The sequence below is a fragment of the Saccopteryx leptura genome, chromosome 3 (genome assembly GCF_036850995.1).
Source record: "Saccopteryx leptura isolate mSacLep1 chromosome 3, mSacLep1_pri_phased_curated, whole genome shotgun sequence".
Taxonomy (NCBI): Eukaryota; Metazoa; Chordata; class Mammalia; order Chiroptera; family Emballonuridae; genus Saccopteryx; species Saccopteryx leptura.
In genome coordinates this window covers 337257998-337330086 of record NC_089505.1, presented here as the reverse complement: position 1 = coordinate 337330086, position 72089 = coordinate 337257998, and the positions used below count along the sequence as shown (strand labels likewise).

The window sequence follows — 72089 nt, the reverse complement described above, 5'->3', positions numbered from 1 at the left end:
ACCACCCCAAAAATAAAAGTCCAGGGCCAGACGGCTATACTAGTGAATTCTATCAAACATTGAAAGAAGACTTGGTTCCTATTCTACTCAAAATCTTCCAAAAAATTGAAGAAGCAATACTTCCAAACACATTTTATGAGGCCAACATAACCCTCATACCGAAACCTGGCAAGGACAACACAAAAAAAGAAAACTACAGACCAATATATCTAATAAATACAGATGCTAAAATACTAAACAAAATACTAGCAAATCAAATACAACACCATATTAAAAAAATAATACATCATGATCAAGTGGGATTCATCCCAGAATCACAAGGATGGTTCAACATACGTAAAATAGTTAACATAATACACCATATCAACAAAACAAAGAACAAAAACCACATGATCTTATCAATAGATGTAGAAAAGGCTTTTGATAAAATACAACATAATTTTATGTTTAAAACACTCAACAAAATGGGTATAGAAGGAAAATATCTCAACATAATAAAGGCCATTTATGATAAGCCATCAGCTAACATCATATTAAATGGCATAAAACTGAGGACTTTTCCCCTAAAATCAGGAACAAGACAAGAATGTCCACTCTCTCCACTCTTATTTAACCTGGGGCTGGAAGTTCTCACCAGAGCAATCAGACAAGAAAAAGAAATAAAAGGCATTCATATTGGAAAAGGAGTAATAAATGTTTCACTTTTTGCAGATGATATGATCCTATATATCAAAAACCCCAAAGACTCCACAAAAAGATTACTAGAAACAATAAACCAATACAGTAGGTCACAGGATGCAAAATTAATATACAAAAGTCCAATGCCTTCCTATATGCCAATAATGAAACATCAGAAGATGAACTAAAAAAAATAACCCCCTTCATGGTTGCAACAAAAAATATAAAATACCTAGGAATAAACATAACAAAGAATGTAAAGAGCCTGACCAGGCGATAGCACAGTGGATAGAGCGTCGGACTGGGATGCCGAGGACCCAGGTTCGAGACCCTGAGGTTGCCAGCTTGAGCACGGGCTCATCTGGTTTAAGCAAAAGTCCACCAGCTTGAACCCAAGATCGCTGGCTCCAGCAAGGAGTTACTCGGTCTGCTGAAGGCCCGTGGTCAGGGCACATATGAGAAAGCAATCAATGAATAACTAAGGTGCTGCAGCGCGCAATGAAAAACTAATGATTGATGCTTCTCATATCTCTCCATTCCTGTCTGTCCCTGTCTGTCCTCTCTCTGACTCACTCTCTGTCTCTGTAAAAAAAAAAAAAAAAAAGAATGTAAAGAACCTATATAATGAAAACTACCAAGCATTGTTAAGGGAAATTGAAAAAGATACAATGAAATGGAAAAATATTCCTTGTTCTTGGATAGGAAGAATAAATATAGTCAAAATGGCCATATTACGGCCCTGGCCGGTTGGCTCAGCGGTAGAGCGTCGGCCTAGCGTGCGGAGGACCCGGGTTTGATTCCCGGCCAGGGCACACAGGAGAAGTGCCCATTTGCTTCTCCACCCCTCCGCCGCGCTTTCCTCTCTGTCTCTCTCTTCCCCTCCCGCAGCCAAGGCTCCATTGGAGCAAAGATGGCCCGGGCGCTGGGGATGGCTCTGTGGCCTCTGCCCCAGGCGCTAGAGTGGCTCTGGTCGCAACATGGCGACGCCCAGGATGGGCAGAGCATCGCCCCCTGGTGGGCAGAGCGTCGCCCCTGGTGGGCGTGCCGGGTGGATCCCGGTCGGGCGCATGCGGGAGTCTGTCTGACTGTCTCTCCCCGTTTCCAGCTTCAGAAAAATGAAAAAAAAAAAAAAAATGGCCATATTACCCATAGCTATATACAAATTCAATGCAATTCCCATCAAAATTCCAATGGCATTTTTTAAAGAAATGAAACAAAAAATCATCAGATTTATATGAAACTATAAAAAACCCCGAATAGCCAAAGCAATCCTAAGGAAAAAGAATGAAGCTGGGGGCATTACAATACTTGACTTCAAATTATATTATAGAGCCACGACAATCAAAACTGCATGGTATTGGCAGAAAGAAAAAAAACAACACTCAGACCAATGGAACAGAATAGAAAGCCCAGAAATAAAACCACATATATAGTCAAATAAATTTTGATAAAGGGGCCAACAACACACAATGGAGAAAAAAAAAAGCCTCTTCAACATACGGTGCTGGGAAAACTGGAAAGCCACATGCAAAAGAATGAAACTCAACTACAGTTTGTCCCCTTGTACTAAAATTAATTCAAAATGGATTAGAGACCTAAATATAAGACCTAAAACAATAAAGTACATAGAAGAAAACATAGGTACTAAACTCATGGACCTTGGTTATAAAGAGCACTTTATGAATTTGACTCCAAAGGCAAGGGAAGTGAAGGCAAAGATAAATGAATGGGACCACATCAGACTAAGAAGTTTTTGCACAGCAAGAGAAACTGACAACAAAACAGACAGCCAACTAAATGGGAGATGTTATTTTCAAACAGCAGCTCAGATAAGGGCCTAATATCCAAAATATACAAACTCATAAAACTCAACAACAAACAAACAATCCAATAAAAAAATGGGAAGAGGACATGAACAGACACTTCTCCCAGGAAGAAATACAAATGGCCAACAGATATATGAAAAGAAGGGTTTTTTGGTTGTTTCCATGTCTTGGCCCTCATCTTCACTAGCTATTAGAGAAATGCAAATCAAAACTACAATGAGATACCACCTCACGCCTATTAGATTAGCTATTATCAACAAGACAGGTAATAACAAGTGTTGGAGAGGCTGTGGAGAAAAAGGAACCCTCATCCACTGTTGGTGGGAATGTAAAGTAGTACAATCATTATGGAAGAAAGTATGATGGTACCTCAAAAAACTAAAAATAGAACTACCATATGACCCAGCAATCCCTCTACTGGGTGTATACCCCCAAAACTCAAAAACATTGGTACATAAAGACACATGCAGCCCCATGTTCATTGCAGCATTGTTCACAGTGGCCAGGACATGGAAACAACCAAAAAGCCCTTCAATAGATGACTGGATAAAGAAGATGTGGTACATATATACTATGGAATACTACTCAGCCATAAGAAATGATGACATCGAATCATTTACAACAATACGGATGGACCTTGATAACATTATACTGAGTGAAATAAGCAGTGGTTCTCAACCTGTGGGTCGCGAACCCGGCGGGATCGCCTAAAGCCATCGGAAAATACATAATGCATATCAGGTATTTACATTCCGAATCATAACTATAGCAAAATTACAGTTATGAAGTAGCCACCAAAATTAGTTTTTGGTTTGGGGTCACCGCAACATGAGGAACTGTATTGTGGGGTTACAGCATTAGAAAGGTTGAGAACCACTGGAAATAAATCAGAAAAAACTAAGAACTGTATGATTCCATACATAGGTGGGACATAAAAATGAGACTAAGAGACATGGACAAGAGTGTGGTGGTTACAGGGGGGGGGAGAGGGGGGGGTGAAGGGGAGGGGCACAAAGAAAACCAGATAGAAGGTGACAGAAGACAATTTGACTTTGGGTGATGGGTATGCAACATAATCAAATGTCAAAATAACCTGGAGATGTTTTCTCTGAACATATGTACTCTGATTTAATTATGTTACCCCATTAAAATTAGTTTTTAAAAAAGAATTCTTAGACGCTGAAAGTTCCTTACCAATTCAAAATTAGTAAGTCAGAAAATGAAAATAATTTTTCTTTGTATTTGTTAGCCAGTCTAAGATTAAAAACTGAAAACCCAAGCCTAGATGTGTGGGACTTTTTCATAGCAAAATATAAAGTACCTGAAAGGCAATCCAAATAAAATCATTTAAAAAGAAGTCATTCTGACATGTCACTGAGGAACTGTTCATCAGAATGTTTTGACCAGATCCAAGCATGTCAATCTATTGGCTCACATACTGATTACTTTGGGACAGAACACAGATTTCAAAAGAAAAAAAATATAAGATAGCACCCACAGAAACTGCCAATTCTGAACTTAAAGATATTAGTAAATTTATTAAGCATTTCTTTTATCAAAGAAAGTAAAAATACAGTTTTGTATTTAATACAGACTGTTTAAAGAGTTTAAGATAAACATCAGTTATTTCAGAATAAAAAATATTAAGAACCATAAGGATTGAGTTCTTGGAAGAAGAAAGAAGGAAATGTATTCAAGAGGTCATGAGAAAGGAAATAATATTGGCTCTTTTCCTGAGTTTAGAAGAAAGGCAGACAGACCTGAAGAAAAATCAGAGAGAGATGACATGTGGAAAAGGAAGGTGAGGGGTTTGATGCTTCTCCAAAAACCCAAATTTCCCAGTAAAGGAAGAAGGGCAAGAAATTACTTCTGTTTTCCTCACTAGACTTTAAAATTTGTTATGACATTGACTGGATCTGTTTTGTCCCCTACTGTAATACCCAGAACACAGGACAGTGCATGGCATGTTATTGATTCTCAATTAGTATTTGTCAAATAAAATTAGTAAGTGTGGGCATAGGGACTTAAAAGAGTAAGAAATGCTGGGAATAGCTGTTAGTAGTAAACAGAAATGAATAATGGGGTTACTAATTTGAGGTTAAGTGGTATGTATTTAAAGTGAATCAGCATTTTTATGAAGTTCAGAAGCAAGAACAGAAAAGCAGACAGATGGGAACTGACATGACCAAGAGAGTAGAATGGAAAAGGGGTAAGAGGGTGTAGTATGCAAGTGAGGGCAGTGGAGGCTAGGTTGGAAATGGAGTCAAGGGTGAAGACAGACTGAATGCAGCAATAGACTGTTAAGGTCACGAGAGTGTAAGTATTTCTGAGGGCTTAGGCAAAGAGTGTCTTTAAAACAATAGTATAGCTATATAGCTTTGTAACATGGTAAGCATCCAATGCAAATTTTTACTCTAAATTCTATCACTGCTCAGACATGGACTGTGTCTGATTTGTTTTCTCTTGTAGCCAGGTTTGTTAATTAAATGAATTTCTAAAAGAGGGAAGAAGGAAGGAAATTAGTTAAAGACATAAGAGATATCTGTTGTGTCTATTTAAATTATGAGCTATTCACATTTTATGTGAATATAAATGCATAAAAATATTTGCATATGTGTATAATAGTATTCATAAATATATATTCTATCATAAACATCCCCAGATATTTTCTGCAGTATTGGGGTTGATAATAATGACTGGAAAATCTGTCGGTTAGTTGACCTGTGTTCTATCTTCTGTGCAGTACGATGGGACCAAGGTCTGGTAAATACTGAGGGCCTAGGGAACAAGCAGGAGGTTTGGAGCTGCTGAGGGCAGAGAGCTAGAACCAAATTCTTGGGTACAGGCAGCTTGTCCTGAGGTCAGACATTGAACAAAAACGACCTAGAGATGACACAATTTGACCAGGATCAAGAATCAGTAGACTAGCCAGGTCAAAGGGAGGGACAAATGAGCAGGTACCATATAGGAAGTCGAAATCCAGAAATACTGTGTGTTTGCCTCTTTGGAAGAACCAAAAGGCAAACCCTCTGCTAAGACCCTTCAGCCTTTAAGTTCTTTCCTTTAAGTATCAAAGTCATTTTTCCTTCTAGGGTTTTCTATTCAAGGATGAATCTTTTGAATGAATTTTTTTTATCACTTCTTTTTTTATCACTTCTTGTTGAAATGTGTTACTACCTGGTTATTTGGTTTTTTATTTAAAAATTTTTTATGCCATTTATTTTTCAAACATATACTTATATAGTTAGGTTTCTCAGGTTGGAAATTTTTCACTTGTGAAAAATTAATGCAAAGGTAAATTAGAAGCCAAATTAAGAGACAATAGTTACTCATTGTTAGATGGGAATGAGATGGGAGTGGGGACTGAAGGGAGAAGAGAAGGAAAGGAAGTTTACCTTCTTCCAGATTTCCTAAGTCTTCAATATGTGGTATTTCAAGGGAATTCATTGTTCATTTTAAAGGAAAACAAAAATTCTACACTCCTTTTCCCACTGGGTTTGTAAATCAGTAAAATATTAAGATGGAAACAAAAGAAATACCTCTTTGTGACTGATCATCTACTTTAGTTATCCAAGTCCTCGAATTTGATTGTGTTGCTTCTGAAAATAGAATGTCTCAAGTATTGTTCCTAAATCTCCAAATGCTTGCTACTAAATTATTCCTCTTCTGTTTTAACACTGAAACATAAAGAAGATAAAATTTAAAAAGCCCAGGAAGTGTATGGAACCAACATTGTACAAAATCTGGATTGGGTACCCTCCTCCTCTTGGTAAAAAATAAATGATAACACAACTTCAATGTGTGGGAATTTTTACTCAAACAAAACCATCTCAAAATCTTAGCACCATAGTAAATTTTCAGTTGTCCCTTCATGTCCTGAGACATAGTGTTTAAAAGTTTTGCTTTTTATCACAGAATAGAAAACCCCTAAGAAACTATTTGAAACTGAATACAAATCTCTGGCCCTGCGACTTCAGAAAGTTTTCTTCCTTGTTTAGTTACCCACCTATTTTCAAATCTTACTCTTTTTGATCATTGATAGGAATGTTGGCTTGGCAAAGTCATTTTAGCTCCACACGTTGAAAACTCCCAAGTGTGAATTTCAACAATTAACCCAGGGTCTTGAATTTTCCCCCAATCTTAAATATCATATGATGCATTCAAGGTATAACATGTCATCTGTTGCCCATCTTTTTAGATCACATAGATTTCAATTACCCATTTTGGATTTTAACCACATTTTCTCAGAAATAATATGTCTTCTCTTAATACATTTCTGATGGGATTCCTGGTGTAGATAGATGGGATTTTTTAAGTTGGAACCATGCTAGAAGTAGACTTGTTTTTGATAACTGCTAATGAGTTTCCTTGCTAGCATACATGGGGCTGAAGTGGCAATTCCATTGATAAGAATGGATGGCAGAAAAAAAGGATGAAGGTTGCACCCTACAGAAACAGGCTGTCCACTTTCAGCAAGAATTAGTTCATACTAAGTTGCCTCTGTACTTTCTCTCCTTGCTTAAATGTTGGTGTCCTTCTTACCGTTTCAGTGCTGAGATTCTGCCAAAAAATTAAATTCAATTTGAAAGGAAAAAAACCCCCACAAAAATAAAACTTCCAAAAGTGACATTACAGAAGGAATAGTTTTCTTCTTTAAAATTCTATTGTTCACCTGACCAGGCGGTGGCACAGTGAATAGAGTGGCGGACTGGGATGCGGAGGACCCAGGTTCGAGACCCCGAGGTCGCCAGTTTGAGCGTGGGCTCATTTGGTTTGAGCAAAGCTTACCAGCTTGAACCCAAGGTCACTGGCTTGAGTAAGGGGTTACTTGGTCTGCTGAAGGCCCGCGGTCAAGACACGTATGAGAAAGCAATCAATGAACTAAGGAGTTGCAACAAAAAACTGATGATTGATGCTTCTCATCTCTCTTCATTCCTGTCTGTCTGTCCCTATCTATCCCTCTCTCTGACTCTCTCTGTGTCTCTGTAAAAAAAAAAAAATCTATTCTATGACACATTTTTTTCAAATAAAAGCCAGTAGAACCAATATCCACTCATCTTAAAATAACACTATTGATAATAGCTAATATTTAATGAGCTTTACTAAATGCCAAGTACTCTGCTAAATGCTTTACATTTATTATTTTATCTAGTTCTCATGGAAAACTCAAGAAGGAGGTACTTTTATTACTGTCATTGTGAAGATGAGGAAACAGATGTAATGGGACCTTGACCTATGAGCATTCATCTCTCTGCACAGGCAGACCTTGGAGATATTGCAGGTGTGGGTTCCCGACCACCACAATACACCAACTATTGCAATAAAGCAAGTTACAGATTTTTTAGTTTTCCAGTGTATATAAAAGTTATGTTTATACTATGCTATATAGTCCAGCAATTTTTAACCAATGTGGCCCAAGAATTTTTAAAACATATAATCCCTGACTATTTAGTCAGGGACACTAACCTCTTTTCCCTTAGATTGTAAAATAAAAAAATGACAACAGCCAACACAACAAATGCCCTCTGGTATGAATGCCCTGTCTTGAACCATAAATATATAAGTCATATAATAGAGTTACATTTTATTGGTTATATCATATAATAAGGTTGTGTCTGATTGGTTAATTCTTGGTAGTAGAATCCTTATAGGCACCTGATTTTTTAAAAAGCCACTGTCACTTTGGAGCAAAAAGGGTAGGTAATTTGTATTATTATTATTAAGAAATCAATCAAACATAACAATTTTTATCAGATCAGCAAAAAATATATATTTTGGTATGTCACACAATTTTAGTAAATTTAATTTAATTACTAATTTAGTAATTAGTTTAGGTGTGCCATGAGATAAAAAAAAAGGTTGGAAATCACTGCTATAGTCTACTAAGTGTGCAATAGCACTATGTCTAAAACGTACCTAGCTTAATTAAAAAAAAACTTTATTGCTAAAAATGCTATCACTTGAATCTTCAGTGAGTTGTAATCTTTTTGTTGGTGAGGGGTCTTGCCTCAACGTTAATGACATGCAATCTTTGTGAAGCACAGTAAAGCAAAGCTCAATAAAATGAGGTTTGCCTGTATTAGTCATTTTAGACCTTTAACTGGAAGGACTCTGAGAATCCCAATGCACACCCCTACTCTTTCATCTGTTGAATATTACCACTTAGAAGTATAATCAGAGCAGAGCAGGATGACAAAAGGGGTTATGGTATTTTTCAACTTTTAAAGAGTTTCTTCAGTAATTTTGCTTCTAGGTATGTACCCTAGAGAAATTCTCCCATATGTGCAAAAAGACATGTTGTATAAGAATGCTCACTAACATAACACTCAAAATGAATGAACTAGAGTTCAATGTACTAACATAGGTAGATCTTGAAAACAATTTGGAGTAGAGAAAAAAAAAAGATTGTAGAGTGACACATTTGGTACAACATCATTCATGTAAAATTTTTGTTTAGCATGGTTAGAGCATAAAACAATAGAGTAAGTTATTTGTGAACATATACTATGTAGTAAAAGGATAAAGATGTGAACCAGAATGGTAAAAAGTTCAAGATAACAGTTGCCTTGGGAGAAAAGGAATTGATTGGGGGAAGATAAAAAGTAGGCTTCAATTCTGTAGGTCTCATCTCTTTTGCTTTAAAAAATAATACAAATATGAGCCGATCAGGCAGTGGTACAGCAGATAGAACATCAACCTGGGATGCTGAGGACCCAGGTTTGAAACCCCAAGGTCACTGGTTGGAGCGCGGGCTCACTAGCTTGAGCACAGGTGCTCTGGCTTGAGTGTGGGATCATAGACATGACCCCATGGTCGCTGGCTTGAGCCCAAAGTTTGCTGGCTTGAAGCCCAAGGTCTCTGGCTTGAACCTAAGGTTGCTGGTTTGAACAAGGGGTCACTGGCTCAGCTGAAGTCCCCTGCCACCACCCCCGTTAAGGCATGTATGAGAAAGCAATCAATGAACAGCACCACAACTACAAGTTGATGCTTCTCATCTCTCTCCTTTCCTGTCTCTCTCTCTCCTTCGCTAAAATAATAATAATAATAATACAAATATGAGAAAATATTAACATTTGTTCTTTCAGGAGTTACAAGGGTTTGTTATCTTATTCTTTGAAAGTTTTTGTATTTTAAAAATACTTCCATCTTAAGAAATAAAAGCAGGTATGCTGATACTGAAAAGGAGCAGAGGTCACTATACTATAGTGGATGAAATTTCTGGTGGACCACACCAGTTCATGCACCAGTGGTTGAAAATCACTGAATAGAACATGATTTCTGTAGTTTTAGAGTAAATTTTTTAAAAATATATTTAACTAGATGTTCAATTTATTCATTAAATAACTTAGACTATGAATAGACTATCTAGCTTTGAGTCTTATAAACTCAATGCAACCTCAGAAATAAACTAGTTGTAAAAGGTATACCTCAGTGATTTCTTAAGATGAATTTCTTCATGTGGCTTTATGTTAGCTGCAAACCACCAGGTACCAGCCCCCAACACCCCTACAATATTATGAATGTATCAGAAAGAACAGCTGTCTAGAGACCGTTACAGGCCACAACTTCTGACCAAAGATTCCTGCTCATGGGTCATTATTATCTGAACTATACATCCCAAATCTGATTCTCTGATCTCCCTTCCTCTCCTTTTCTTCATCTCAAATAGCACAGGATTTCATTGTGAAGGTGAATAGCCCTGAATGTTGTCTAATCAGGCTATGTGGTTTCAACAGTGAGCGTACTTCATTACATTATTTGGAGTAAAGTTCTAGGTTATATCTAAAAATACTTCAGCTTGAAAATTAATATAATCTCTTGTTTGCTTTTTTAAAATATTTTATTTATTGATTTTTAGAGAGAGGGGAGAGAGAGAGAGAGAGAGAGAGAAGGGGGAGGAGCAGGAAGCATCAACTCCCATATGTGCCTTGACCAGGCAAGCCCAAGGTTTCGAACCGGCAACCTCAGTGTTCCAGGTCGATGCTTTATCCCACTGCGCCACCACAGGTCAGGCTCTCTTGTCTGCTTTTATTTGGAATCTTCGCTTTCTAGATAATAATGTAGAAAGCTAAATCCAGTATTACTTAAATGCTATTCATTTGTTAAAACTGTATTTTGCGAGGAAGTTATTCTTGTGTACATTTAAAAATAATCACTTTCAGTTATGTAACTAGCAATCAGTACCAGTTTGATTGTGGGCATGTGTTCATACACATTTTTTATACCAGCCTTGCTTCAAAAAGGATAACAGATGGGTTTCAGACACATATAATATAGCACCAGAAAAATTAAACCTGAAGTTAGTGAAGGAATGGAAACAGGATTTAAGTCAGGAGAGAGTTAAGCATATAAATTGCATCCTGTTTGGTCTTATACACAGGCCAGAAGGCTACATATATGGCTACAAGCTTTCTCACGGCCAAGGGAAATACTGTTAGCTTCATAACTGGGTATTCAGAAGACAAAAACAAATGAGATAATAAACAAAGGAAATAACTATATCAGTTGTTAAAACCATGGAAAAGTATTTCCCAGATATTGTCAATGAGAGTGTTATCGTCACAAATTTCACAGCACTTTCTTACAAATCCCTTAATGAAAGCACAAAGTATTATACCAAAGTAGATTCATTAAGGAAATCTGAGGAGAGAAAGGAGCTAAGGTAGAGGATTGGGAAGGGGGTGGTCTAGGCACAATCCACACCTACGCATGGCAACTGTTGGTCTTGACATGGGGTTCGTTACCAGAATGACCACAAAATTTATTGCCTAACGCAGGACCCTTTGAAAGTGAAAGTGGGTACTATTAATAATTAGGCCCCCACAACTGGTATATGTCAGGACTATCCTGAGAAAATTGGGCCATATCATGGTCACTTTAAATTCTTGCTCATCACCAACTGACATCCTGTTCCCAGTGTAGGCCACCATTGTGGACCTAGTCAGACATACTTGTCCTTCCAACATGGAATGAGTCTATCCAGATCTAGTTACCGGGAACTCTGCGAGTTTCTGGCCCATGTCACCAGAATGGGGTAGGCTTGCTCATAAGTCAGCCAAACAGGGAAGGTAATCAAGAAAGATAGGAGTGATCAATGAGTAATGGTGACCTGAGGATCTAGTCTACATCAAGAAAAGGTTAAAGGAGATGTCACTTCTGAATAATAGATGGGAGGGGGAACAAAATAGGTTGTACATAATTAGATGGATCCCATGAAAAGAAAACAGACCCTCCTTTCTGAAGGGCCCAATGAAAGCTCTAGTGGAAGAAAACTGCTTAGAGTTGGGATATTATCATCATGGCTAAAGCATTTAACTTGTAGTTCTCAAACATGTGATGTGAATTACCTGGAGAGCTTGTTAAAAACTAGATTCCAGGACCCCAGCCCCACAGATAATGACACAGTTAGTCTGAGATGGAACCCAGGAATCTATTTTAATAAGCAATTCAGGAGGTTCTGGTAATAACGGTTCTAGTCTACACTTCGAGCAATACTACCTGATTAAATAGCTCTCAAAGGGAATCTAACCCTCCCACAAGAAAGAGCATGTTGGGCTGGCTTTGGGGAAGATACAGTGCCAGTTCTCCTGTGGAAAGTGGTGGGTGAAAGATAGAGTAGGGCGACAGGTGTATAATCAGAGAAGCTCAGCCTTCAGCGACCTGAAGGCTTTTTCCATTGAGGGATCTTGGTTCTTAATTTGAAAGAGAAAAAGCTTCTCCTCTCCTGATTCCCTATATGGCCCTAACAATTAAGGGAACCACCCAAGAAGGGACACAGATGAGCTCATTTTAAAAACTGTAGCTGGAATAACTCCTATTCTAGCAAGCTTCCCTTTACCTAGGAATAGCAGCTAACATATATTAGTGATTTACTACGTGCCAAGCCTGTTATACCTGCATTTACTGATTCACGCCTGAGAACAACCCAATGTGGTAGGTACTATTTTTACCCCCCATTTCACAGAGGAGCATATGTTGAGGAAGGCCACTGTGAAGCACATCCACAGCGCACCATGCATGGTCTGTGTCTGTGGTGCCCCCTGTGGTAATTCAGCGTACAATTTTCACAGCTTTATACACTGGGTCCAACACTGTGGGTCATAGGAGTTCTATAACTTTCCCAAAGTCCCACAGCTAGAACCTAAGCTCTGAGAAAAGGATGGAACTATATAAGAAATTTCTATGACCTTTCCAAACAGGAAATGAACTAACTTGGAAATCAGTAAATTTATTCACATAATGACAGATAGAGTGAGTGATCAGGAACTAGCACATTACAGTGAATCAACTGTGTCAACTGAGAATCTCCCAAGTCTTCCTGGATGAGGTCCTAAGACTGCCTCCCCAAACCACATTGAATGGTGGTGGGAATAAAGCCCCCAAGCTCCTACTCCTGATTCTATTTTTTCCCCAGTGAAACAACTCCCAGGCAAAGCTTCTTCCTCCAATGTCCTGTCCAGTACTCCTGTATCATGTTGTATCTATCAGACTCTTGGCCCTTGTATTAAAGTGATTTTCTATGTGTTCCTCTACCAAGTTTACAAGCTTCTTGAGGGCAGGAAAAATGCTTTATCATACTTGTGTCTCCCAGTGTCCAGGGAAGGCATGCCATGTGGGCATGGCTACACTTGCTTCCTTCCTCTTTCCTTGGCAATAAGTTTCCCACCTTCAAAGTTTAGTGGGATGCCTGACCAGGCAGTGGTGCAGTGGATAGAGTATCAGACTGGGATGTGGAGGACCCAGATTCGAAACCCTGAGGTTGCCAGCTTGAGCGTGGGCTCATCTGGTTTGAGCAAGGCTCACCAGCTTGAGCTCAAGGTCCCTGGCTTGAGCAAGAGGTCTGCTGTAGCTCTCCACCCCCGTCAAGGCACATATGAGAAAGCAATCATTGAACAACTAAGGAGCCACAACAAAGAATTGATGCTTCTCATCTCTCTCCCTTCCTGTCTGACCCTATCTGTCCTCTTTGTCTCTGTCACAAAACAAACAAACAAATAAATAAATAATAACAATGAAATGCTTTACACAGCAAATTATAGAAGTAAGCACAGGATTGCTGTGAAACAAAAAGATGGGCTCGACTTAGCCTGTAAGGACAAGTAAAGGTTAATAAATTGACTGAGGTAGAGAAGGTGAGGGAAGAGGGCACTCTAGGCAGAGGCCATGGCATAAACAATAAGTTAGATGTTCATGTGCGTGTGCGTGAGAGAGAGAGAGAGAGAGGAAGGAAGGAGGGAGGGCAAGCGAACAGGAGGAGGAGGAGTTATGATGGGAGAAAGGAAAGAGGATGTTATGATACTACAAGTAGCTTAGTGTGGCTGAAGAAATTTTCACTTTGTGACAACAATGGTCAAAATCCCAACTCTGCCACTTACCAACTACATATCTGGAGCAAATTACTTAACCTCTGGGGCCTAAGATCCTAATTTGTTAAAGGGATGATAATAGCACCTATCTTTTCGGACTCTTATGAAAATTAAGTGGTTTAATACTTATAACGCACTTAGAACAGAGCCTGTCATATAATATGTACTCAATAGAGTAGCTATTATTGTAACCCTATTGTTCTCTTTCTCTCATTCCCCAGTTTTTCTACATCCCACGCAGATTCTGCCTCTAAAACAAACACTGAAACCATCCACTTCTGTTTCCACCTTTGGCCAAAGAACTATGATTTTTCCCCTGGATTCTTGCAGTAGCCTCCTAACTCGTCTCCCTGCTTCCACTCTTGCTCTACAACAATCTGAACCACAAAGCAAACAGAGTGGTCCTTTTCAAAGGTAAAGCAGGTTTCACTCCACTTAAAATCTGTTGTCTCATCATCCATTGTCCCAACCCTTTAGAATTCTGCTTATCATGACCTTAAGAGGTCTTAAATAATGACTCCCTCTACCATTCTAACCCCATGCCATTTATATTCCCTCTTACTCCATACTTCAGCCCTTAGCTGCCTAAATTTGGCAAGTTTGTCTTGCTAGGTAGGACCTTTGCATCTGCTGTTCCTTCTGCCTTCCCTACCTTAACCTGTTTTCCTCCTTTTTGTCTTGTAGAATCCGGTTCAAATGTCAGAGTGGACATTTGAATGTCTAGTTTGAGAAACTAAACTAAAATAACAGCCTTCCTGGTTTCTAGATGTTACTCTGGAAATTTGTTTTTTTCTTTGTTGTTGTTTTTTCTGTCACCCCTAATACCCCCACCTCCAGAATGTAAGCTCTATGAGAGCAGAAACAAGGACTTTTTCATTGCTGTATTCCCAATAACAGTAAACCTCTCTCTCCAACACACCAGGTACTCAATAAATATTGAACTAATGTTGAATGAATTAGAAGAAAGAAGGCAGCCAACAATTAAGGCACCTGGGGCCAATTATTATGCTTATACTGTAATACAGTGAGAAATGATGAGGTCCTAGCAGTAGTTTTCAACCGTGGCTTTGTATTGGAATCACCTGGGGAGGGATTTTTAAAAATATGGGAAGCCTGAGCACCATCCTCAAAGAGTCTGACTTAATTGGTGGATGTACAATAGTCTGGGAATCAGTATTTTTAAAAGCTCCATCAGGGTTTCTAATGTGCAGCCAAAGTTGAAACCAAAAAGCAGAAAACGGATATAGTGCAGCAGAGAGATGTTTAGGATATATGATAAGGTCTTGGTGATTAACTGGAAATGACCAAAGGAGGATTCCTGGGGAGAATCCTAGATTTCTGGCTTGGGCCTGGGTGAATGAGAAAGGCAAGTTTTGAGAAAAAGATAAATTCTGCCTTAGACAGACTAAGTTTGAAGTGCCTTTGGGGGTTCAAGTGGAGGTGTTCAATAGATTTGTTTCTTAATATATTTATGTTGCCTTAGTGAACAGTAGGAAATCCTTCTAGTTTTCAATAAGACAAGCAGGAAAAGGCATCTCTGGAAAATATGACAATTGTACAGTGTGGCCAACCATTCCCACCGAGCACAACCTCTGCACTCAAAACCCCCTTCAAAGCCAATACCCCCTCTGTTCTGAAATGTTGTTCAACATGTTGATATATTTTCAAAAAGAATTAATTACGTATGGGCACTGTTCCATAAATCTATTTAACTTTCTATTTTTGTACTACCTGTAGGCTTAAAATATCCCTTAAAATTGCTGGCGGCCTTCAAGTATCATTTTAAAAATTCCAATATATGAAAATAAACATGCCCATCATTACTTCCTTTGATTCATGGTTAAAGATACTTAGACCTAAAAATTGTCTAGCTTGTTTAGTTTTCTAATTGGTAAACATTTACTGGGTTACCAGAGATACCAAGTACCATCTGAAAGACCACGACTTATTGGTTTGCTTCTAATTTAAATTAGACACACTAAAACAAGGATTGAAAGGGTGATATATTTAGTTAAGTAACAGGTGGCAAATGGACATGCTGTTCAGCATCTATCACATTCCTTCCATTTCTCAGTATTCCAAGAAAGAGTAACTTCAAATCTTAAAGAGAAATAAACTAGGAGGGAATAGACCAAGTCTGGACTGAACATTCAACTAAGAATTGATACTAAGTCACGCGTTGGTTAAAAAATTCCAGGGGGTTATGAACTGGCTTGAAGGATATAAGGGGACTTCATTCGCGTGGTCCCCATTCGCCAAGGTTGCTGTTGTATCCCGGTCAGGGCACATACAAAAATCAACCAATGACTAAGTGGAACAACTAATTTCACTCTAAAATCAATTTAAAAATTGAAAAGTCTGAAGAGATGGAACAGATAAAATAGATTAAAGTAATTCCGAATTTATCAAGGACTGAAATATGAATTCTCAACACTTAAACGACTTTGTGAAATTAGGGGGGGGAAAGGTGAGGGGAAAATATGTATTTTCCGAACCGTCACACAGAGTGTTAACTTGTGGCTAAATGCTGCTCCTAGCAGCCCCCGCGGAAGACTGAAGTCTACTAAAACCAAAAGAGCGAAGGGGTGGGGCGCCGCCACTCCCAGGGCAGAACATTTCCTAGCAGAGCCGCACAAACTCTCTGCAACTTCCCAGCTCGGCTCTCCTGGGAGCTGCCATTCTAGCAGAAGAACCGCAGGAACAGAGGGATGAAAACATAATTGCACACGAAATACCAAAAGCCAGTATCTTAGTCCTACACCTTCGTTCACTTCAGGGGCAGCCCCACCAATCCTTGGAGGAGACACCCGCACCCACAGCTCGCCCGGGTTGGGGCGAAGTCCGGCGAGCCGGAGGAGCAGGAAGCACCGCGCCTGCCCCACGAGGGGCGCGCCCTGGGTCACCCGCGGGGCGCTCCACAACCGCGCAGGGGGAACGTGCAAGAGCAAACGACTACGTCCCAAAGCCACCCGCGGCGGGCCCGGTGGGCGTGACGCCATGACGTACAGCACGCGGGCGGCGCGCAGGGGCGAGGCGGGGCGGGGGCGGGAGGAAGGAGTGGGAGGAGGGGGGGCGGAGACAGCGGGCGCTCAGGGAGGGGGAGAATGGCAGTTGCGGCGTCGGTCCCCGGGAACAGCCGTCAAGACAGAACTGCGGAGGAGTTCGGGAGCGCGGCCGTCGGGACCCCTCCTCTCCGCTCCTCCCGCCCCAGCTGGGAGAAGCCTCGGCGGGTCTGAGGGACCCTCCTCCCTACTTCCTCCAGCTCCCGCCGCCGCCGCCGCCGCCGCCGCCGCCGCCGCCGCCGCGCGATGGGCCTGCGCGCCCGCAGCCCTGCGCTTGCCGCCGCTCTGAGGAGTTGAAGGTACGGGAGGGCTCCAGAGGGGGGTACCCCGGGAGCGGGAGGGCAGGGGCGGCTCCCCTTTCTGATCCGAGGCGCTCCGCTCCGCTCCGCCGCTGCTTTCGCGCCCCTCCCGGGGATGAAAGGGATTCGGAAATCTCCCGGGAAAGGCGCCCCCTCTCGTGCTCAGCGCGGGGCCGGCGCCGGCCCGGGGGTTGAGGCCTCGGTCTGGTTCCGCGTCCCCCGCCCGGCCCGGGCGCCGAGCGTGGGACCCGCCCCGAGCCCTGTGCTGGCCGTCTGTGGAGGCGGTGGCGGACCCGCCAGTGTTGTGACGGGCCGAGGCGGCGTTCCCCGAGCACTTTCCCGGCCCCTGCGGCGGGCGACCCCGGGGGCGGCGGCCGCGGGGAGGCGGCGGGGGCGGAGCGCATTCCTGATGGGTGAAATCGGCTCTAACGGGACCGATTTCCGGGCCTGGCTGCAAATTGGGAGCCGGAGCCGGAGCCAGAGCCAGCGCCCGGCAACCCCTGCTGCCGGGACCGCAGGGGAGAGGAGGCATGCACTGGGGAGGGTTCATCCGAGAAGACTGCGCCCCCTTCAAAAGCAGAAAGACATTCTACACAGGAAAAACGGTGCCGCTCTGGGGTCAAGTCCATATGTGTTAATAGGGGTCTTCCAGGATTCTCTCCCTCATGCCAGACCTTCTGGAAGTTCCCAGCCTTCACTCAGCAAGTAAAGCTACTGTTTTTAATTTTCAGTTTTTCCTGTCCTCTGAGTTCCTTTCTGCCATTGCTCTTTCCCCGTTTCCATTAATGGGAAGAAAAGAAGTTTAGGGTTCATTAACCCTGCAACAAGGGTAGTAAATAAAGGAGGGGAAGAAGTTAAGGCTATATATGGGAGAAAGGTCTTAATTTCTTTCTCACTGGTCCTTGAAGGTAGAAATAGACAAACGATGCTTAATTCTAGTTAATATTTACTGTTCAAAATGTTGCAGACTGTTCTGTTGAATTGACGTTGGAAAGGACCGCCTAACTGCCGCTGCAAATTTCAAACCCAGGTTGGCTGGAAATGCTAGTTTTTTTAAACGTCAGTAAACAGTGGAGGCATAAAGCAACTCTTTCCTGTGAACGGTTGCTTTAAAGTGTTTGTGATCTTTCCTTTCCATTACACTTTTTTGCGGCTAAGAACGTAGTGATATTATTATTTCTCATTTTTATTCTTTTAACTTGACCCTTTTGGTTAAATGAAGTCAGACAGTATCGCTAAATTTCATTTTCAGTTTTGCCATTAATTAGCTTAATGTGAATCTTTCTACTTCTGTTTATAATTCAGAAATGACCATATTTGTCTGTTTATGCCTCCTTAACACCCAGCTGTCTGAACTGAATTAAAATGTAAATATTTTTTCTCTAGAAAATAAACGATGATCTATTAACTCTTATTTTCAAATGTTCTTTTCTTGCTACATGCAATCCATGGTAAAAGTTTAGAGTTAAGTCTTGGGACTTAGTAAAACAAATTATGCAACAACAACAATAAAACTTTTAGTTTAAGATTCTCCTTTTTATTGCAGTATAGAATATAACTGAAATTTAAATTTAATGTTTCTGTGGAAACTATTGTAATGTCACTGCAAGGTGTCTGAGGAAAAAATTACGTTTTGGCAACTAACAGTGTATTTTTTTCAATATCTCCTACGTCCCAGCAGGATTCCAGTAAGATTAACTTTTAAAACTGGAACATTTTTTTTTTAGGAGTTGAAACATAACCCAATTCCTAGTCTCTTTATAGTAGCTACTTTGAAATATTGTTTCATTTGTGCAATGCTTCAGTTGAGAGTTAGAGTTCATATGTATAGAGAATAGTCCTTTACTGTATACTGTCATTTAACCTGTGTTGGATTATTATTTTTTTTATTTTGCTGGTGATTTATAGAATTTAGGGTGCCTTTATACTTGACTAAATGAAACCATATTTTTTCTACCTAACATGTGAAAGATAGTAAGATCAGTATCTGTTTTCAAAGGTACGTCAGCATCTTAGTGAAAAATAAATGTACCTCACAAATTTGAAATAGGCGAGTCATAAAGTAATAGTTTTAGAGTTATGAATGTGAAGCACTTGGGATTTCCTCTCTTTAATGGGATCAGATTGAAAGATGTTATTTGTTCTTAAGGGTTTGTTAAATGGATTAGATATAGGTGATTTGAAGCAAACTTTTTTAACATTGGAAAGAACCTGATTTTTTTTTTCTTAAAAACTTACTTGGATTTACCACAGAAATTCTCTGAGTTTTAATCATAGCCACCCCCCAATTTTTGGTTTTTGTTTTAGTCTGGAAGGCATAGAGTATTGAAAAATGCAATTTTCTGAGTTTTTCCAGGGCAAGAGGGAAGAGAAATATTTGTCATAACATGTAAAAGTCCCTAGTCAAGTGAGGGCATAGAGTAAGATGGAGATAAATTTTGTGCATATACATCTGAATATCCTTATATTTCTTCTTCTATTTGGTTATAAAGAAAATCTTAGAGAATTTTTTTTTCTGATGTTACTAAGAAGTGACAGTTGATTGTCACTGGCTGATTTCATACTGCCTAAACTTTATGCTCTTTGATTGTTTGAGGCCCATGTAAAAATTAGGCTATTTGGGGCTAAAGGACAAAGGAAAGTTGAATTTCTTAGTTTATATTTTGGTGACATATTCCATTGTATTTGGCAAATTAACACTCGTAGAGTTTAATACTGGTCTGAAAGGACCCATGATCATATATGAAATACTTTGGATTAAAGATTTTTGGATTGACTCTTTTAGCAAAGTGATAATCAGATTATTATAGAAAATACTTAAATTTTCCTTAGGTGATTTTGTTTTTCCAGTGAGGAGTAATTATTGTTTTTATTTGGCTTAATTTTTCTAAGTAATAAAGTATTAGTTCTTTGTTAAATGACAGAAGATGTATCACATTGAAACAACTTTGTATGTAACCACATCAGCCAGTTGTTTAAAGATTGAGGGTAAATGTTCTTTTGGTAAACACATCTGTATTTCAGATGGTGGTAGACTTCAACCAGAATTGGCAGTGAAATCATTTTGGGTGTTTATAACTTGGGTACTTCATTTGTTTCTGAATACCTATCATAAATCAGTAATACTGTCTGTATTAAAGAGGGAAAGATTGGCACCTTTTGATAAAGTACTTTTTGTTTGTATTGCTTTCTTCGTAGCTGTCAATAAAACCTGAAAAATTACTTTGTATATTCATAACATTTTCTTGAAAGCTAGACTGTTAGCCTTAAAATCAATGTATATTTTTGCCCTGTTGATATTGCAAGTAGTATTTTATTTTAAAAATCATTTACTAGAGATACACTGTTTTCTTACATGAAAGCCTTAGTAGAACAAAACTGATGAGGACCTGTTTTAGTTCCTCAAATAAGTTTGTACATTGAATTATGAAGCAAAAGCCTGCTTAAAATCACCTTAGTTTGTTTAAGCCCCCCCAGAACTTCAAAACTCAATCTTGGATACAAAAAACTGGATTTGGCCCCTTAAAGTTATGTATACTTAACATTTTTTACTTCGTTTCTTCTCTGGAGACCCCTGAAAGTATAAATAGCCCTGTGGTAATGTGAATAGCAGGCAGGTTGCCAGTTGATGAGACACACTGGTAGAGGTGAGCCATAGGAGGGATCAAACTAGTTAGAGGGAAGGCGTAAGGAACCAGGAGAAGGGACTGGGAATGTGATAGTATTAGCCTTCTAAATAAATATTATATAGCATAATAATATATCCTAAATTAAATTATTTTTAATGAATTATCACAAATGAGGTAATGTATGGGAAATATGGGGCAGAAGTGTAGGAGATAATGTAAACTCTATGATGGCAGGGACCATTTTCTTTGTTCATTCTTAAGGTCTTAGCATAAAACCTGAGAGTAATAGGTATTGAATAAGTATTTGTTAACTGAATAAAGTATGTATAATGTAAAGTAACAATTTCATAAATTTCTCTACAGTAGGGCTAATAGAAATATGTGAGTCATAAATAAGATTTTCTATTAGTCACATTAAAAAATAAGAAACAGGTGAAATCAAGTTTTATAATATATTTAACCCAGCATATTTATCATTTAAATGTGTATTAATGAGTGACTTGACAGTCTTTTATTCATACTAAGTCTTCAATCCAGTGTGTGTTTACACTGGAGAGCATAGCTCTTGGGCATTTTGTATGAAATGTGTTTTCCTTTCTACGGAAATTCTTTTCTTGTTGTTTGATAGTCTTTTTATAATTGATTGGTACATCTTTTGAGACCAAATACAGAAGCACCTATGTCATTTAACTGGAATTAGTAGATTTGAAAGTCAGGATACCTGACTTTCTTGGTTTTATAACTTTCTCAAAATACAGTGCCTCACTCTCTTCCCCTGTATAATATAATGAGGGAGACTGTGCTATCATTTATTTTACTGGATTAGTATAAATTATATTTTTGAAACACTCTTCTATTTAAGACTATTAGAAGATTTTTTTTCATTAGTAACAATTTGTCATAACAAATCTTAATAAAAAACAAAAAGAATAAGTCCCTATGAGCCTACTGCATATAGGAATCCTGTTACCTCTCACATTGGAATCAGTTTCAGTTCATAATCAATGCAAGGTGCTCTTGTAACATATAAAATCAGGAAAGGTTAATACATTTGTTTGAGCACCTTGTACTTTAATTTATTCTAATCTTATGATTTTGAACATCTGATCTTTTGATATTTAAATATTGCCTGAATGAATCTGTCCTTCAGGTTTTGTTTGTATGAGTAACTGACACTTCTTATATAAGTGTACGTAAATCAAAATCATAAAATTAGGTCTTTGGGGAAAAGGATATGGGGACTGATAAGTGTATGTATGTGAACAAAGTAAAACAGTCATTTAGAAAAGCCTATTTCACAGCATATGCAATGTGTAGCACAATGACTAATTCTGTCTAAACCAAAGTGACAATGGTTGCTCAATAAGCTGTTGTAGATAGTCAGATACAGCCTAATCATATACACAGTCAAATCAGATAGCTCCTTATAGCCATCCTTTAATTATATAATATATATTCTTTGACCTTTTCATAAACAAAAGTACTCTACTGATGTCCTTAGCAAAAATACTTAGAATTACGTTGTAGGTCGAATGGTGGTCCTCAAAAAATGTATTTACATTCTAATCTCTGGAACCTGTAGGAATACCTTATTTGGAAAAAGAGCCTTTGCACGTATAATTAAGGATTTTAAGATGAGGGGATCATCCTGGATTATCCGAGTGGCTCCAAAATTGAATGATAAGTTGTCCTTATTAAGGAAGAGCAGAGAGTAATTATACAGAAGAAGAGAAGACACACGGAAGAGGAAGAGGCAATGTGAAGGCAGAGATTGGAGTGATACGACTGTGAGCCAAGGAATACTCAAAGTCACCAGAAGCTGAAAGAGGCAAAGTACAGGGTGTCCCTTGTAGCCCCAAAGGGATGCATGACCCTGCTGGATTTTGGACTTTCATCTTCTAGAACTGTGAGAAAATAAATTTCTGTTGTCGTAAGCCATCTACTGTGTGGCTAGTTTGTGTGTAATATGTTAACAGCAGCCACAGGATACTAATATATAGACTCAGTTTTTAGTAAGCCAAAGATCTATGCTTATATCTTTTTATTTTTTAATTTTTCCCTTGATTTGAGAGAGAGAAAAGGAGGGATGTAAAAGGGGGAGAGAAAGAAGCATCAATTTGTTGTTCCACTTAGTTCCATTTAGTTATGTACTCATTGGTTACTTCTTATATGTACCCTGACAGAGGATCAAACCCATGACCTCAGTATGCTGGGATGATGCTCTATCCACTAAGCCACCGGCCAGGGCCGCTTGTTTCTGTTTTATATCCTGCATTGTGACTGTCAGACTAAACAGTGTTTTCTTTAGAATTTTAATCCTTTCTTAGAAATACCAGAGGAAGTGTCTTAATACTCTCAAGTTTCAGTAGGCCTAAGAAAAAGGTTACACATTTTTTGTCATGTCAGTCCTTTACTGCTTCCAATTTGTCCCTGCTTTGTTCTTCTCCTTCCTTCCTTCCTTCCTTCCTTCCTTCCTTCCTTCCTTCCTTCCTTCCTTCCTTCCTTCCTTCCTTCCTTCCTTCCTTCCTTCCTTCCTTCCTTCCTTCTTCCTTCCCTCCCTTCCCTCCCTCCCTTCCTTCCCTTCCTTTCCTTCCCTTCCTTCCCTTCCTTTCCTTCCCTTCCTTCCCTTCCTTCCTTCTCTCTCTCCTCTCTCTCTCTCTCTCTCTCTCTCTCTCTCTCTCTCTTTCTTTCTTTTTTTTGGTGTGTGTGTAGGGGGGAGAGACAGGAAGGGAGAGAGATAAGTATCAACTCGTAGTTGCATCACTTTAGTTGTTCATAAATTGCTTCTCATACATGTCTTCACCAGGGGGCTCCAGCCGAACCATTGACCCTTTGCCTAAGCCAGCGACTTTGGGCTCAAACCAGCAACCATGGGATCATGTCTGTGATCCCCCACTCAAGCTGGGGACCTTGTGTTCAAGATGGTGGCCCATATTCAAGCCAGTGACCTTGGAGTTTTGAACCTGGGTCCTCAGTGTCCCAAGTTGATGCTCTATCCACTGTACTCTACCACCGGTCAAACTGTTCTTCTTAAGATGTAGTTGACGGTTAGGGGAGGGGGCAAGTAAAATACGGATTGGGATAGACCAACAGATTTTGTCTCCTGAAGGTATAATTCCTAAGAGGTCCCCCTCCCACTTTTTTTAAATCTCTCTTTACTGGATCCTTCTATGTTGGAATGCCACAGGGCTCAGTCCTTACCCATCTATATTTACTCTTTGGTGATTTCAACCATGCTCCTGATTTTACACACCACCTGTATAACAACAACTCCCAAATTCATATCTGTAGGACAGACTCTTTTTCCTGAACTCCATGCTTGTCAAACAGGTATTTGGATACACATTCCTACACCTAAGATATAAGAGGTATCTCAAACTTAAATATTTGAATATGAACTCTTGCTCTTAGCGCCACCCTAAAACTTGCTCTTTTCACAGCTTTCTTCGTTTCATTGACTAGCAGTTTCAGCCTTCTAGTTATTAAGGACGAAGTCATCTGGAATCCCTCAAGAAATCCTATAAGTTCTACCTTCAAACATGCATCAAAACATTTTTATCATCTCCATCGATAAGCCCATCATCAGTCTCTCTCCTAGGTTATTGCAGTAGCCTTGAAACTGTTCTTTATGCTGTTACTCCTACCCATGTCTTTCCATTCTATTCTTCCCCCACCCCACCCCACCCCACCCCGAAGCCAGAAACGGGGAGGTAGTCAGACTCCCGCGTGCGCGGGGCCGGGATCCACCTGGCATGCCCATCAGGGGGCGATGCTCTGCCCATCCGGGGCATCACTCTGTTGAGACCAGAGCCACTCTAGCACCTGAGGCAGAGTCCACAGAGCCATCCTCAGCGCCTGGGCCAACTTTGCTCCAGTGGAGCCTTGGCTGCGGGAGGGGAAGAGAGAGACAGAGAGGAAGGAGAGGAGGAGGGGTGGAGAAGCAGATGGGCGCTTCTCCTGTGTGCCCTGGCTGGAAATTGAACCCAGGACTCCTGCACGCCAGGCCAATACTCTACCACTGAGCCAACTAGCCAGGGCCCTATTCTTTTTTTTTTTAATAAGTAAATTTTTATTAATTTTAATGGGTGACATCAATAAATCAGGGTACATATATTCAAAGAAAACATGTCCAAGTTATCTTGTCATTCAATTATGTTGCATACCCATCACCCAAAGTCAGATCATCCTCTGTCACCTTCTATCTAGTTTTCTTTGTGCCCCTCCCCCATTCTGTTCTTAACATCAGAATTATCCTTTTAAATTATTCAGATTCTAAACATTCTCTGTTTAGAAGCCCCCAGAGTTTTTTCATCTAACTTAGAATAAAAGCCAGTCTTAACAGTGGCCTGTACAGCCCTACACAAACTGGCTCTTTAACATTCTGACCTGTCATATATTCTTTGCCTTGCTCATTTCTTTTTGGCCACATCTGAAGTTGGGGTTACTCCTTGAACATTTCAAGCATTTTCCTGCTGTAGGGCCTTTTCAATAGCTATTTCCTATGTGTTGGATGCTCTTTCCTCAGCTTTCCACATAGCAACGTCCCTTACCATCTTCAAGTCTTTGTTTAAGTGTCATCTTTAAAGTAAGCTCTACTCTTTTAAAAATTATAATCAATACCAGGCATAAACACACTCCTGATCTCCTTTACTCTGCTTAACTTTTTCCAAATTCTAGTAAATAATCTCAGTAGAATACTTAGATGAAGTATTCAGAAATTATATAAAAGTATGACACAATTTTTAGTAGTTTATTTATAATTACTAGAATGATTTTTGGTGATGAGATAGGAATTGGGCTTTGAAAGAACAGTAGGACTTGAGATAACAGAGGAGGTGGAAAAGATATTCCAGGCAGAGACAAAGGCTTAGGAAAAGTCATGGAGGTGAAACTATATTTTGTTGATATATAATATATTTAATAAATAGATCCATTGGTTCGATTGTGGTTTTTATGTAGGAGAATGGTGAGGGACTAAGGTTAGATTGTGGAAGGCTTTGAATGCCATGCAAAGTTTGAAATGTATTTACCAGTAGTAAGCAAATGGAGATTTGTAAGCAGATTTAACAAAAGGACTAATATTCAGAAACCAGGTGATTCACAACACACTATACAGATGCAGTACTATAGAATTGTACACTTGAAACTTATATACTGTTACTAACCAATGTTACCCTAATAAACAATTTTAAAAATAAAAAGAAACCAGGTAATTAAGTCTAGTCTGGGAAGTAAGATAGTGTAAAGAGGACCGAGTCTTTGGCTTTGTCACATTAGCTATGTGGATATCTGTCTCTCTCACTAAAAATATATATATACATATACACACATTTATATACTTTATATATGTGTGTGTGTGTATAATTTTCTGCAGCGATGGAAATATTTTAGACTTGCACTGTCTAGTGTGGTAGCCAGTAGCCACAAATGGCTATGGAATATTTGAAATGTGACTAGTCAATTGAGGAACTTAAATTTAAAAATTTTTTAATTTTAATTAAACTTAAGTAGACTCATGTAGCTAGTGGTGATATATTTGAATGAGTAGCCCTAGATTACGGTTTTCTTATAAAATGTACAGGTTAGATTAAAACACTGGTGTTACTAGTGTCTCTGGAAGGATAGGTTCCACAGCTAAATAAAGTTGGTGGTGCAGCATTCTGAAAAGAGCAAATGGATATTCAAGCAAATGCACCTGTGCATGACTAGTATTTGTGAAATGCTTTCAGGTTTATAGCCTTTTTACTTTGTATCTCCATGACTTACTTAAGACACACACTTTTTCATGATTACTGATTTTTCAAATTGGTCCTTATGTTGATGCTTCCCAGGAGTCTATAGTTAAATATCTAATGTATCTAATTGAATATATGTTTTAGAATTATGGTTAAACTTATTGTTTCCTTTGAATTCTCAATGAGAAAACATTAACAATAATAAACCTTTAGATTGTTTACTTGTCATGTAATTCTTATCTAGATTTTCCTGTTCTCTATAGAAAATAGTTTCCTTTTTTATAAAATTAATAAATATTTCATGTCATATTTTAGTTTTGACCTTATTTTGAAGGAACATGTTTAGGGAGAGGCTACATGAATGCTGTCTTTCCAATGAAAAATAGACAGATTTTGCTTATTGTGCCTCTTATTTCCCAAGAGATGTTGTTCCTTCTGAGAATTACATTACTGGGATTTCTACCTAACAGCTCTTCCAGCCTGTACTCTATCTCTTTATGTACATATATCATAAACTTACACACACAATGATTTGCCTAACCACAGGTCTCTTCCCTTTCCCCTCATGCTCTTTAAGGAGAAAGAGGCAAACGAGATTCCAAAATTGGAGAGAGAGTATGCTGTTATTATCAATTTTTTTTAAACTTCCAGAAAAAATGGTTAGGACAAAATTCCTCCAAACACTTAATACATACTTCTAATTGTCCAAATAGTAGGATTATTCAGATTAATGATAAACTCGTAAAATTTTGTTTGCAGAGATTATACTCATTCTACTGGATTTATAAGGCAAAAGAGTAAGCACTTGAGAGGATTGAGACATTTTTAAAAGAAACAAAAATTGTTCATCTCAGAAAATGTTAATTATCCACTTTTAACCCTAGAGTCTACTGTGTATTAAAACTATCTATGTATTTGTATATTAGAATTATAGTCTTTTAGAACTAAGTAGCTTACACATTATCGGGTTTAGTTACTTCGACTTTCAAATAAGGACATTGAAATTCAAAAAAGACAGACTTGGCTAAGATGTAAGGCTAGGTTAGTATTTATCTTCTGTTGATCTGTAGCAGTGAGTATTTTAACAAGTTCAAAAAAATTTTTTGACAACCTGGTATGTTTTTTTTAAAACCTATTTTTAAATTTTTTTGTGTCTCTGGATACTCCATCACACCTTGTTTGCACTATGCTTTTCCTACTATTTCCCTATTGGTATATTGTTTGCCCTGCTGAAAAAAGAGCTCCTGGAATGAACTAGCCAAAATGTTTTTAATCTTTATTTTTTTAATTGAAAAAATGGAATGAATGCTGCTTTTTCTTTCTGCAGCAGCTTACTTTTGTAATGGATTGAGTATTATTATTAAAACCACAAAGTACCTCCCAATTAAGAATAGGCTTAAATAGGTAAATGTAGCAGGTGTGTGTTTGTGAAGCTGTTTAAGAACTATCTCTTTGGGGAAGCTTCATAGCATTTGGGAATAGTTTATTCTGAACTATTAGTTTTTGTTTCCGGGAGATCATAAAAACTAACCAAAGGATCAAGGTCAAGGTAGTCTTGGTAAGGATTCACTTTCCAAAAAACTTGCTGGAAACCGATACTTGCCTATACTAATGATCTATTGAAGTTATTTATCCCATTTTTAATATTAGGAAGACCACTCAATGTAGAAGTGTAGCTCTTTAAGCATAAAGTTGAAAACATTAGTTACATTTTGCTGTAGAGAGAATTTCACGTACTATAATGATGTATTCCAAACTTCCAAGTGGCTGGCTATTCTGATTACATTAGAAAAGCCATTTCAGAGCTATCTATTTTATTTCTAACTTTAAGTGTGATAATCCTTCCAACAGTTTTATCCAGTAAATGGTTTAGTTACATTTGTGCCACACTTTATGCTGGATTCTTTATATATGTTATTTTATTTAATCCTACTACTAATCCTGTGAACTGTAGGCATTATTATTCCTAGTTTACAGCTGAAGAAACTGTCTTAGTGCACGGGCCGCTTAGCTCAGTTGAATAGTGTAGTAACACGCAGTATACTAAGGTTGTGGATTCAATCTTGGATTGGGGCACATGGAAGAATCAATCAATCAGTGCAAAAATATATGCTTGGAACAACAAACAGATGTCTGTCACCCCCATCCCCCTTTCACTCCCCCCTCTCCCCCATCTTCTCTCCCCCTTCCTCTCTCCCCTTTCCTTTCCTCCCTCCTCCTTCTACCTCTTCTTTCTCTCTAAACACCAATAAATAAAATTTTTTAAAAATTAAAATTAAAAAAAGAAACTGTCTTAGTAATTTAACCCAATGTCACACAGCGAGCTAATATGTGTCAGAGGCTGGACTTGAACCCAAACATTGTGACTCCAAAGTCCATGCTTTACTCTCTGAGTAAAAAATGCTATTGTTTTCTGTATTTGTATAGTATTTAAAACATTTTCCCCGTGTGTTACTCTAAATTATTGCCTCATTTTATTTCTCCCTACTAGGTGGGTAAGATAATTGTCTGAAACCGACGACCCTGAAATCTCATACAGTAAAGCACGATTACAGCCCACTTCTCACACAAAGATCTGTGTGGAGGACTCAGGTGTCCAGATTTCTCTCATCTTGTGACTTAGCTGTTCCCTAAGGTCTGGTGGAGTTAACCACTGTTATTACTATTCAATACATTTAGCCAGCCAATGGGAGAAGAGAGAGAACTTAAAGGATATTTAAAGGGATGGTTTAGGGCCCAGTTTTGGAAGGGCTGTACATCATTTTATTCACATTGCATTGGCCAGGACTGGACACATGGCTTGTGTCTGGCTGCAAGTGGAGTGGAAAATAGTGCTTCTATGTGCTCAGGAGGAAATTGAAACAAGTGACTATATTAAAACTTCTCTGCAGCAATTGTGTTTTCTCTGTTTTACAGATGCTGCAGAAAGGTTATTACTAAACTAAAGCCACAAAACCACTTGGTGTAGCAATCCATAGAACCCAGATTTCCTTAGATCTGCATATAATATGCTTGTGTTTCTGAGGAGACATTCAAATAATTGGAAAATATTTAGATTTCTAACACCATTGCTTACTCTCATTGGGCATGAAATATTTTACTTCTTTGCATTATATTTTAACAAAAGATAGTACAGTGACTTAGGAGGAATGAAAAACTTAGTTTTCAGTGATACTTAACCTGTTTTAAGTGAAGATATAGCACTATAATACCTTTATATGCACATTTATAATCAACTGTCCTTTGAAAATACAATATTGATTAGCCTTATTTTGTGTGATTTTGCTTGTTTAACATCTGATGCATTACTCTAGGCCACCTACATACCTCATATTTATTCTTGCATTATGAGTCTGAGACATTTGTTCCTGAATGAAAGTTTTTTAACCCTCCTCAATATTTAACTCTGGAAAACACTGCAACTTCAAATCTTAATATAATAGAAGTATGTTCTAAGTGAGCTAATAATTGCCACAGATATGAATATTGAACTAATATAAATATATAGAGCAGAAAAGATCTATAGAAACTTATATTAACTTTTACTGGCAAATTAAAATCCAGCATCCAGATACTTGTTACACTTTGATTCCTTGGAGAATCTGTTGAAAGCTATAGATTCTAGTTTAAGAATATACATATATTCACAGTTTAGTTATAGTTTTAGAGATTTTATGGATTTTTCTGAAGCTTAACCTATGCATTAGCTGTTATTTTTAAGCATTGCTATCCTTTTCCAAAATTTATTATTATGCCTATTATATTTTTACTTTAACAGACTGTTTAAAGAGATGTTTAATCAGTTTTTATAAGAGAGTCTGTCTCCTTGATGTTATTATACCCAGTGCTTGCATTGTTGCTATAGCTGAATTTAGCAGCTGTATTGACGAATAGATTTATTAGAAAAAAATATGCTATTCTAAATTTGAGATTGGCAAAATGAATGATACAACATAAAAATAATTTTAAACATTTATTTTATTTTATTTTGTATTTTTCTGAAGTTAGATACAGGGAGGCGGTCAGACTGACTCCCACATGTGCCCGACTGGGATCCACCCGGCATGCCCACCTGGGGGCAATGCTCTGTTGCTCTGTTGTGGCTGGAGCCATTCTAGCGCCTGAGGCGGAGGCCATGGAGCCATCCTCAGCGCCCGAGCCAACTTTGCTCCAATGGAGCCTTGGCTGCGGGAGGGAAAGAGAGATACAAAGAGGAAGGAGAAAAGGAAAGGTAGAGAAGCAGATAGGCACTTCTCCTGTGTGCCCTGGCCGGGAATCGAACCCAGGACTTCCACACACCAGGCTGGCGCTCTACTGCTGAGCCAACCCACCAGGGCCAATTTTAAGCATTTTTTTTTCTTTTTCATTTTTCCGAAGCTGGAAACGGGGAGGCAGTCAGACAGACTCCCACATGTGCCCGACCGGGATTCACCCGGCATGCCCACCAGGGCGCGATGTTCTGTCTGTCCCTCTGGGGCGTTGCTCTGTTGCATCCAGAGCCATTCTAGTGCCTGAGGCAGAGGCCACAGAGCCATCCCCAGCGCCTGGGCCATCTTTGCTCCAATGGAGCCTCGGCTGTGGGAGGGGAAGAGAGAGACAGAGAGGAAGGAGAGGAGGAGGGGTGGAGAAGCAGATGGGCGCTTCTCCTGTGTGCCCTGGCGGGGAATCGAACCCGGGACTCCTGCACGCCAGGCCGACGCTCTACCACTGAACCAACCGGCCAGGGCAATTTTAAGCATTTAAATAACCTTTTTGAGCAATAGCAGACTTCATTAGAATGAAATTAGTAATTTATCTCTGTTCAGAGAAAGCCATATATGAAAATCCAAACAATTTAATGTCTCAAACTTAACTGAGACAGTTTGCATTTACAAAAGCTCTATTTACTTTGTGCCAAAATTAGCTTGTGTGCCATACATCATTTCTAGTATATCACTTCTGATTATGGTCTGATCAAAGGATGGCTTATGTTAATTACTTCTGGTTTTTGGTAGTCAGCTACTACATCAAATTGTACTTAGCCATATTAAATTGTATTGGTGGTTCTTTGCAACTCTTTCTATAGGAGATACTATGGAAAGGTTCTTTTCTCATTGCCTTAGGAACCTTTACTTAACACTAAAGAAGAATAGAGCCAAAAAAGTGTATCAAGTTTTGGGATTTCCCACTATTTACCAACATTGTTTCCTGAACGTATGCACAGTGAGCTAAATGAATGTTTTTATAGATGATTTGGTCAGATAACTAGTGATTCTTTTTGTACAACTTGTTTGCCATTTACTATGTTAGAAAACCATTGTCACTAAGAAAAATAGAGTGCTGTCAAAGTACATAGTCTTTTAGAAAGCTTTAAAATGGATTTTGATAAATATCTGTTTTAGAACATGGGACTACCATATAGTTCCATATTTTTTAAAACTAAAGCTTTTTTATTTCAAGATACGAAAAAAAAATAAAGGGAATCATATTATTATAATTGCAGTCCTTGCAAAGTCATATTAGTGTTTAGGGAAGACATAGTCTGAAATGTCCTTGTTCAGTGCCTGGTTTTGAGTTACTGGAATGAAAGTGTCAGGGGCCTTGTCTGTTTTGTTAACTATTGTGTATCTGCCACCTACAAGAATATCTGGCACTTTATAGCCATTGACATGTTGAAAGAAGGAATTAATATGTATACAGGTTACTTTATAGTAAAAGGCAAAGGTTTAACAAATTTGTTATTCCTAGATGCTGTTACGGTTGCAAGTATTGGATAATACAAGAAAACCTTTAAAAGACCATTTTTTAAAAACAGTATAGTAATGATTACTACTGTAAAGATAACAAAAGCATACTTACATGTAGGCTAAAATTTCCTATTATAAACACATTCAAGAATACTGTATCTCATAGTATAGGTGAAGATATCCTTAGAAAATCTACTAAGTATCCCCCCCCCCCAAAAAAAAAAATGTTATGCAGAAAAACATCCATGTAGCACAGGGCACCTGTAAATCAAGCAGAAAGTCTTACTGGCTTGAGGTGTCAGGAATTGGAGTTTGGAACTGCTGGAATGGCTGAAATTGACTAGATAAATCCCAGAAAGGAGGTGGTGTATATAGTAGGAGAGCCCTGAAATCTAGGGATAAGCTCTCCTCAAGTTATCTCTAGCTCTTGAACTGTGCATGGGCGATTCCAATGAGGTCAATGGAAAACAATAGCTGTGAGGCTTAACAAGCTAACTGGAGATTTCAACCATTACTCTCTGCAGGGGAAAATTTGGTATTTGACATTTGTACTGGTCACGGACCCATTCTAAAAAAGCATAAAACCAAGCCTTCGCAAGTTCAACTTTATTAGCTAGTGATTTAACTGCCAGATATAATAAACACCCTTACTCTGCAGAAGAAGAAAGAGGCTCTTAAAGTATCTACAACATATTATCCACAGTGCCCAGTTTATAAAAGGCAATTACTGGACATGTGAAGAATCAGGAAAGTGTGAATATCAAAATGGTTTTCACCCCAAATGGTACCAAACCCTAAAACTGGTAGACTTTAAAGCAACTAATATTTTCAGTGACTTAAAGGGAGAAACATGATCATAATGACTGAATGGATGGGTAATCTCAGTGGAGAGAGAGAAGCTTTAAAAAAGAATAATTAGATATTCTAGAACTGAAAAGCACAATATTGGAAATGAAAATTTCACTAAACGGATTTAACAGCAGACTAGAGATGGTGGAGGAAAAAGCTGGTAAATTTAAATCAATAAAAATTTACTAATCGAAAGGATGGTGGGAAAAGATTTTTTTAAATGGCCAGTGGGACAGTATTAAACTAACATGAATAACAGAGGTGAGATGAGAGAGGGGGAAGAAGAGTGAGGTAAAAAATATTTAAGGAAATAATTGCTAAAAAATTCACTTTTATTCAGTTTAATTCAACTTCAAATCTAAGAAATTCAGTGAAGCCCAACCAGGATAAATACGAGGTAGACTACATCTAGATACATCTTAATCAAATTGCAAGTCAGCAGCAAAGATATAAGCAGAATCCTCAGTTCCTCATTTTCATTTATGTGTGTACTTTATTTATTCAGTGTTTATTAAGCACCTGTTATAAGTTTCACATTTTGTTAGGAACTGGGGATACAAAGCTTATCTTTCAGCTAACATTTAGTATAGTATAATGCCAGGTTTTGTTGGTTATTTTCAGCACGTGTCAGTTTCACTTTATTATGACATCTATTTTTAGTAAGTTGTATCCATATTTTGTAGAATGTACTTTATCTAGAATTTTATAACTGAAAGTGGCTGACCAGGTCTTGAATCCCAAATTTTCTTCTCTATACCTCCAGTACTGGATGGGTTTTTCCCTAAGATAATCATTGTTAATGGTATTTTAACATTTTTCCAGAAATTGTATACACATGTAAGCCTATGTGGGAGTATGTTTTTCACTAATAGCTGATACTGTTTTGCAATTATGATTGTTCTCTCAACATTATATAGTGTGGTCTTTCCACATCATTATCCATAAATTGTGGTTGGTTCATTTATTTTTACCAGTTCCCTGTTGGACACAAGTTATTTCCAGGTTTTACAAGGTTTATTGTTTCTTTTTTTTTTTTTGGTCTTGTTTTGTTTGCTTCTATCAACTAGGCTGCAGTGAATTTCCTTACATAATGTCTTTGTACACTTGTTCTTATATTTTATGAAGGATAAATTTTACACATAGGATTGCTGATCAAAGAATATTTGCAGCCCTGGTTGGTGGGCTCAGTTGTAGAGCGTCGACCCAGCATGTGGATGTTCCGGGTTTGATTCCTGGTCAGGGCACACAGGTGAAGCAACCATCTGCTTCTCCACTCTTCCCCCTCTTCTCTCTCTCTCTCTCTCTCCTTCTTTCTTTTTTTCTTTCTTTCTCTCTCTCTCCCCCACAAACACACATCCATTGCTTGGTTGGAGCAAGTTGGCCCCAGGAGCTGCGGATGGCTCAATGGGTTTGCCTCAGGTACTAAATAGCTCGATTGCCAAGCAACAGAGCAACAGCCTCAGATGGGCAGAGCATCCCTGCTAGGGGCTTGCTGAGTGGATCCTGGTCGGGTGCATGCCGGAGTCTGTCTCTCTGCCTTTCCACTTCTCACTTAAAAAATGAAAAGGAAAGAAAACATGTGCCTGACTAGGTGGAGGCACAGTGGACAGTGTTAGCCAGGGACATTGAGGACACAGGTTCGAAACTGGCTTGAGTGTAAGCTCATCAGCTTGAGAATGGGGTTGCTGACTTGAGCATCCAATCATAGACATGACCCCATGGTCACTGGCTTGAGCAATGGGTTACTGGCTGGGCTGGAGCCCCCCTGGGCAAGGCACATATGAGAAAGCAATCAATGAACAACTAAGGTGTCACAACTATGAGTTGATGCTTCTCATCTCTCTCCCTTCCTCTTTATCCCTTTCTCTACCTTAAAAAGAAAAACAAAACCCTTCCAAAACTGGGAGGGGTGCAAATCAGCACAATTTGAGGGAACCAATTTAACATTATCTATTAAACTTCAAAATAAAAATATTCTTTCTTTTTTTTAATTCAGTGAGAGGAGGGGAGGTAGAGACAGACTCCCACATGCACCCTAGTTGTCATCCACATCCATCTGGCAATCCCAGTAGGGAGCAATGCTCTGCCCATCTGGGGTGTTGCTCCATTGCTCAGCAACCGTGCTCTTCTTAGCACCTGAGACAGAGGCCATGAAGCTGTCCTCAGCGCCCAGGGCCAACTCGCTCCAGTCGAGCCATGGCTGCAGGAGGGCGAGAGAGAGAGAAAGAGAGAGAAGCAAGGGGTGGGGGGTAGAGAAGCAGATGGTCGCTTCTTCTGTGTGCCCTGACCGGGAATCAAACCCCGGACATCCACACGCTCTACGAATGAGTCAACCAGCCAGGGCCCATGTTTTCTTAATATATCATTTTTTTCTACTTTATAGTATTTCTTTACCATACAAATATTTAGTATTCAAATTAGTTTTCTTTTGAAGCATATTCATATATTTGTACATTTTAGAAAGACTTGCTAAGTAGAAAAACTGTATGTTCTATTTTGTTCCTGTACTTGTTTAAATATTAATAGCACCTCCATTCATCACTTTTCTTTTTGAGAGAGAGAGAGAACGAGAAAGAGAGAAAGTAAGGGGAGGGATAGAGAGGGTGAGAAACATCAACCCCTAGTTGCTTTCACTTTAGTTGTGCATTGATTGCTTCTAGCATGTGCCTTGACCAGGACAGAGCTAGTGACCCCTTGCTCAAGTCAGCCACCTTGGGCTTTTCATGCCAGCGACCTTTGGGCTCAAGCTGGTGAACTTTGGAATCGTGTAGACAATCCCCTAGAGCCAGTGACCCCATGCCAATGAGCCTGCACTCAGAGCCAGCAACCTCAGCATTCCAGGTCTACCACCGGTCAGGCACCTCCATTCACTGTTAAAAGGTTCTCATTTAAATGAACTATATGGCTGTCACATTTCAAAAAGTGTGTATTTTGAAAAATACCCCAGCTGATACTGATTAAGTGCCACTGGTTTTATATTTTAAGTGATAAATTTTTAGGACATGGTCCCCAAGATAGATTCCCCCTACAGTTTTGTTCTGTATTATTGTAGGGGGAATTATCATACAACAGAATTTTAAGTGGGGGGTCTCTCTATCTTGTCCTGTATAGATATAGCTAAATAGATATAAAACCCTGGACTATAGCAAGTATTTTGAGATGCAAAAGAAAATAAAAACATATGAAAAAGAAAATATGTAGAATTTTTCTCACATTTAAGAGAGAATACTGAAAATAATAGTAAAACATAAGCTGAAAGACATGAATAAAGTTTGCCTGAGTGACTGTATTTCTTGATTTTGTGTATAGAAATCAATATGACTTTCTCAGGAATATATGTGGATATCAGAAGCTGCCCCCCCCCCTTTTTTTTTACCTTTAACTGTGGTATAACAACCAACCAGAAAAGTTTGTGATCGTAGAGTTTGTAGGTCAGTGATTTATCACGAAGTGAACATACCTCTGTAACCACTACACATGTCAAAGTTCTTTTTGTGCTTGCCTGCAAAGTGTAACTAAAATCCTGACTTCTAGCACCATAGATTAGTTCTGCTTGTTTTTAAACTTTCTTTTTTTTTTTTTAAAGAGAATTTATTGAAGCCAGCGAAGCGTGTGGGACCCGCGGCTCCAAAGACATGTGCTCCCCAAAATTAGATTTCTTACATCTTTTTTTTTATTTTATATTTTATTTATTCACTTTTAGAGAGAGAGAGCAAAGGGGGGAGGAGAGGAGCAGGAAGCATCAACTCCCATATGGCCTTGACCAGGCAAGTCCGGGGATTTAAACCAGTGACCTCAGCATCCCAGGTCAACGCTTTATCTACTGCGCCACCACAGGTCAGGGTAAACTTTAATTCTTGTGAGATTCATTCTTTTTTTGTGGGTAGCAGTATTTTATTTTCATTGCTTTTGGTATACTAGAGTGTGAATATATTCTATTGATGGAAATGTGGGTTGTGTTCGGTATTTTGGCTTATAACTAATGCTGCTATGAATATTATGCATGTCTTGGGTGCATGTGTGCATTTCTCTTGTGCTGTCATTTCTAGAAGTATAAATAGGTAATAGAGTATGTATATGTTCAAATTTGATACTGTCAAACAGTTTTCCAAAGTAGCTGTGTCATTTTTATACACCCACCAGCACTTGGAAATGTCAGTCTGAATTTTAGCCATCCTTGTGGGTGTGATGTCTTTCAGTATGGCTTTAATGTGTACAGTATTTCTCTGATGACAAATGATGTTGAGCACTTTTCCATATTCTTTTCTGAAGTGTTTAAGTCCCTTGCCCATTTCTTGTCTTACTGATTTGAGAGTGTTCTTTCCATATTCTGGATACCAGTCCTTATTAGTTACATGTGGCAAATGACTTCTCATACTCCCCTAAAACTCTTGTTTTATTGTAGTTCAGTTTAGCAATCCCTTTTTTTTAATGCTAAATACTTTTGTGTGTTCTGTTTAAGAAATTTTTAATTAGAATATTCTCTTCTGTTAACTCATAGAAGCTTTATGATTTTACTGATCATATTTAGAACTATCAACCATCTGCAATTGAATTTTATATATGAGTGAGCTATAGGTCAAGTTCCTTTTCCCTTCTCAGATGGTAACCAGTAAAATAGTAGTGGTGTTGTTTTTTGTTTGTTTTTGGAAAAGCTATTCTTAGTGCTCAGCATTGTCACCTTTGACATAAAACAAGTATCCATATATATGAGATTTTTTTTATCAGAAATACATTCTGTTCCATTGGCTTTGTGTCCATCCTTGCGATGTAACACACTGTCTTCTCAATTACTGTAACTTTATAAACATCATTACTTCTGGTAATATGAGCACTCCCCCCAAACTTTATTTTTCATCAAGATTGTGTAAGTTGGTTGTACTTAGTCCTTTGCATGTGCATGTACATTTTATTGTCTATTTAAAAGGAAAAAAAAATTCCTAAAGGCGCTAGGGAATCATTGAAGTCTGAGTGATAATGATAAAAAATTTTGTAGATTTTAATAAGTTCAACTTAAATTTAGAGTCTTGTAAGATTAAAGAATGTCATTATTTTAGCATTGGTTTTATATTTCCTTGTAGACTGCTCAATAAATTGTCCTTACTTAAAAAATAAGAAAAACCGGATTGAATGGTAAAATGGCGACGGAGTAGGCGGACGTTCCAACTGCCATCTCTCAGGACCAAACTGGATTACAACTGAATTTAAGAACAGTCATCTTGAAAAACAATTTTGGACTAAACGGAGTCTATAACCAAGGATCACAGAAGCCACATCGAGACTGGTAGGAAGGGTGGAGATGCAGAGGGGACTGCTCCGCTCCCAGGAGCCAGCAGCAGCTTAGGGTCTGGAGGGACTCTCATTGTGGGGAGGGTCACCCTGAGAGATATGAATCCTCAGCCCCAGTCCCGGAGCCCCAGCCTAGAGCCCCAGAGCCTAGAAGAGGTGCCCACATAGCAGTTGACAGTGAAAAGAGCCGTGGTTTCTGTCAGCGAGAAAGAGACGGAGCTCTTGGAGAAACAGACTCTGTCTTAAAGGCCAGAGCAGAAAATCTCATTCACAGCCACTTACCCGGACTCTGGTGGGGAGGGCTGAGAGGATTAGAGTTGCGTGAGTGGAGTGTGAAGTTGGTGGCCCAGGGAGAGACACTCTGGGGTACAGCTACCGAAATCCCTGTGCTGAATCATTCTCTAATATAGGGGTCCCCAAACTTTTTACACAGGGGGCCAGTTCACTGTCCCTCAGACTGTTGGAGGGCCAGATTAAAGTAAACAAAACGGGAACAAATACAATATTTAAAATAAAGAACAAGTAAATTTAAATCAACAAACTGACCAGTATTTCAATGGGAACTATGGTCTGCTTTTGGCTAATGAGATGGTCAATATCCGGTTCCATATTTGTCACTGCTAGCCATTAACAAGTGATATGACACACTTCCAGCACTTTGCGCCGCTGCCACATATAGTGCTCCTCTCACTGACCACCAATGAAAGAGGTGCCCCTTCCGGAAGTGTGGCGGGGGCCGCATGCGGCCCGTGGGCCATAGTTTGGGGACCCATGCTCTAATACAATATTTCAGTCACCATCTTTCTTGGACAGAGCTGTTCCTTCCACATAGCATCAGCTTGGAGGAAAGCAACTGCTCCTCTCATGGGAATCCCTCCTGCCTCACTCTTATGGGGCCTGGGTCGTTCTGAAAAGTCAGCCGGGAAGCAGGGGGCAAGTCAGCAACTCAGTTTTCCTTCTCATGCTCCAGAGTCCCTGACTGGTGCTTCTGCCTTCTGGGAGACTTAGTAGAAACTGTCTGGCTTGCGGGCAGCCCACACCTCTTGAGTCTCAGTGAGAAAAGCCTGGACAGACTGACACCTGAGGCTGAGGGGCGGAGCCACACCCACCACCCTTCCAGATCCCTGAATTGCCCCAGGCTCTAGACTCTACCAGTGGTTTTATTTCAGTGGCTGAGCCCAACAAGCAGCCAGCAGACAGAGGCTGCAGGCAGCAGGACTCAGGTAACCTTGGCCTTTTGCCAGCCTTCCCCCAGGCCCAGTGTGGGTAAAAGCCAGCATAGGTGTGTGGTTTGGTATTTCCAGGTGCACTTGGGCCCAGCAGAGGCAGCCACAAACTCTTCTTATAGCTCCAAGAAGGTTGCTAAGGGCCAATCACAGGCAGTGTCCTCCACTGGCCTGTGTTGGGTTCCCTCCAGGGAGGCCCAGGGCCAGCACATTGAGAGAGCAGCTGCAGAGAGCATTGGTTCAGGACCTAACAACCCTTGCTGGCGGCGTGTCCAAAGGGAGGCCTCGTGGGACACCCAGCCCAGCTGAGATTAGTTCCGCTCTTTGTGATCAGCACCAGCAGTGGCTCATGTGCATTGGACAGGGAGAAGCTTCACAGTCGGCTGGCAGGTTCTGGATATTCTGCCCCACTGGGCTAGGTTCCACAGTGGGAAGGGAGAGAGGCTTGGAGCACAGTCATTCAAAGTGTGGGTCCCCGCAAGCCTGTTGTTGGGCCTGGTTGAGAGGCTTAGCCACTCTGGGAGGGTGCAACTAAGCAGCTCCCTGGGGTGCTCTCTCAGTCTTGCTCCCTAAAACCAGGGGCACCTCAGTTGAAAAGAACTTTTACGGAGACGACTGTCAGCCCCACCCAATCTGAGTTTACTTTTCACCTCTCTGAGGAGAGAGAACTGGAGTATCCAACAGTGTCTTGGGATAAGGCTCTGGAGTAGGGGCTACTTTCCCTGTAGTGAGCTCCTGACCAAGAGACTCCTGAAGTAGGGGGAGTCTACTAACATTCCTAACCTCAGCTGCCCTAATCCACCAAGCTTGTGGGGTAAGGCCAAGACCACACAGCTGCAAGAGGGGGTGGAGCAGCTGAAAAGTGCAGGAAAATATTAAGGAGCTGCTGTCATCTCTAAGGCGGAGGAAACTGATCCTTATGCACAGGTTGACCCTTTCCACACTACCCAGGCACAGAAAATGCGGACGAACAGCAAACAGAGCAGTAGCTCCAGACAGGTAGCCCACAGGAGGTTACAAATAATGGCTGACACCCACCCAGGAAGACCCAGGACCAACATAACCAGCAGTGGGTGGCAGCACCAACACTGGACTCAGCTAGCTACAAAAGCAGCACACCCAAAGGAGGAGTCCAGCAGGCACTAGACACTGTGGAGAATAAATACACCCAACAGGACAGACACTGCACAGTGTCTAATAGGTATGATCAAGGTTGACCCTTAGAGCCAGCCAGCCTGAAGGGATAACCACACCCACAAAAGGACCAATTGCATTCAGTACTCACAACAGGAGAGTGAATACTACCCTCAAGAAGCATACCTAGAGAAAGGAACTCAGGTGGCCTGAATACGAGTACCACTGAGCCCATCTTCCTCATAAAGACATCACAATAAATTTCAAAGTCAGAGCAGAGCTACCTAATATACAGATAAAATGGATAGACATTTCAAAAGAAGATATGCACCCCAATTTTTATTGCAGCATTGTTTACAAATAGCCACTATCTGGAAACAGCTCAAGTGTCCATCAGTGGACAAGTAGATACAAAAGCTGTGGTACATGTACACAATGGAATGCTATGCAGCTGTGAAAAAGGACAAAATCTTACCTTTTGCGATGGCATGGATGGATCTGGATGTTATTATGCTTAGTGAAATAAGCCAGGCAGAGAAAGACAAATATCATAATCTCACTTATAGGTGGAATCTACCAAACACAGTGAACTGAGCAACAGAATAAGGGGTAGAGGGAGAGGTAGTGTCACGGGGAGCAGAGGGACAGCTGTCAGAGGGAAGGGGAATGAGGAGACGGGATCAGAGAAGGTGAAGGGATTAGTGAAATTGTCTATACATAACACAGATACGGATAACAGGACAGCAAGTTTCAGAGGGGAGGGGGGAAGGAGCCAAGTGAAGGGGGACAAAGAGGGTGTAATGGGGGGCATGTTGGGGGGTGAGGGTGTTATATTGAGTGGGACATGAATCCATGTTGACACAATAAGTTAAAAAACTTAATAAAAATTATTTAGTAACAAATATTTGAATAAAAATGTAAGAAACACCTAATAGGAACATGCTTGTTTGAAATTTCATAGTGAATTTGTAAGTTTATTTTAAAAACATGCAAACTAAGACTATGCAATTAAATGATCTTGGTGTTTTGTTTTGTTTTCCAGAACATCTGCGATAATAGTCTTCTGTAAATCAGACTCTCAAGAATTCTCTGAAGGGACCAATTAGGATTTTCTTATGTCATGACTTAATATGACTGCAAGAACAAGAAATAAGTTTTATCTCTAAATATAATGAAGGGCTGTATGTAAACACAGACCCTGACTCACTTCTAATGAGCATTTTAGACATGAGTTTACATCGGCAAATGGGGTCAGATCGAGATCTTCAGTCTTCTGCTTCATCTGTGAGCTTGCCTTCAGTCAAAAAGTCACCAAAAAAAAGAAGAATTTCAATAGGCTCTCTGTTTCGGAGGAAAAAGGATAACAAACGTAAATCAAGGGAGCTAAATGGCGGGGTGGATGGAATTGCGAGTATTGAAAGTATACATTCTGAAATGTGTACTGATAAGAACTCCATTTTCTCTACAAATACCTCCTCTGACAATGGATTAACTTCCATCACCAAACAAATTGGAGACTTTATAGAGTGCCCTTTGTGCCTTCTGCGGCATTCTAAAGACAGATTTCCTGAGATAATGACTTGTCATCATAGATCTTGTGTGGATTGTTTACGGCAATATCTAAGGATAGAAATTTCTGAAAGTAGAGTTAATATCAGTTGCCCAGAATGTACTGAACGGTTTAATCCCCATGATATTCGCTTGATATTAAGTGATGATGTGTTGATGGAAAAATATGAAGAATTTATGCTTAGACGATGGCTCGTTGCAGATCCTGATTGTAGGTGGTGTCCAGCTCCAGACTGTGGGTAAGAAGATTTTGTTATATTTCTCTTGAATTAATTTTTTTCTCTGTGGGTAAAATAAGAATTATGCTTTTCTCAAAAGAAAAATTTTAACATGTCAATTCATTCAGGAGACAAATACCGTATTTTTTGCTCCATAAGACACACCTGACCATAAGACACACCTAGAGTTTTAAGGAGGAAAATAAGAAAAAAAATATTCTGAACCAAATGGTGAGTTAAAATATTTAATAAAGTACCGTATATTTTGCTCCATAAGACGCATAGGCATGTTCCCTTCCACTTTGGGGGGGGGGGGGGGTTTGCGTCTTATGGAGTGAAAAGTACAGTGTATATTGAGTGCCTGCCATGTATCAGGCACTGTTCAGTGTTAAAGGCAGGAAACTTACTCATTTTTATATTGTCTCTGCATCACATATTTACTTAAGCACATTTTTTCAGAAGAAAAGGCTAAGATGGTAGAGTGCAGGATCAGGTGGGTAAAACTGATTTTCCCCAGCCATTTGGAGAAACTTTATTTTGGTATAACAGATGAGATGATCAGGGGTTTTTGTTTGTTTTTTGTGGGGAGATCATTTATATAAATTGAAATAACCCTTTTGAAAGGTACCTTAATGTTGTGAATGTTGGTGTGCATAGTATTTTGCTCATCTCAAGATCTACAGGTTATATACTTAATTTGCCACGTTTTAAATTACAATTACCATTTACCAACATTTAAAGTAGAATAATTTTGCCTATATATTTGTTTATTATGTCCACTGCAGCCCTTAGGTACTGTTGTCAGAACCAGGAAGAAATACTTATATGCTCCCAAGAATAAACACTGGATGTGATTTAGCACACCATCTGTAAACCAGGGATTATCTATAAGTAACAGTTTGAGAAAACTCAGAGTGTCTAAGATTATCTGTGTATAATCTCAGAGACAAGGCTGGTATGAATTTCTCAAATGAAAATTTCAGAACTCATTGTTTGAATTAAATCCATTATTAAAAGTTTGTGGAGTAGCAAATTTTCAGATTGCATCTAGCCTATAATCTAATTTTAAATGAGAAAAGTAATGTTTTCAGCCTGTACAAATCCCAACCAGTTTTCCCAAATATCACTAGCACTTAACTATCCACAAGAGATTTCTGTGTACTATAAAGCATTAAAAATATTATGTAATTATTTAACATTTTATGAATTCATTAGTTGTGTGAAGAACTCAAGATACTTCAGTTTCAAATTTGAATTATGCTCTCCTTTTAACTGCAAGAAGTTTGTACTTTAACATAAATAATAATATGTTAATGATACTATCTAAACTGGGCCAAGGTTATCTGTGCTTTCAGGTATATGACAGAAGCTAACTGTGGGACCCATGAAGTAGCTCAAGAAAAAGATAGGAAGAAAGTAGGGATGATGGAGAATACCTTTAAATAACCTTGAACAGGTGACATGTCCTGTTGGAGGAACAGTTTACAGGAACTGATTTTTTTTCTTTTAGCAAGAGAGAGAGAGACAGGCAGGGAGAGGGATAAGAAACTTCAGCTCATAGTTGTGGCCCTTAAGTTGTTCATTGATTGCTTCTCATATGTACCTTGACCGGGGGGCTATAGCCAAGCCAGTGACCTTTGCTCAAGCCAGCAACCATGGGATCATGTCGATGAAGCTAGTGAGCCTGTGCTAAAGCCAGATGAGTCCACACTCAAGCCGGCGACCTTGGGGTTTTGAACCTGGAATCTCAGCATCTCAGATTGACACTCTGTGCCACCATTGGTCAGGCATGACTATCACTCTTGATTCCATGGAACTCGGCACAACATTTTCACCGGTGCAGGGAGGCACAGTCATGAGAGTAGATTTCAAGTTGGATAGCAAATTTTAGGTTTTTAAAAAAACTGCTTGTAAATCATTATAGAAAATACTCCAGTAGTGAGAATTCAAATAGTGAAGAACATGCCTACATATTGTGGGTTTTTTTTAATGTTTATTTTACTGATTTTGAGAGAGAGAGGAAGGGAGGGGACATCAATCTGTTCTTGTATTTGCCCTGACCAGGGATTGAACAAACAGAACTATCAGGACAGGGCTACTTATTATTATTATTATTATTATTATTATCATCATCATCATCATCATCATCGTCATCATCATTTCAGCTAGAGAGAGACACAGACAGGAAAGGAGAGAGATAAAAAGCATCAACTTGTAGTTGGGTCACGTTAGTTGTTAATTGATTGCTTCTCACATGTGCCTTGACTGGGGAGTTCCAGCCAAGCCAGTGACCCCCTGCACAAGCCAATGACCTTGGTCTCAAGCCAGCAACTCTGGGCTTCAAGCCAGCAACCTTTGGGCTCAAGCCAGTGAGCCTGCACTCAAGCCAGTGACCTCAGGGTTTCAAACCTGGAACCTCAGCATCCCATGTCAACGCTCTGTCCACTGCACCACCACTGGTCAGGTAACATTGTTTTTTACCTGGTTTTCTAATGATCTTTTATGGAACCCCAGTCTAGGAGATGCTTCACAGGTTCCATTAAGCATTTAATTGCTTTAAAAGAAAAAGTCTAGAAATGATGGAACAAATGAAAGGGAGATGTAAGCATCAGTACCTGCATTCAAAAGAGATTGAGACGATAAATCCAGGGCACAAGCTCTGGTCACTAAATAGGTATATTCTTTTGTGCTGGGTTGATTGATCATATCATCATAATAGATAATAAGCTAGTAGAACACAATAGATAGGGCTGACACAGATTCTAGTTTATATAAGAACTTGACTTTAGAAGAAGCATGCCAAACCTACTGGGAAAGGACTGATTATTCAACATATGAAATTGTGAAAATTAGCTACTTGAAGTAGAAAAATTAGAATGTCACACCACACATAACAACACATTGAAACAAAATAAAAATAGATTACAAAGGTGAGTTACATAAAAAAAATTAACTGAAACAAAATATAGATGAATATTGCCACCTACTGCCATTTTTATTAAAATTGAACACACAGTTCCCCTGTAACTTAGAATATTCACTCCCAGTTAAATACCTTAGAAAAATTTTTTACTTGTCTGCCAGAAGACTTATAAAGAGACCCATTTAAGAATGTTCATATTAGCAAACAAAAAACAAACAAACATTTATCAACATTAAAATGGATAGACACATTTTGTTTCATGGTGACCTCTTGGAAGGAGAAGAATGTGAACTTCGAGGGGCAATCAAGGAATTTCTAATGCCACTGATAAACAAGGTGACCGACCATAGGTTCTGATTTGTCCAAGATAATTTCAATTCATGCTTATTGTACTGGTGTAATTTTTAATAGCATTGCCTTTCTTTCTCAAGTGTTCCAGTTTAGGTTATGAATTATGTTCACCTAATTGATACTGTTTTTAACTCGTGAGGCAGATACAGGGATATTGGTTTTATTATTCTTTATAAACCTCTTACATGTATGACATTTCTCAGTAAAATTAAAAATTTTTTTCATAAACTCCTAGTTTGGGATATTTTTACACATTTTTTTCTCATTTAGACTTCATTGTTAAAAATTAAAAGGCTTAGTATTCTAAATATTTTATGAGGATAACTTAAATGTTAACTCAAGTATCCAGTGTAAAATAATAGAAATACCTACTTTAATTGATTTTATTATGAAAACAGCCATTTGGCTCTTATATAAGTTTAACAAAGAATTGGCCTTGATTAATTTGGCTATAAATTAATTTTTGGTTCAGGTGGTTGTCAGTCTTACCCACAAAGAACATAGAAAACATTACAGGGATTAATTACTTTTATATATGTATTTTCATTTATATCTGATTTATGCTGGCTCTCTAGATTGTTAGAGCATATTTTATATACTTGATTATGTTATAGATTTTATGGTTTTCTGTAGAAAAAGTCACCCAGTAACAAAATTTATATATATTTTGGAAACAGAATACTCCATAAGCCCCCATTAAAATTTAGTTTTACTTAGCACGCGCCTGTGCGAACTGATTTTGATTCTCCATCCTATCATGTCGTTACAAAGACTGAGGTAGATCTTTAATGTTATTACCAGTGTAATTCCTAGCACACAGGAAGCTTCTCATACTTCTTATTTATCATTTATCTTCATTTCTAAAATTTTGTTTTTATTTTTGTTATATCAGACTGATTCAAATATTTAATCCACCTATGTGCCAGGTACTGCAGATTCAATACTGTACAAAAGTTGAAAATCCATGCCCTGTTGTAATTTAAAATCTTTGGATCTACAGAGGGACATTTTAAATTTAAACTCCATTTATTATTTAAATCTCTTATAAGGAATACTGGTAAATACCTGTTTGGCAGTTGTTCATAGAAATGCTTAGCATGTATGTACTATTTAACCACTTTCATTGTACAACACATTGAAAGACTTTTTTCCAGAAATGCTAGATATGAAAGTATGAATTTTTCCTTTTGCATTTTATATTTATCAATATATTTTCTGTATCTTACGTCAATTTTACTAAAACATGTAGTTTTACATACTTTGAGAAATACTGCCCTTTGCTTAGAAAATAGAAAGAAAACCTGACCTGGTTTTTATTTGAGATCTCTCAGTGTTTCTGACCTAACATTCTTTCTACTCTTTTGAGGGCCAGCGCAGATTAAGTTTGTTTAAAGGACAGTATTTCTAGAAAAAAAAAAAAAACTCTTGAGACAAGGGGACTATGAATGCACTGTGATTTAACCAGAGTAAAATTAGCTAGACTGCTTTTAGAGCATGCCACTCTACACAGGTTCAGAGAAAAACCTGGCCATGGCTGAGGGAATGAATTGGGATGAGAGACATATAGTGGGAAAGCATAGAACCTGTCTTGGATAAAAACCCTTGATGATTTTATGCCTAGGTGGCCTAGTTTGTGCATTGTCTAGGTAGATAGCAAATAGTTGGCGTTTTAGTTTCTGTCGTCACTTTTGTCCATTCACTAATACTGCCTTTCTACGAGCACATATTATCCCTGTCATCTCATGTAAGTGCTTCCAACTTTGCTGGGGAGCTTTTAATAATAAGGAACATTTATTATACTAGAATATAATTAATGATTTAAAGTCTGAGCCCCTCAAAGGCAAAAAAAAAGTTTTTTCTTTGTAACCACAGGTTAAATGCACATTCATAAAGAATTGTTGAATGAACCAATCTGACTATATGCCACTAACATAAATAGTATATAGAAACAGTTAAACCATTTTAAAGCAAGGTGATGAACTGTAGTCAGGTTTATGTAGTTTCAGGTGATTTGTTGACGTTTAATGGCTGTAAATAATAACTTACTCTGGTGGAGGATACTTTTCATAATGGATTTTTAAAAATAAAGTTATAGTTGTAGGGAGTAGAAAATATGTACTTTTAGGATTCTAGTTAATATCCATATGACTCTCATTCCCATCCTACAAAGAAAGGTTTTAGCCATAACTTGACCGTCCTTTGACATGCTGGAAATGCTTTTGTAGGCTGACCTTTTAGAAATATTATACAGAGAACAGATCCAACTTCTGATTTTTCTCTGGAGGAAACAAATATATGACTAGGAAATGGCAGGTTTTGTTTATAGAGCCATAATGATTAAATTTTGTTGTAGGGGAAGTTGTAATTTATAACTAGTGATAAATTATACATGTTAGAATATTCATAAAAGTATTTTAAAAGTTAATAGCTTGAGCTGAGAGTTTGCCTTTTTTAGGTTATTCTTCCTAAACAAAGTTTATCTGGGTGTATTTTAACACCAAGTAATTTGTTGTTATCTACTACTTCTTTAATTGATGCTAAGGTTTGGTGGAGTTCTGGGGAATCAATAAAAATGACATTCTTCCCCTCACACCTTTGTTAAGAACCAAGTTGATTTATAAAACACAGGAGACATGTCAGTTTTCTTTCTAAAATCCTTCCACTTATATATACTATAAGTAGGAAGATTTATGCATTTCAAGTAGCTAGAAAACTTCACCTGAAATAAAGACAGAAAATAAGACTTGAGTTAAATGATAGATCGTAGAGGGAAATGAAGCTATCTTCTAAACCAAGATTTGGGTACTGTTTTAAGCCAGAATTGTTTAGTTAATTAGTATTATTCAGTTATCTCTGTGAACCGCTGTGCCTTTCCTTTTCCCAATAATGCTTAGTGCACCACAGCAGACTTCTGAAAAAAAGTTTTAGAGCAAGTATTTTTTATTTAATTTATATTACCATTCACTTGTGTTATACTTTGAGAGCTCTTAGCCAATGGAAAATAAGTTCGGCTCCCCATACAATGAGACTCACGTTCAAGAGGCTTAATTCCTTGATATAGTATAGATCAGTGGGAGTCAACCTGGTCCCTACCGCCCACTAGTGGGCATTCCAGCTTTCATGGTGGGCGGTAGCGGAGCAACCAAAGTATAAATAAAAAGATAGATTTAAGGTATAGTAAGTTGTTTTATAAAGATTTGTTCTACTAAACTTAGCGAAAATCCGACATAAAGTAGTTTATAAGTAATTATTATTATATACTTTAACTTGCTGTAACTCTGCTTTATAAATTTTATAAAGTAAAGTTACTTCTCTACTTTATAAATCACCATTACTATGGAACCAGTAGGTGGTTAGAAAATTTTACTACTAACAGAGATGCAAAAGTGGGCAGTAGGTATAAAAAGGTTGACTATTCCTGGTATAGATTATGCCTAACCAGTTATTACTGGGATTGGATAAGATGAACACAAAATACTCACATAGTAAGAACTCAGTAATTGTTAGCATAAGAAAAACTATTAGATACACTGTCCTTTTATAGTCATCAAAATATACATTCATGAAAATATTTGGTTAATATTATTAAAGATAATCCTAGATTGAATGGGTTTTCAATGTGTAGTTCTGGGGTAGGGCATTTTAGCTTTTCCATTAAAAAAAATACTAGCAGCATAAAACAAGATTGATGTACTTTATCTCTGACATTTGCATACATGTGATATGGCATGAACTAATTCCCTTTCTCTCTCCTTTCCCCCCCTTCTCTCTCCCTACCAATGTTTATTTTTAAACGAATATTTAGATATTAATATTCCATCTAAATGGCATACATTATTTATACTGATGTAGAAATGATAGTAACTCATATGATCATATGGTCATAAATCAAACCACAAGTTCAGAGGTAGAGAAAATGCTCCTGAAGCAGTCATTTGTTTATTTGGCCTTCTTATGGTCAGGGCCAAGGCTGAAGCTGGTTTTGGCTGAATACTGAAGGTAAGTAAACTTCAGTGAATCCCTGTTTTGTGTTAGGGAAAACTTAGTTTTAGGGAGATTATATTAGTTACATAAAACTATACAGGTAATAAATGATGGAACTTGAATTTGGACCAAGTATCCTAAACTTTTCTAACACCTTAATAAATTGTGACTGACTTTAAAAAAAGCCTAAGAATTGTCCCCTGCACACACATATTTCCCCATTCTGTCCTCCTCTCCTTCCTTCCTTCAAGAAAAGGTAGGCTAGAGCAAAGGTTTAAAGAGAATGCTCTTTCCTTGTTTACTGAAATTATTAAAGACTGCTTTATATTATAACTTGGTAAAAAATACAGTATTATAGAGTCTTTGAAGGTGTTTTTCTTTTTATTGAAACTGCAATGAATAAGCCTTTGGGGAAATCTTAATACTCATGGAAATGAAACATTGCTAAATGACCCCAGGTTGATTTAAATTGCCCTTAATTCTGTCATATTTGAACTTATGATAGACAGTGGTAATTATAGAAATGGTCAATCAGAAATAAAGTGTAATTTAATATGTAAAATTTAAGTTTGAAGGGTGAGATAAGAAACCAACAGGTCTAATAATGGAGAAACTTTCTGACTCTAATAAGTTTATAGATTATATAATTTTAATAAATTTAATAAAAATCTCAGTTACAGCTATTTAGATTTTATTGCTAACAAGAGGAGTCCTGAAAACTCCCCTAAATTTCCAGGCAAAGGGAAATGGTTGATGTTTACAAAAGTCTTTTTATGCATAGATAAGAGCTGTATGTTTCCATTTCAAGGAGAACCAGAAAGCCCTAGACATTGTTTAATTCAAAGTTTTATTAAGATAATTGTAGATTCATGTGTAGTTGTAAGAAATAGTACTGAGAAGTCTTGTACATGTATATCCTTCACGCAGTTTGCCACAATGGCACCATTTTGTAAAGCTGTAAAACAGTATCATAACCCTGGATATTGGCATTGACACAACCCACATATCTTATTCAAATTGCCTGTTTTTGTTTGTACTTGTGTGTGTGTGTGTGTGTGTGTGTGTTTAGTTATTTACCATTTTATCAGGTTCAGGTTCCTGTATCCACCACCATAGTCAAGGTACTGAACAGTTCCATCACAACAAAGATCCCTCATGTTGCTCTTTTATAAATAGAGGTTGGGACAAAAGTAAATTTATAGTTGTGGGTACACAAACCCAAGTTTATTCTTGTATTGTTTATTATTGTATTATTTTCCATACAAAGAACTGTAAACCTACTTTTGTCCTACCCTGTATAATAACTACCTCTCTCCTCCCCCAACTTTATCCCTAACTCCTGGTAACCACTAATCTGTTTTCCATTTCTGACATTTCATCACTTCAGAATGTTATATAAATAGAATTATACAGTATGTAAGTTCTTCAGATTGAGGATTTTCACTTAGAATAATATGAAAATTTATGCATACATACAAGATGATCACAAAATGTATGAATTGGCAGTTTGCCATTAACTGACAGTTGTAGCTAGTCCATACTCATTATTTTTACTTTTTGTATTTTTTTGAAGTGAGAGGCATGAGACAGACTCCCACATGTGCCCACCAGGGGTCGATGCTTTGCCTGTCTGGACCGTTGCTCCGTTGCAACTAAAACCATTCTAGCACCTGAGGTGGAGGCAATGGAGCCATCCTCAGTGCCCGGGCCCACTTTGCTCCCATGGAGCCTTGGCTGCGGGAGGGGAAGAGAGAGATAGAAAGGAGAGGTGGAGGGTGGAGAAGCAGATTAGCGCTTCTCCTCTCCTGTGTGCCCTGGCCGGGAATCAAACCTGGGACTTCCACACGGCGGGCCGATGTTCTATCACTTAGCCAGCCAGCCAGGGCTCATAGTCATTATATTTTAAAAACGTTTATCGTATTGACTTGAGAGGGAGAGAGAGACAGAAACATCGATCTGCTTCTGTAAGTACCCTGACCAGAGAGAGGGTCTAGCAAACAACCTCTGTACTTCAGGACGATGCTCTAACCAACTGAGCTATCTGGCCAGGCCAGAGTCATTATATTTTTTAATAGCTATTTTTTTTAATCTTTCTGATTTGAAAAATAAATAATTGTAAAAATCAGAAATGTATAAATATATAAAGAAATTAAAACCCTATTATCAGGAAAAGGACTATTAATTGAAAGTTTTATTAAGATAATTGTAAGATTTTTGGTGTAACCTGGCCTGTGATGGTGCAGTGCATAGAGCTTAAACCTGGATCACCGAGGTCGCCAGTTTGAAACCCTGAGCTTTCCCGGGCAAGGCACATACAACAAGTAACCAATGAAGAACTAAAGGGAAGCAACTATAAGTTGATACTTCTAATTCCTTCCACCCCCTCCCCTGTAAAATCAATCAATAAAATCTTTAAAAACATATTTTTATTGTATTTCCTTCTGGTCTTTTCTGTGTGCACACAGTACTGATTTAATAGAAATGTAATAAAACTTGGACTATGTTTAAGCTATTATATACAGTTTGGTATCCTAGTTAAAATTGAAAGTTAAAATTTAAAATTGAACTTTAAAAATGCTGTTTATATGCCTTCATTTGTGAACTATTTTTGTTCCCTATTTTATATTGATAATATTAGAGTTTATGACTGTTTGCTCATGCATAAATAGAAATTTTTTCAGGAATAGCATTTGAGTTGGATAATATTTGTACTTAATACTCTTGTTTTATGTCACGTTTTTAATTGTTTTTTGTTGTTGTTCTTTCAAGATATGCCGTGATAGCATTTGGATGTGCTAGCTGTCCAAAATTAACTTGTGGGCGAGAAGGCTGTGGAACAGAGTTTTGCTACCACTGTAAACAGATTTGGCACCCCAATCAGACCTGTGATGCTGCCAGACAAGAGAGAGCCCAGAGCTTACGCCTGAGAACCATACGTTCTTCATCTATTAGTTATAGTCAGGAGTCTGGAGCAGCAGGTACTTATGTCTAACTTTTTCAATAAAATATTTGAAACATACAGAACACTAATTACTTTAAGTAAGAAATACAATATTAAGGTCCTGATATCACCTGATCTCCTTTCATTTTTCATGTGTTTTATGTGTTAGCATTTCTGTTCCAGAAGCACTCATTCTTTCCTGTAGAAGAAAGTGATTTCGAGATTGGAAAGGTTTTATTAACCAAAAAAAAAGGAAAAAGATGTCATGATGATTTATATTAACTGGTAGCTGAAGATGGTCCAAAACTATTATTTATAAAGGCATTTTTATGCAAATCTTAGTAAATATTTTTAATAAAATTTTGAATATATTACCTTCAGATTATTTCTAATTGTGTATCACAAAGTTACAGATTTAAAAAGTATTATATATTATGTGAAATACACATTTTATTTATGTCTGATTCAATTTCCAGATAAAGGATTCAGAGGAATTATCTGGTGAATCAAGATACTTATGAGCAACATGTGCATCTCATAAATCTCAAAAACTAAAAACAATTTTCTGAATATCTTAATGTTTTTTTGAATTAAAATTATTTTACATTCATAAATTTTCATTTTGGGGGGAATTAGAATCTTTTTTGTTTTTGTTCTCACTTTTCTGATTGTAAAAGGGAAAAAAATTGGAAAATGTAGAAATTTATCCAGAAAATAATTTATATTCCTACCAGCAGTGTATTGAGATAGTTATGTACTTTAAGCCACTAGAAAAAAAGTCATGTTCAACATTTAAAGTTGAATTTGAAATTAAATAAACTTTAAATTCAACATTTAAGACTTTATATAATCAAGAATTTTCATGCTAACTTGCTAATTGACTTATTTCTATTTCCTTTTCTCAAGATTTGAAGTGGAGCTCAAACATATTAGTAATAATTTGTAGGTATGCATGTAGAAGTAATTCAGAGAGGACCTGACTGTACTTAAACTGTCCCCTGTAGAGTCAGCTGGAGCCCTTAAGTGGTCCATTTAGAGATGCTCTCCCTCTTCCCAAGTCGGGATGAGTACTTATTGGTTACAGGACACACAGACATACAGGAATGGACAAAAGTAGGTTTACAGTTGTTCATATGGAAAAATATATAATGTGAGAATAAATAATAGTACAAGAATGAACTCTGTTTCGCTTACCATAACTGTAAAGCTACTTTTGCCCACCCTGTATAGAGTAAGAGAATAGACTCTGGAATCAGACTGTCTCGATTTGAATCCCAGCTTTTCCATTTAGTCACTGTGTGACCCTGAACAGGTTACTTGCATCATATGTAAAATAAAGATACTGATAAAACTTTTGTCTAAATAAGTTTGAAACATTTCCTGGCTCATAGTAAGTGCTTTGACTATGTGAGGTAGGGAAACTTAAGAGAAAACAGTCACCTGCTAGAGATTTGCATGTCTAGACCATCATTAAGAAAAAAAATGACTTAATAGATGGCTTTTTTTTATTAATTTAAAATGAACTTTATGATTCAGCTATCCAGGTAAATGTTGAGTCTTTTTCACAGTAGTCACCATGGGAGATTTTATGTTTATTTTAGCAGTATTATCCTGGTCATAACCTTTAGATCCTCATATATTCACTGAAATTACCCCCTTAATGCCAATTTGATTTCTGGGTATGACAAAAAGTTCCTTTGGAATTAAGAATAACAACTAGAATTTCATATCAAGATGAAGCACTGGTTTGGTGTGGATCCAAAGTAAGATGTAACTGTGTGATCATGAGAGAATTTTTTAATATAAAGTAGCTTTGAAAGTAATTATGAAAGAAAAACTTCCCAAATGATTTGAGCCAAGAAGTAGGATTGTTGGAATAAATATAGCCTCCCAAGATGATTATTTAAAAACACAAACTTGCCTGACCTGTGGTGGTACAGTGAATAAATCATCAACCTGGAATGCTGGGGTTGCGAGTTCAAATCCCTGGACTTGCCCAGTCAAGGCACATGTGGGAGTTGATGCTTCTTGCTCCTCCTCCCATCTCTCTCTTTCTCTCTCATCTCTTTAAAATGAATAAATTGAAAAAATAAAAGCACAAACTTCATTTGTAAGTTTTCCATGTTTGTTTAAAAATCTTATCTCAGGACCTGGCCGGTTGGCTCAGTGGTAGAGCATCAGCCTGGCATGCAGCAGTCCTGGGTTCGATTTCCGGCTGGGGCACCCAGGAGAAGTGCCCATCTGCTTCTTCATCCCTCCCCCTCTCCTTCCTCTCTGTCTCTCTCTTCCCCTCTCGCAGCCAGGGCTCCATTGGAGCAAAAGTTTGCCCGGGCGCTGAGGATGGCTCTGTGGCCTCTGCCTCAGGCGCTAGAATGGCTCTGGTTGCAACAGAGCAACGCCCCAGATGGGCAGAGCATCGCCCCCTGGTGGGCATGCCAGGTGGATCCCGGTCGGGCGCATGCAGGAGTCTGTCTGACTACCTCCCTATTTCCAACTTCAGAAAAATACAAAAAAATACCAAAAAAAATCTTATCTCATAGTTCTGAAAATTTAAAACATGTGCATTTTTATTTACAATGCTTCAAAAAATCAAAGCTCTCAGGACAAATGTTTATGTGATAGTTTCTTTTGATGTAATCTATAAAAACATTGCAAACTTGAACTTGGCTTCTCACTGACTTATGGAAAGAAAATAAGAAAGTCGTATACCATCTAAAATGGTTTTATTAATTCCTGTTATTCTAGATATCTAGGTATATATATTATCTCCCATTATCATGATACATTGAAGAATTGGCTGTACTTTTTGATAATAAGTGATTGGTATAATAATAATAATTAGGTGGCTGTTTCTTTCTAATCAGTCACCTGAAGATAGATAAATATACTTAATCATATGGCACATTAAAAATTTATATTATGATTATATTTGTCTTTAAACTGTGACAGTATTGCATATTAGACTGTTATAACAACTAGGGAGTTTAAGCAACTTGGAGTTACATTTTAAAGGAACCACATATTTTTCATTTGTCATATATTTATATTTATATTTATATTTATATTTATATTTATATTTATATTTATATGGCTTCCTACCCCTATTTCTGTCCCCTGTTTGCCTAGGGCTGTCCCTGGTTCTCCTTTCTCTTTTTATCATATAGTTTATTCATTGTTCTTACTGTACTATCACTGTGTTTACAATTTGAAAATTTAATGTAAAATATGTTCTTTTTCTCAGAAGGAAAGAAAAAAATACTTTATATACTAAAAAGAGTGGGCTGAAGCTATCAGTTAACAAACTGTACATGATAAGATATTTTGGGCAGTGCTACAATCACTTATCCAAGAGAAATTATTATTGTTTGAACCAATTTTATATACTAAGCAGGTCTATTTATTTTCCTAATAGCTGATGATATAAAGCCCTGTCCACGATGTGCTGCTTACATAATAAAGATGAATGATGGGAGCTGTAATCACATGACATGTGCTGTTTGTGGTTGTGAGTTTTGTTGGTTGTGTATGAAAGAAATCTCAGATTTGCATTATCTAAGGTAAGTATATGTATATATAGAAGGAACTATTTCTATCTAAATATAATTTTATAAGACAAAAGGACTTTTCTGGAGAAACTGTTATTCTAAGTATTTTAAAACAGGATTTATAACATACCTAAGGGGTCTTTTAGTTATATGTATATAAATTTAAAAGAAACAAAATTATTATGCTAGTCATTTGGGATTAATGACTAGTCAAAAATAGTAAACATTTCTTTTTTTGTTAAAATAAAAAGCTAGTATTTAATACCCCATGTAATTATGATAGGTCATAAATATTTTCACTTAATTTATTCATATTAAAATTTCCTCATTTAGGTCACAATATGAGTTCACGATATAATCAGCTGTATACCTAAAATGGACAGAATAAGCATGTTTTGCATTAATATACTCTTCAAAAACTAACCTAAGGTTTTGAGATTAATGAAGGTCTAGGGATAGATATTTAAACTGAATCCCAGTTATCAAAATCTTTTTTTTTAAACAGATTTGAGAGAGAAAGAGGAAGTGAGAGAAAGAGAAAGAAACATCAATTTGTTCTTGTATGTGCCCTGACACATCGAACCCACAACTTTGGCATATCAGAGTGATTCTCTAACAGAGCTACCTGGCCAACACAGTCTCTTTTTAATATGGTTTATGGTGATTCTTACCATGATTTTTTGGCTCTTAATGAACTTAAAGGAAAAAACTCACCTTTTAGTTTGAGAAGTCTTTTTTTTTTAATCCTTTTTTTTTTTTTTTTTTTTGTGGCAGAGACAGAGTCAGAGAGAGGAACAGATAGGGACAGACAGGAAGGGAGAGAGATGAGAAATATTAATTCTTTGTTGTGGCTCCTTAGTTGTTCATTGATTTCTCACATGTGCCTTGACCGGGGGGCTACAGCAGACCGAGTGACCCCTTGCTTGAGCCAGGGACCTTGGGCTCAAGCTGGTGAGCCTTGCTCAAACCAGATGAGCCCGCGCTCAAGCTGGCACCCTTGGGGTCTCGAACCTGGGTCTTCCACATCCCAATCCAATGCTCCGTCCACTGCACCACTGCCTGATCTGGCGAGAAGTCTTTTATAGTTGTTGCATTTCTGTATTATGGTAATTTGTTGTGATGTTTTGCAGCAGTTACTTAACATTACAATTTTATTCTATTAGTCCATCAGGATGTACTTTTTGGGGGAAGAAACCCTGGAGCCGAAAGAAGAAAATATTGTGGCAGCTAGGAACACTTGTTGGTGCTCCTGTAGGAATTGCTTTAATAGCTGGCATTGCTATCCCTGCAATGATTATTGGCATACCTGTGTATGTGGGCCGCAAGGTAAAAAGCATAATTTCTTCTTAGTTCATTGTCTTATTCTAGATCTTTAGGTTTAGGGTTGATCATTTTTGCTTTGTTTTTGTTTTATTTTGGTATAAAAGATTAAGGTCATTTTTAGTATCTTTAGTATAAAATACTATTTTTATAGAAGTACATCTTCAGTGTTTCACAATCTCATGGAAACATAAAAAGTAGAATTGCTTTAAAATTATCTGAATCTAAAAACTTTAGTATATTTTCATTATAAACCAACTTGAAGTATAAACTACTAATGGATACACACCTGACATTTTTCTCATGGGTATCTCCCTGTATAGTCATAAAAAGTCTATAAAAAGTTAAAAGCTAAACAACACATGTGCTCAGACAAAGAATAATTAACCGATTTCTGAATTATTTTCAACTTCATTTCAAAGCTGCCCCCCGCCTTGGATTGCTATTAATAAATGCACTGTTTTGTAGATTGTTAACAATTCTGTGAAAGTCCAAACACTAGTACTTACACTGGCCTATGAGTGATGAATTATACCTCACTAGCTAAGCAAATAATTATTTTTTGAAAGGTTAAAGGAGGGGTTGGGAACCTATGAGTCGCGAACCAGATGTGGTTCCTTTGATGGCTGCATCTGGCTCGCAGACAAATCTTTAATAAAAAAATAATGTTAAAAATATAAAACATTCTCATGTATTACAATCCATTCATTTCCTCCCACTCATGTTCATGGTTGTGGGTGTTTGGAGCCAATCACAGCTGTCCTCTGGACAACACCAAATTTTTATTGGATAATGCGTAAAGTACATGGGTTGTTGTATGGCTGTCATGGAATTACATTTTAAAATATGTGGCTTTCATGCCTCTCTCAGCCAAAAAGGTTCCTGACCCCTGGGCTAAAGGGATAATTTATGAAATGGCTAAGTTTACTGTCTAAATTAATAGAATCTCAGAATTGAGAAATAACTTTTAAAATTCTCTAATTCTAGCCCTGTACCTAAGTGGAACAGAGTATAGGATTTTTTTTATTATTACTGACTTGAGAGAGAGAGACAGGAACATAAAATTTGTTCCTGTGTGTGCCCTGACTAGGGATCAAACCAGCAAACTCTGTGCTTCAGGACGATGCTCTAACCAACCAAGCTATCCAGCCAGGGCCAGAATATAGGGTTTTTTATAAAGGGGTTGGGGCAAATAACATTTGTTGAGTCCTTACTGTGTGGTAGGTGTTTTATGTTCTTCAACTCATTTTAACCTTACAGCAATTTACCATATTTCCCCAACTATAAGATGCACACCTTTTCGAAAAATTTGCAGTCTAAAAACTGGGAGTGTCTTATTCAGTGGTTGTAGATGTTTTTACTTCTGTTTTGTGCTTGATTTTGCGCTCGTTGAAGATAGTGATTAGTCAACAGACACAGATGAGGACCAGCTAATGGATGGGAGTTTTGATAATGATGAGGAGTTGTATGAATTTTATGATGAATAAGACGAGTTCAGTAACTTTATGTAATACAATTTTTTTCAAAGTTTGGGCCCCAATATTAAGGTGCATCTTATACATGGGAGCGTCTTATACTTGGTTATAATACGGTATGTGATTAAGAAAGTGTATGTAATTTAGCTTTAGTTACACAGAAAGAAGCAAAGCGGAGATTTAAACCCAGATGCACAAATTCTGTTTGTAAGATTCCTGATAAATTTCAGTCTAGCTTCAGTGATGGGGAAATCGCCAACTGATAAGGCAGCCTATTCTGTTGCCACATAACTGTAATTGGTAGAAAATTCTTTTATTTTTTCAGATGCATTTTTTTAAAATAATTTTTTATTAATTGATTTTTTTGAGGGAGGGGAGGGGAGGGGAGACACTATTTGCCCTGACCAGGGATTGAACTGGCAACCTCTGCACTTCGGGACTAAGCTCTAACCAGCCGAGCAGTCTGGCCTGGGCTTAGAAAAATCTTACATTGAGTCAGCATCTATTTCTTTTTAAATTGTTTTATTTAATTCTGGTTCTGACTTTGGGACCAAATTCAAGGCCAGGCTGATCATCTTTCATATAACAGCCAATTTTTTTTATATTCAACATGTATTACTTTAATAACCAGAAAAATAAAAATACCTACTATTTTTTAAGTAGTTTTGGGACAGAGAGAAACACATATATGCCAAATGTTTATTTTAGAAGGTTTATATAACTAAACTTAAATTGTCCCAAACATAGTAACTGGTGGTAATAATTTTCCCTATAGTTATCCAAAGCAAGGTTTTGCTGTAACAAAACTGTTTATTTGATACTTTGAAATAGAAGAGAAAGAGAGACTGTTGGACTGTACAAACCTACAAATAATTTATAGAGGAGAGATTACTTACCTCATTGTTCAAGTCTTAGGTGCAGTTACAAGTCTTCCTTTTTGAAACATGTACTCAAAGGGTTGCACTGTGATGAATTAGTTTTCCACTGAAACGATGTTCTCTGGTGTTTAAGGACACAAATCAGCCCAGGAAAACCTATTAAGTTGATAAAGTACCTAAAAGCTGAGCTTTTCTTGGCAATAACAAATGTGGCACAGAATAGTAAAACAGGAAAAAAAATAAGTCGAGTCAGACCTAGTGGATAATACCACTGCAATTGAACATTGGTGCTTGAGGATACAGAATTTCCTGGAAGTCTCCTTTCTTCTGGCAGACTGCTTTTCCGAGTCTACCCCATCAGATTTTAGCTTCAGCTTTCCTTTGCTTCAGTGTTAAGTTTTCCAGAAACGGAGTGAGGAGGAGCAGGAATTAGTTGCAGTACTGAAGGATCATGAAAGGTACCTTAGGAAGGCCTATAGTCTCTGTGTACATGGATTATTTAGGAAAATGTAGAGGCCCATTCCCTGGAAACAGAATTCTGACTAGGAAATAAGGTATTCGTTGTCCACTGCATGCTTCACCCATCTCCCTATCCCAGCTTTATCACTGTAAGATTCATTGCACTTTAGAGCCTTCAAATTAACCAAATAATAATAGATTTTTTTATTAAGCTTCATCCGTAATATTGTTTATAAGTCAAATATTTTATTTTAGACTACTGGATACTTTTGAGGCTGTTTTGAATCTGTCTTGAAACAGGGGAGAATGTACTTTATTAGCTTTAGCCCTTGCAAACCATGAGAGTACATACTGAGCTATTTCCCAAAGCATGTATAGTATCTGACAAGCCACTTTCATAGTGATATTAAATTCTGTTCATAAACACCTGTACAATACAAAGATGCTAAGCATATCCAACACCTGTCTTCTGACAGTATTTTTTGTTTTTTCTCTCTCTACTCCTTACTTTGAGCTATAAGTGAAACCAGGATCTTGAGTCATTGGTAATATTTTTATTCTTAAAAAGGGATCAGAAAAAAAAAATAGTGATTCTATTTAGATGTATATGCTTATCAGTACTGCCTTTTTAAGGTAAATTTTTTAAAAGATTGTAGGAACACCTAGGAGAAAATTCTTATCATTTAAGGATGCTTACTTAGAAGGAAACCTGTGGAATGATAAATTTCTTAAAAGTAATCCTATTAGTTAGACATCCAACTCATAACTATGTTAGCAATAATCTTTTTAATTCCTTCTTTGCTCAAAACATAATACTATTTGTGAATAAAATTATAAAGACTGCTTTTACACAAGACGTTTAAAGGTAAACGCAAAGTATAAAGTCTATTAAATCACTATTATGTAAACAAATTAATAAAGATCATATATGTGTCAGAATATGGTTTAAGAACTATATGTTTACCTTCGATTAGGACACTTAACTAAGAAATTATAAGAAATACACTTTAAACTTCTAGCAAATGTAAGAAGTAGGTTAAAATATGATGTAATGTATTTTCTTTTTAATCTCATACCCCCATTTTTATTTTTAATTCAAGATTCACAATCGATATGAAGGCAAGGATGTTTCAAAGCACAAACGGAATTTGGCTATAGCAGGTGGTGTAACACTGTCTGTAATCGTATCTCCAGTTGTAGCTGCAGTAACCGTAGGTAAGAAAATGTTTTAAAATACTAATGACATCAGATTTTATGAAATTAAAAGTTTTGTGGAAGGATGTTAAAATCAAAACATATTGTTGAATTTTAAAAAAGTTTTTTATTTTAAGACAATTTTAGCTGAACCTATAGAAAGCCTCTCATTTAGTAACTGTGTTGGTTAAAGTATTATAAACTCAAGGGCCAGGCTTTAGGATACTTGGTATATTACTAGAGGCAGATACCTCATCCTTCCTCTCCCCAAATACAGTTTAGAACCCTGGCACTTGAAAGGGTTTATGTTTTTTTTTTTCCTTATGCGTGTCACCTGAAGAACCTTTGAATTGGTTTGTGTCCCTAAGCAGCTAGGTAAATCCACTTTTGGCAAGGGTGGTAGAACCCTAGTGTTTTTCTCCTATATCCATCTCTCGAAAAGACTTCCTAAAACCCATGTTTCTGGGATTTATTTTTTGGTTCATAATAACTAATATAATTCCTCTTTAGGTATTGGCGTTCCTATTATGTTAGCTTATGTCTATGGTGTTGTTCCAATTTCCCTCTGTCGAAGTGGAGGTTGTGGAGTCTCAGCAGGCAATGGAAAAGGAGTCAGGATTGAATTTGATGATGAAAATGATATAAATGTTGGTGGAAATAATGCAGCTGTAGGTAAGTCCTTTAAAGAAAAGGAAAAAATGTACTTACTAATAAATAGGGGGAGGCTGTAGACAACATACAAGTCAGAATTTCCATTGCCCTCCTTTAATTAAGCTCAATAATGCTCATCTAGAAGTACATTGGGGAAATGAACTGCCAAGGAAAGGTGAGTGGATGAAAGAGAGTAGAATAGTTCTGGGTCCCTAACCTCCAACGGAAATACAGTGTCTTAGAAACTCTAGGATTTTCATCTTAAATTTTGCCTAAAACATTGCAAATCAGTAAGAAAAGGATATGAAGAGTAACACAGTTTGTAAAAAAAGAAATACAGACAGAAAATGAGTATCAACACTGTCATTCAAAGAAATATGAATTAGAACAATAACTGAGGAATGAAAAGGCCCTCATAGGCTGTCAGGAGTATAAGTTAATAAACCTTAAAGTATGTACATGTTTTATATTCCAGAAATTCTTGTTATAGAAATTAGTTTTAGGGAAATAATGAGGCAAGTGTACAAAGATAATGTCTACTTTCTTACCCTCCCATTCTCTCTTGAACTCATTCCAGTCAAATTTTGGACTCTATCGCTCCAGAATTTCATCTCTGCCACTCCACCAAGCAGAGTCACCACTGATCTCCTTGTTACTAAATATAGTGGTCAGTTCTTGGCTTTCATCTTAATAAAAGAATACACCTGCCTTGCTAGTCTGTGCCCTCCTTTTGTTACTTGTCTTCTGGAAAACCATTTCTTATCAAGTCTCATGGCCACATCTTTTCAATCTTCTTTACTGGTTCATTTTTCTCTCCCAACCTCTAAATTTTGGAGTTCTTCCTTATCTACACGCACTCCTTGGATAATCCTATCTATTAAGCAATATGCAAACTGACTACTCTTAAATTTATGTCTTGGCTAAAACTTTCCTCTGAACTTCACACTTGTACATCTAAATCTTTTCTTTAATCTGCTCTTGAATGTCTAATGACAATTTTAAACTTGTCTGTAACCAAACTCTTCACTCTCAAACTTGTTCTTTCTGTCATCTTCACCTCATTAAATAGTTTCTCCATTTTCTTGCTGTTGCTTGGGCTAAAAACCTTCACTTATGCTGACTCTCCTTTTTCCCTTACTACATTGCATCTGATCTATCAGGTATATTCTGCTACTTTCTTCAATATTTAGCCATAATCCAACCATTCTCACCATCTCCACTGCTACTCTGTTAGTCTAAGTTACTATCCTATTGCCTGGACCACCATAATAGTCTCTTAGCTTATCTGTCAGCTTCTCATTTCCACTCACTATTCCACTATGCAGCCATAGTGGTACTTCTAAAACAAAACTGAGATCATACCTTTTTTATGCTCAGTTCAGTTATTCTACCTATACTGAGGGGGAACAATCCCAAGTCCTCACCATAACAAGAAGGTCCACATCGTCTGCTGCAGGCTGCACCTCTGAACTCATCTCCCGTCACTCCTATTTTATTCTGCCCTCCCCCGCCCCCGGTGTTTGCGAGGGTGCCCAGCACACTTCCACCTGCAGGCTTTTACACTTGCAATTCCCTCTGCTTGGGAATAGCTCACTCCTTCACTTTCTTTGAGAGTCTCTATAATGTTACTTTATCTGAGAGGCCTTCTCTGACCACACTGTATAAAATTGTGTACAGGCACGCACACACACACTCCTCATCACTCTCGCTGCTTTTCACTCATGCCCTTTACTCTGCTTTATTTTTTCTAATAGCATTTATAACCATATAGTCTTATCTGTTGCTCTCCACAACTAGAAAATAAGATTCTTGAGGGCAGAATATTTGTATTTTTGAACCACTATGTCCCCAGTGCTTAGAACAGTGTTGGATGTGTAATAGGAACCCAAATTGGGGCAAATAAATGAATCCTTCAGTAGAAAGCATGTGAAAAGTACAGATCTTGTAATACCTTGTAGCCAATTGGAACCAGGGAATATAACTAGAAATTAACTTTGGCCCATTCTTACTGACCTAGGGAATGATAAACTCTTTATATGATACCCTTATTGAAAACTCATGCCCTGGCCGGTTGGCTCAGCAGTAGAGCGTTGTCCTGGCATGTGGATGTCCCGGGTTCAATTTCCGGTCAGGGCACACAGGTGAAGCAACCATTTGCTTCTCCACTCCTCCTCTTTCTCTCTCTCTGTCCCTCTTCCCCTTGAATGTTTTGAGCAGTTTGGCCCCAGGCACTGAGGATGGCTCCATGGCCTCCACCTCAGGCACTGAAATAGCTTGGTTCAGTGGACCAGCGGCCCCAGATGGGCAGAGCATCGCCCCCTGGTGGCTTTGCCATGTGGATCCTGGTTGGGGCACAAGCGGGAGTCTGTCTCTCTGCCTCTTGTTTAATAAAAGAAAGTGAGGGAAGAAGGGAGGGAGGGAGGGAAAAGAAAGAGAGAGAGAGAGAAAGGAAAGAAAAAAGACTGAAAAGAAAGAAGGGAGGAAAGGAGGGAAGAAGGGAGGAAGGAGAGAGAGAGAAAGAAAGGAAAAAGAAAAGAAAGCTCACATAATTTTCCTCCAAAGTTAGCTAAGTTTTTCAACAATCAAGTTCTTTATAGAATTCCTGAATCTTCTGGATTAAAAAATAAAAATATTGACCATCTAAAACCAAGGGCCAGCTCTCAACCCCACTTTACTGTCTGAGAGATTTCCTTTTTCACTTACCCCATAGTTTATGGGTCTCTACTCTAGACAGGTTTTCTATTCCTGTGTGTGTTTTATAATTTATATGATAAAATGCCCTATCTGAAATTATGAATTTAAGAAGAGGAACGTTAATAATTACACTCATTTAATTTCTTGAAATATTTTGCATTTAGACACAACTTCAGTAGCAGAAGCAAGACACAACCCGAGCATAGGCGAAGGAAGTGTAGGGGGTCTGACCGGCAGTTTGAGTGCAAGTGGAAGCCACATGGACCGCATAGGAGCCATCCGGGACAATCTGAGTGAAACAGCCAGTACCATGGCACTCGCTGGAGCCAGTATAACGGGGAGTCTGTCAGGAAGTGCCATGGTAAACTGTTTTAACAGGTAAGAAAATGTGCTTTATTTTGGTGTGTTTTGCCTTCTGTCAATTTTAAATTAAGTTGATGAGAATTTTCAACATGATTACATATTACCCTACTGCAGTGGTTCTCAAACATTTTGAAGTCGGGGTGCATTTAAAATCCTACAAATAATTGTAGGCACACTATATACAAACTTCTGAGAAATATGTAATAATAATTAAGTATTAAAGAAAAATATCAAGTCCAAGCGTGCTTTTATGGTAATTAAACAAAATAAATATGACAAAATTAAATTCTGACATTAAAAACATTTTTATGTTAATTTCTTGAGTTATGCTTTTTTAGAACTCATAAAGAGGGGTTAAATAAAAAGATGACAAAAAAGTTATCTTTTTATATGTATAGATACATTCTTAGTAAGATTTAGTAAATTCAGAAGGTCCCAGTGGGAATGTGTTAAGTTTTTTCATTCTTGTGTTTATGAAAAACAGTGATTTCTTCAATGTTTGGACACATATTTGAAAGGCAAACTCTCATTTCCTCATCAATACATTGAAGAATTCCTCTCTTTTTACTCTTAATTATGTTGAGTGCAAAAAACCCCATCATACATATCATCTTAACTTTACATCAAACAAAGGATAGAAGAAATTTGCCTCTAGTTTTTCTGGGGAACATGGGGTGTAGTGTAAACAATTCAGCACCACAGCTTAACAGCCTTTTGAACCTAATCAGGCAAGTGAGGTGGGGGGTTGGGCAGACTGTCAACTTAAAGCCAATTCCCCACACCTCTGTCCCCCCAAAATCTAAACTTCAAAAACCCTGTTGGGTTTTTGGTCCCCAACAGGCACATATTTCTCTGGAATACTATAGGGCACACCTGGAAATCTTCTAGGGCGCACCCTTTGAGAACCACTACCCTACTGTATCAAGATCGAAAATGTAATGTTAAAAAATGAAATTATCAGCCCTGGCCAGTTGGCTCAGTGGTGGAGCATTGGCCCGGCATGTGGAAGTACCAGGTTCGATTCCTGGCCAAGGCATACAGGAGAAGCACCCATCTGCTTCTTCACCCTTCCCCCTCTCCTTCCTCTCTCTCTCTCTCTCCCCCTCCCACAGCCAAGGCTCCATTGGAGCAAAGTTGGCCCCAATGGCTCCATGGCCTCTGCCTCAGGTGCTAGAATGGCTCTGGTTGCAATGAAGCAATGGACAAGATGGGCAGAGTATCACCCCCTAGTGGGCTTACTGGGTGGATCTTAATTGGGTGCATGTGGGAATCTGTCTCGTCTCCCCACTTCTCACTTCAGAAAAATACAAAAATGAAAAATAAATGAAATTATTGGTAAACAGTGAATAAGGAGATTGTCACGTTTGGATTTTTTGTAACAGTATACCATGATACAGTAAAACAACAGTCTAAGGCAGGGGTAGTCAACCTTTTTATACCTACACCCACTTTTGTATCTCTGTTAGTAGTAAAATTTTCTAATCGCCCACCGGTTCCACAGTAATGATGATTTATAAAGTAGGGAAGTAACTTTATTTTATAAAATTTATAAAGCAGAGTTACAGCACCTTAAAGCATATAATAATAATTACCTACCAAGTACTTTATGTCAGATTTTCACTAAGTTTGGCAGAATAAATCTTTATAAAACAACTGACTATACTTAAATCTATCTTTTTATTTATACTTTAGTTGCTCCGCTACCACCCACCATGAAAGCTGGAACGCCCACAAGTGGGCAGTAGGGACCAGGTTGACTACCACTGGTCTAAGGCAGTGATTTTCAACCTTTTTTTTTCATGGCACAAACACACACTAATTACTAAGGTCAGTGCCCCTGACTAAATATAACCATTTTCATCTCATGGCACAAATAAATTAGTTTCTATTGAAGAAGAGGTCAGGGCCCCTTTTTCTTTAGTAATTAGTTTATGAGTGCGTGAGAAACAACGTTGAAAATCACTGGTCTAAGGTATAAATTCTGCCGTTTTCACCACACTTGTCAGATTTTACATCTGAACTAAAGCTGTAGCTGCTTCAGTGGTGACAGTAAAGGCTGTGCTTAAGCCTGGCCCTTACCGTTGGAGGCGGCAGCTGGCTGTTAGGGAACAAGACATTGGTTGAGCACAGGGGGCGCAGGTGCAGTAAAGAGAACCTCATGAGGCTAGTGTCCTTTATGTATTTAATGGTTATTTCATTTTTACCAAGTCTTACCAGCAACCATATAGATAAGTAGGAGAATTAGAGCATTTTTATCTTTCTTTGTTTTCTCTTTATTCACTAGCTTTTTTTTTTTTTTAAGACTCAGGTGTTAAATTTATAGAACCATATTTAATATATAGATGCCCAGGACTTTTTGATTCACTGATCTGTCACGAAGAATGGTTTTTAATGTATTTGGATTTTGTGTTTTGTACTGAATTTGTCAAGCAAAGTGCCACATCCTGAGTGAAAATAATAGAGCATATTTAAGTTAAGCCCCTTTATGTCCTTGTGTGTTATACTGTTACTGCCTTACTTGGCAGATACCAAATTTGCCCATTTCATTTGTATGGCTGGCACTGTTCAGTGCTCTGCAGTAGAATCTGAATAGTCAAATAAAAAGAAACTTTAAAAAATGTTTGTAACCTGAGATGGCGGTGGCACAGTGGATAGAGCATTGGACCTGGGATGTGGAGGACCCAGGTTCGAGACTCCGAAGGCGCCAACTTGAGCACCAACTCATCTGATTTGAGCAAGGCTCACCAGCTTGAGCCCAAGGTCGCTGGCTCAACCAAGGGGTTACTCAGTTTGCTGTAGCCCCCCGGTCAAGGCACATATGAGAAATCAATCAATGAGAAACTAAGGAGCCACAATGAAGAATTGATGTTTCTCATCTTTCTCCCTTCCTGTTTGCCCCTATCTGTCCCTCCCTTTGACACTCTCTGTCTCTGCCACACACATACACAAAAATAATAATGTTTATAGTTTCTAAAATAACTTACTGTTATTAGGGTTCTTAATTGAATTATTTAAAGATACATATTATAGTAGTATTGATATTATATGTATTTTTGGTTTTTATTTGGTATTTCCCTCTTAAGGTTGGAAGTTCAAGCAGATGTACAGAAAGAACGGTACAGTCTGAGCGGAGAATCAGGCACCGTCAGCTTGGGGACAGTTAGTGACAATGCCAGCACCAAAGCAATGGCGGGGTCCATTCTGAATTCCTACATTCCCTTGGACAAGTAAGGAAAGAATTGGAATAAAGTCTAAAGTATTTTTTTGAAATTAATTTTAAAAGAATTATTTTTATCATTAAGCAAAATTATTGTGAATAATGGTTATCAATTATGTTCCCTGGGAAAAGAAAATGGTACAGTTATCCAGAATAGGCCAATTCATAGGGATAGAAAGATTAGTGTTCACCAGGGGTTGCAGGGAAGGAGGAAGAATGGGAACTAACTGCTATTGGGTATAGGGTTTCTTTGGGAGATGATGAAAATGCTCTGAAGTTAGGCAATGGTGATTGTTACACAGCTCTGAATATACTAAAAACCATTGAATTGTACACTTAGTAAGTAGATTTATATAGCTTCTTTTATTTTATAATTGAAGCAGTATTACAGTTCTTTTATTTCAGGCAGTTTTTGTAGTAGAATGTATCCTGAATTAATTTGTTCTGATAGCTTTTATATAGTCTTTGAATTTTTCACACAGGAATCCTTCCCCCTTTGCTGTCATCTGAATACAAAAAGGAGTTAGAAATTTATATTTGTTACTCTTATGTTCCAGAGAAGGCAACAGTATGGAGGTGCAAGTAGATATTGAATCAAAGCCATCCAAATTCAGGCACAACAGTGGAAGCAGTAGTGTGGAGGATGGCAGTGCCACCCGGAGTCATCCTGGTGGTTCGACCAGTGGCTTGCCTGAAGGTAAATCCAGTGCCACCAAGTGGTCCAAAGAAGCAACAACCGGAAAGAAATCAAAAAGTGGTAAATTGAGAAAGAAGAGTAACATGAAGATCAATGAGACCAGAGAAGACATGGATGCACAGTTGTTAGAACAGCAGAGCACGAATTCAAGTGAATTTGAGGCTCCGTCCCTCAGTGACAGCACGCCATCTGTAGCAGACTCCCACTCGAGTCACTTCTCTGAATTCAGCTGTTCTGACCTGGAAAGCATGAAAACTTCTTGTAGCCATGGTTCCAGTGATTATCATGCTCGTTTTGCTACTGTAAACATTCTTCCTGAGGTAGAGAATGACCGTCTGGAAAATTCTCCCTATCAGTGTAGCATTTCTGTGCTTACCAAAACTGCTTCATGTTCAGAAGTTCCACAGTTGAATCATATTGTTGAAGAACATGGTAACAATGGAATAAAACCCAGTGTTGATTTATATTTTGGTGATGCACTAAAAGAAACAAATAACAACCACTCACATCAGATAATGGAATTAAAAGTTGCAATTCAGACTGAAATTTAGGCCTTTAATGCTGCAAACTCATAACCACTGAACAACTTTGTTTGGAGCTGGTTGAACTACATGTGACTACTTGTAAGTTTCAAGTCACCAGCAAAGGCCAGGTTCCCTAATCATGATGCAGATACATGTTCTCTGTTCTGCCAAGGATTGTGTTTCATGTGTATCTTAATTACCAAACTGAAATGAAGGCTTTAAAAGTGCATTATTCTAAGAACAATAATTCTTCAGAGAAGTATGTTTTGTACATTTGCCACAAAATATTTTATTGCTTGAAGCACATACCTGTGTAATTAGAAATTTGGCTTAATTTATAATCAATATAAAATACTAATGCAGTTCTACGTCATTCTTAGGATGAAAACTTGAGGCTTAGGATCAAGTGGTTAGTGACATTTTATTGAAACCACTAAGGGATAGTCTTTAAAGAACCTTGCAGGTTACTCTCAGTATATGATACTCTTTGTAATATTTCTATTCCTAACTGGGCATACATTTTTTTTATATGCAATGTGGATATGTAAAGCTTAATGCAGCCCATTTGCTACCATTTGGATACTTACACATTTTAAGCAAGATTGTCGCAATTTTTGCACAACTTTGAAATAGAAATACCTGGTACTCTATATATCTTGTATGTTGTTAATGCCATCATAGAAGAAAAATATAAAGGTAGGTAATTAAGTATACTGACAGCACCAAATAAGATAAATAAAACTGCAAAACAAAATTCCATTAATTTATAAGTATTACAAAAAAGTCACCTTTCATTAAATGGAAGTTTGCACCTCATTGATTCTTGGTGCCTTTGGTATAGACTGGATTTTAAGGACCTAGTTATTTGGATTTTGCTGTATTATTTTCCATAATGTCCTCACTAGCCACCTTGGATTGTATAGAAAAATATAGGATAGATAAACATAAATATGATTAATAGTAAACAGTGCTGAAAAAGTATTAGCCTACCAAAGACACACTCAGGCTTTAGTGACTAACTTTACATAACCTCAGTTAACAAATGTAAATCTCCATTCATGAAATTTAAATATGGTGCAGAGTTTGTACCAAGTACTAAGGAGGGGTTCATGTATGACTGGCTTTATTTTCTTTGCTTTTGTTTATGGAAGATGTTCAGCTGACATAAACAGAAGTTGGCCAAAATACTGCCTCTACTGTTAAATTCCTGATAATTCACTTATACAAAACAGGCTAACCTCAGTGATAGCAGTTAAAATGTTTCATCATATATGTTTCTTTTAATTATTACCATTATGGTGCTACTGAGCATTTTCTTTTGATAAAAAGAGAAATGCTGCCTGACCTGTGGTGGCGCAGTGTATAAACCATCGACCTGGTCTGCTGAGGTCGCTGGTTAAAAACTCCGGGCTTGCCTGGTCAAGGCACATGGGAGTTGATGCTTCCTGCTCCTCCCCCTGTTCTATCTCTTGCCTCTCTCTATCTCTCCCTCCCTCCCTCCTTTCTCTAAAAAATGAATAAATAAAATCTAAAAAAAATACAAAAAAGAAATGCCATGGGCTGCAGTCTTCTTACATCGCTTTTTTTCACAGGTCCATTGGTATGCTTATAACACTAGTGCCAGTTATTTTATTTGCTAATGCTTGTAATGGTATTTGTATATGTTTGCATTCCAGTTTTGTTCAATAGTGAGTGTGTAAGCTGCATACATTAAATAAATGTAAATACTAATGTATTGCTGCCTTATGGTTTGTGCATAGGTGTTTTTATAAGAATGGAAATACTCAGTTGCCATATGGTTGTTATTTATAAATATTGCAAGCCATTGAGATAATTCTGCATTTGGTCTTAGCCTGAAGGGAAGAATTCGCTGAACTTCTAAAGAAACAATTGTTAGAAACCTTTCTTCATGTCTAATACCTGACCTTCCTTTCAGGAAGGAATTGCTTAATTCATCAGAATAATTTCATTTTTTTAAAGTAAACTGGTTAGAAAGTAAATAGATCTATTAAATCATGTAGAGGTAAGTACTATAATCTCATCTTAACAGAAAAGTAAAAAGATCTTAAAATAGTATTTTAGCCTGACCAGGTGGTGGCACAATGGATAGAGCATAGGACTGGGACATGAAAGACCCAGGTTCGAAACCTCGAGGTTGCCAGCTTGAGTGCAGGTTCATCTGGTGTGAGCAAGGCTCACCAGCTTGAGCCCAAGATCACTGGCTCGAGCAAGGCGTCCCTCAGTCTGCTGTAGCCCCCGGTCAAGGC

At 38.0% G+C, this 72089-nt stretch overlaps 1 protein-coding gene across 3 annotated transcripts; it reads left to right on the top strand.

Moving 5' to 3' along the window:
• Positions 1–16947: 16947 nt before the first annotated feature.
• On the top strand, positions 16948–71557 carry RNF19A (ring finger protein 19A, RBR E3 ubiquitin protein ligase). Of its 3 annotated transcripts, none has more exons than XM_066379237.1 (11): positions 16948–17231; positions 38252–38454; positions 41862–42627; positions 52634–52842; positions 56218–56362; positions 57514–57676; positions 61583–61697; positions 62187–62348; positions 65186–65399; positions 68468–68611; positions 69159–71557. In XM_066379237.1, the coding sequence occupies exons 3-11, from the start codon at positions 42032–42034 to the stop codon at positions 69847–69849; spliced, it is 2439 nt and encodes an 812-aa protein (XP_066235334.1). In that variant the 5' UTR covers positions 16948–17231; positions 38252–38454; positions 41862–42031; the 3' UTR covers positions 69850–71557. The 3 variants fall into 3 exon arrangements, with proteins under 3 accessions (XP_066235334.1, XP_066235336.1, XP_066235335.1); XM_066379239.1 differs by lacking the exon at positions 16948–17231 and adding an exon at positions 17736–17849; XM_066379238.1 differs by lacking the exon at positions 16948–17231 and adding an exon at positions 36878–37007.
• Positions 71558–72089: the final 532 nt, after the last annotated feature.

What these genes read in the sequence shown, in the direction of transcription:
- RNF19A (XM_066379237.1), top strand. Translation starts at nt 42,032, where the DNA reads ATGAGCATTTTAGACATGAGTTTACATCGGCAAATGGGGTCAGATCGA. An exon ending in TCAGATTTGCATTATCTAAG is followed by an intron (nt 56,363 to 57,513) that starts GTAAGTATATGT and finishes TTATTCTATTAG; the next exon opens with TCCATCAGGATGTACTTTTT. An exon ending in TGTAGCTGCAGTAACCGTAG is followed by an intron (nt 61,698 to 62,186) that starts GTAAGAAAATGT and finishes ATTCCTCTTTAG; the next exon opens with GTATTGGCGTTCCTATTATG.